Here is a 72,089-nt window from a genome sequence, read left to right as displayed (position 1 = left end):
AAAATACAATGAAATTGTATGGCATCACTTACATAACTCAGCAAAGGGAAAATGAGAGGAATAGAAAGCATATCAGTGGTTTCCAGAGTCTGGAAGAAGGAGCAGGGTTTGACTACACATAGACAGAGGGTAATTTGGGGCAGGGGGTAATAAAATTGTCCAATAAGGTGGTTATACAACTGCATATATTTGTCAAAATGTGGAGAACTGTACACTAAAAATAGTGGCTCTTATAGTAGGTATATTCAATCTTAATTTTAAAAAATGAGAAGAAGTACAACATAAATCCTGATGTCCCATTGTCAGTTTTTCTTTTTTGGCATCTGAGAAAAATAATATTCAAGAAAAGTGCTTATTACTCAAACTCTCTTCTTTTTGTCAACATCACTGTGCTTAATTTTTCTTCTCCTCTAGGTCTCTCTTCTTTTCTCATGGTTAACAAGCTCACTAAAGAAAACCCTCACAACCACACGTCATAAAGGCATCATCTCACTCCCTCTCTAGCCTCCATATATCATGGATCAAAAATTAACTTATTTTAATTCTTTGTTTTAAAAAATTAACTCAATCTTTAAATTTCATTATGAGGAAAAGGCTGCTTCTTTAAGAAAAAATGCTTAAGATCATTATTTTATTCATTCTGGAAAACATCTGGAGCAGAGGCTTGAGATTTTGGCTGCACAGTGGAATCACTCAGGGAGCTTTACAAAAATCATTGGATCTGGGATCGTACCTCTAGGGATTCAAACATATTGTTGGGATACAGACCGAACAGAAGCATTTTAAAATTTCCCCAGATCATTCTAAAGTGCAGCCAAAGTTCAGAGACACAATCCAAAGTTTTAAGAATAAACTTATTCTCTTATAGGAACTTCTTTTGTAGCTATTTTTAAAGAAGGAAATGCTTATTTTTAGAAAGGAAAGTGTGTGTGTACATAGAAAACCATCACACTGTGATGTCCTCACTGATAAACTGATGTGAGACTGTGTTAACGACTAATGATGGTCCATTACATTTCCTTTCCAGGTGACAATTGTAGCTGCACCAAGGTCTCAGTGACACCTCACCCTGGATGCAATTTACATCTATAATCATTTGACTTTAAATAAAGCAGGGTAACCTCAAAAGTGTGGGTGAGACTCATGCAGTCGAAGATCTTAGGAGCAAATATCTGAGTTTTCCCAGATAAGAAGGAATTTTACCTTGAAGCTGGAATGCAGAAATTCTGACTGAATTTCCAGCTTGCTGAACTAGCCTATGGATTTTGGACTTGTCAGCCTCATCCATGTGAGCCAATTCCTTAAAATAAATCTTAATCTCTGTTTCTTTATGTATATATATATATATATACTCTCTCACTCCATATATATAAATATATATATTATATAAATATCATCTTTTTTATATATATACACACAATATTTTATATATAATAATATATTCTATGTTCAATAATTTTTAATATTATATTAAATAATAATATTAATACTTTCTGCATGTGCACCTTGGTGGATATGTTATTATGTTTATTATAGAAGGAGGAGAGTGAAAAAGTTGGCTTAAAGCTCAACATTCAGAAAACTAAGATCATGGCATCTGGTCCCATCACTTCATGGCAAATAGATGGGGAAACAGTGGAAACAGTGTCAGACTTTATTTTTCTGGGCTCCAAAATCACTGCAGATGGTGATTGCAGCCATGAAATTAAAAGATGCTTACTCCTTGGAAGGAAAGTTATGGCCAACCTAAACAGCATATTAAAAAGCAGAGACATTACTTTGTCATCAAAGGTCCGTCTAGTCAAGGCTATGGTTTTTCCAGTGGTCATATACGGATGTGAGAGTTGGACTGTGAAGAAGGCTGAGTGCCAAAGAATTGATGCTTTTGAACTGTGGCGTTGGAGAAGACTCTTGAGAATCCCTTGGACTGCAAGGAGATCCAACAAGTCCATCCTAAAGGATATCAGTCCTGGGTGTTCATTGAAAGGACTGATGCTCAAGCTGAAACTCCAATACTTTGGCCACCTCATGTGAAGAGTTGACTCATTGGAAAAGACCCTGATGATGGGAGGGATTGGGGGCAGGAGGAGAAGGGGACGACAGAGGATGAGATGGCTGGATGGCATCACCGACTTGATGGACGTGAGTTTGAGTAAGCTCTGGGAGTTGGTGGTGGACAGGGAGGCCTGGCATGCTGCGATTCATGGGGCCGCAAAGAGTCGGACACGACTGAGCAACTGAACTGAAGTGAACTGAATATATTATTAAATGATAATATACTGCCTGCCTGTGCATCTTGTGGATGTCTATGAATGGTGGTTGTACTGGGCAGAAATTGCTAATTCAAAAAAATTCTCAAACATGTTTGTCACTTAAATTCTTAAACAATGGTTAAGAAAAGTTCAGACAGACATTGCAATGTCATTAATAAAAATTTAAAATACAACAAAGTATTGTCGTTTTCTCTGAGCTCTATGGAAAATTAAAAAATCTATACTGGAACTATGAACAGCCATCAAGAAAGCCCAGTAAAATAAAATACTCCCTGAAACATAATATTGATTCTCCACATTATTTAGTAATGCAAAAGGAGAGCTATTCACTAGCTTCCTGGTCACCTTAAAGTGCTTCTTTGAAAATGGTCTAGGTGGACGCAAGCTCCCAAGATGTCCTGAGTCAAAAATCTTGTGCAAAACAGTCACCTCCTTCCTTCCTAAGCACCCCTCCTCTTACACCATCAGCCAGGTGGGGCCACAGACAGAGAAAGCCAAGACCTGGAAAGATGATTTACAGCCAGTGGTGGCTGTAGGAATAAAACGCTAAGAATTCCTTCTGAATCTCCCACCAGGTTGATCCTTTATTACAAACACAGAGGGGGTAAACCAGCAGCATCTTTACAACCAGGGTGCACACCACCAGGTCTGGCCAGGAGAACAGGTTAAGAAAGCATCTGCAGGTTCCAGCAGAAAATCCTGGGCTCAAGAATTGCATCTATGCATGTACTCCTGCATTGGGCTACCCTGGTGGTTCAGACAGTAAAGTGTCTGCCTACAACACGGGAGACCTGGGTTCGATCCCTGGGTCGAGAAGACCCCCTGAAAAAGGAAATGACAACCCACTCCAGTACCCTTACCTGGGAAATTCCATGGACAGAGGAGCCTGGTAGGCAACAGTCCATGGGATCACAAAAAGTAGGACACAACTGAGCAACTTTACTTACTTACATGTGCTCCTACCAGGAATCTCATTTCTGCTACTAGGAAGACAGAAGTCTCATGCACCATCAAATTGGAGAGTTATTTCACTATAATCACAGGCAAAGGGAACAACTCATTTTTTTTTTCCCTGAAAGGTCTACCTATACTTAAAACTGTAAATGAGTGTGGTCATTTATTGTTGTCACTCACTAAGTCACGTCTGACTCTTGGTTGACTCCATGGACTGCAACACTCCAGGCTTCCCTGTCCTTCACTATCTCCCAGAGTTTGCTCAAACTCATGTCCATAGAGTCGGTGATGCCATCCAACCATCTCATCCTCTGTCGTCCCCTTCTCCTCCTGCCCTCAGTCTTTCTCAGCATCAGGGTCTTTTCCAGTGAGTCAGTTCTCCACAGCAGGTGACCAAAGGATTGGAGCTTCAGCTTCAGCACCAGTCTTTCCAATGAGTATTCAGGGTTGATTTCCATTAGGATTGACTGGTTTGATCTCCTTGGAGTCCAAGGAGTTCTCAAGAGTCTTCTCCAGCACCACAATTTGAAAGCATAAATTCTTCGGCTCTCAGCCTTCTTTACGGTTCAGCTCTCACATCCATACATGACCACTGGAAAAACCATCACTTTGACTATAAGGACATTTGTTGGCAAAGTGATATCTCTGCCTTTTAATACACTGTCTAGGTTTGTCATAGCTTTCCTTCCAAGGTAATAATGATAGAGTCTAACTTTCAATTTCACTCCAGGGTCTCCTGCTGATTTCTCCTTTTCGCTTATTTCCTGAAATCTTTTTAAAAAGTAAACTTTAGCATCCCCCTGAATATTTTTTTATTTGAGCTTTGTTATGTGTTCTTGTTTTGACTGCTCAGCAGCTACTGGAAGCATCCTCAGTTGAAGAGTGCTAGGATCTGTTTCCTAGAAGTTTACTTCTGCCAGTGGAAAGGGTTATTTATTATTTTAATGAGCAGAGGTTTTCATTCTTGACTTCTTAAAAAACAAACAAAATAGAATGTCCAAGGATACTAGGCTTAGAAAGGTAAAGTTTATAGTGGGGACTAGCTGTCGGTTTCCTTGACCCCTCCTTGATTCCCAACTTTCTTCTTTTTTTCCCCATTTTAATTTTGTATGCACTTTTTTCCCTTCCCCTTGACCTTCATAGCTTGTCCCACAGGACTGGAGCCATTTGCTGACCAATCTCAGAACTGTTGCTATTTAGTCACAGAGTCATGTCCAACTCTTTGTGACCCCATGGATTGCAGCACACCAGGCTCCCCGTCCTCCATTATCTCCCAGAACTGGCTCAAATTCATGTGCATTGAGTCAGTGATGCTATCAAACCAACTCATCCTCTGTTGCCCCCTTCTCCTTTTGCCTTCAGTATTTCCCAGCATCAGGGTCTTTTCCAATGAATTGGCACTTCGCATCAGATGGCCAAAGTATTAGAGTTTCAGCTTTAGCATCAGTCCTTCCAGTGAACATTCAGGGTTGATTTCCTTTAGGATTGACTGACTTGATTTCCTTGCAGTCCAAGGGAAGCCTAAATAGAACAATGGTGTCAAAGACAAACCCAAACAGCTCAAATTTACCTTTTCCTTTCCTAGAGCTTCAAGATTCAATGGAGAACATATATTTAAACCAGTATTTAAACTCCCTACCACCATACTAACAGCTAAAAATAACTATGGAAGTTCAAAACCAGAAGTTGTGAATTACTAAGAAAGGCCCACATCTGGGACATTATATTGTGAGGACACCAGCTTCCTTGCCTCTGCCGCACTCAGATCCTTCTAGTAGTCTCTCTCTCAGACGCTTGTGAGACTGGACTCAGGCATAACACCAGTCAAAGGGACACATTTAAGATATGCTTATGCTACTCCACAAATTCTTTCAGTGTTTTCAGTAACTTATAGTAGAAAAGTATTTAGAATCCTCAAAACCCTATTTTCTCCAGTGCTTCACTCCGTTGCATGTTCCACAAACACCAGACCCCCAGTGCTTACTGACCTAAGGAGCCACTTTCCCTTCAACCCCCATTGACCAAGAAGAGGCACAGGAGGAAAGAAAACTCAACTCCTTTATTCTTTTCCACTGATCTCATTATTTCCTCTTATCCCTCTGAAGAGTCCTCTTATATTTTCCCTGATTGTTCCCCCACTAAGGGTGTCATATATTGGCAGAAACTGTTTTCAAATAGTTCCTATTCCTAAGATCATAGGATTAATGCCCAGCCAAGTAGTTTGGGGTGTGTCAGTTTATACCCCCATCTTGTTCCAATCATCCAGCTGTATCACCACAGAGAAAGTGCTAGAAGGAATAGGTTCTTTATCTTGCCTCTTTGTCTTGACGTAAGCATGAATTATTTTTTAATCAGGAAGCTCAGCCTCCATGAACTTAGAGGTTTCAATCCATTTCCTTCATTCTAAGGAAAATATTATATTGATACTATTCTAACCCAGGGCAAGCAGGAAAATAAAATGAGAGTGGGAGGAAAAGTATTGAGCATAGATTTCCTTTAAATTTTGCCATTCACCTTCCAATAGGGTATCTCACTAATCTAAAAACTATCCTGTAAATCAGGTATTATTCTTCCCAATTTTATTTGAGTAAATAGGCTAAAAGTTTAAGTAACTGCCTAAATTTAACTCAGAGTCGTCTAAATCATAGAATTTACTCACAAATGACCAATTTTTCGTAACCAAAACACACTATCTTTCAAAAACAAGACAAAACAAAGAAGCGTGGGAAATTCACAAAAGAAGGGGAAATTAACCAAATCATTTTATTAGCAAGTAGGCGAGTCTACAAGGGATTCTTAGGTGGTGCTAATGGTAAAGAACCCTCCTGCCAATGCAGGTGACCTGTTTTCTAGATAGGAGAAGGATATAGCAACCGACTCCAGGATTTTTGCCTGGAGAATCCCATGGACAGAGGAGCCTGGTGGGCTACAGTCCATAGGGTCTCTAACAGTCAGACACGACTGAAGTGATTTAGCACGCACCAGGGAAGTCTGCAAGTACTTTCATTGACTCTGGCAACACCCAGGCCACAGCTGCTGGCAAAATCCCTCCATTTTGATATAACCTCTTTAGCTTAAAAATGATTCCTGTTAAAGAAATAATGCAGAAAAAAGTATATTTTTAACAATTTTTTTTTTTTATCAATTGTACTTTTAGTGAAGGAACTCAATCCTCTTGGGAAGAAGAGTCACTTTTAATTTCCCCCAAAGCATTGAAAACCCTGAGCATTTGGAACTTCTCTGCTGGAACTGTGTTCCGGGCCGTTTTATCAACCACATAAGGATATCTGTTTCATTGCACATATTCACATATTTTTATAAACCCAGCTTGTTTATCTGCCTTTTTTTATTGGGCTCTAAATAGCTTTTAGCTATCTCCAAAATGAAATTCAGTATTATAGGATAAAGACTGGCTGCTGCCAAAGAAAGTCCAAAAAATGTATCTTGGATTCTGAAAAGAATTCCAAGGGCATTTTGAGCAAGAGCAAAAAAGGTAAATATATGACTTTCAAGGAGCTACTTTTTGATGGGGCTCAAATTCCTCTGAATGTAAAACTTGGGGTATGTTTGTCATCATTTTCATTACCTGCGGAGTAGCATTTCTACTTAGAGCATGCAAATTAAAGAAATATGTAAAGCCCTCCTATTTTCTAGATTCAGGAATCCAGGCAGAGCATTTGACAAGAACCTGTATGATTCATAGAGGTTCTCAGAGCACTGCTTTTTGGCAATATGATCTTTTGTCAGTGTGAAACTTGTAAGATAAAGGGATATAGATAGACCAACAGGATCGTGAAGGAGTAGGAGGCAGCACTGCACGATGTGCAAAAAGCCCAAGGATAAAACTCTCAGATGCTGCTAGAAGCCCCACTTCCTGAGATCTTCTCAAAAGCATGGACAACTTGACACGTCAGTTGGAACAGATACTGGCAACAAATAAACACTGAATCTAGAATGTTCAGCCAAGTAGTATAGGAAAAAGAAAGAAAAAAGATAGAAAAGATGGAAAAATTGTCCGTATGTGACACATATTGGAAAACCTGTCCATGATGTTAAGGACAAGGCACAGAAGCTCAAGACTGAGGCCTCTTTGCCAGGATTAATGGAAGGAGGGAAAGAAGGAAGGGGAGAGGGAGAATAAAGGAGAGAGAAAGAAAGAAAAATAGAGCTTCTTGTCTAACAAGAGAACTTTGTGGAAACCAACAGGAAAACTCTTTCTTGGGTGAAATACTGATCTGAACATTAGGAACATCTCTGCTCAGAACTATTGAAGCAAGTCTCCACTGGGAGAAAATTCTCAGTGGGTCTCTCCTATTTGTGCTGGAGGTACTGACACTGTTTTCTCCTGGACTATCTTTTCAAGGGTCTTCGTTAAGCAAACAACTCTGGAAGACAGAAAGAGTGTCTCCCTCTGGGGCAAAGGCAGACTTTTACATTCATTTTCTATTTTTTTGTTGTTGTTGTCCAGGGCAATAAAGATAAGATCTCTCTCTGGGGCAAAGGTTGAATGTTGTCTGCTGATAGTCCCTTTAAAAGAATATTTCCTCAGCTCCAGTTCCTTACCTGGGACAAAGCCACACTGTGGGTGTAACATCTACCTGGGCTGCCCACTTGGGACTAGGGAGCAAGGGAAATAAATGTGGACATGACACCTAGAAGGCCTTCTGTGCCATAAGTAATCAAGTTCTTTTTTTCAGATGCAAGAGTTCTGTCTTCTGCTAGCATCATCCATGAAACCATTGCAGGTTACCTTTTTAACTTGCAATTAGGGTAATACTTCAGACCTTTCACAGTTTGTGACATTCTGCAACTTCCAGAGAGAGACTCACATAGGATGTTTTAATGATCTCTCTCAAAGCAACAACATTTTATCTCCTAGGAGACAATTAATGTAGACATAGATGTCAAGCATCTAGGCCAAGCATGGAGGAAACACGCATACATACATACACACACACACAAACCAGTATTAAGCACAGGAGGAAAATAATATTCTAATATTTTGAATAACATAAATAGAAATGATAAATACAGATAGATGGATAGACATCGATATATAGAGAGATAGGTAAGTATAGAAATAAGAGAGAGATGACCAAGACAGACAAAGACAGGGACACAGACAAAGAGAGAATAAAGTGCATATTTGGGGGTGTGAGTGTGTATCTGTATTTTCATGTGTGTCTGTCAATACTGAGCATTAATATACAAGTTAAGAACACACTATATAAGAATAAAATACATTTGCAGATTTTGCAGCTTAGAATTTGTATTTTTAAAAGTATTTCATAAGATACTGAGCCCCCCAACAATGAGATGAGTGGAGGATAAAGTTGATTTTCTCTTTATTTTTCTCTTTGATTTCTATCTTTGGTGAACCTTCAGGAGAAATGATGCTGTATGAAAATTAGGTTTAAAATTGGATCATTCATTTCAATTTTATTGCTTGTTCTCTAAAAGAAAAGTGGAAGAGCAATAAACGATCTCTCGCCTCAGCGTTATCAATTTGTATTCACTGTGCTTTATATCTCCCATTTAGACATGGCTGTGTCCTGACCTTCCTTTTAATTTAGTTCCAACATATTTTTAGCATTTCATCTCATGGTCAGTCTCAAAAACTTCTGGAGCATTTCGCAGCTTGCTGAGGTTACATTTCATGAAGGTCTCAAACAGTTTTTTTTTTTTTTTAATACGTGTCACTTAAATGCAATGAAAACTTTTGTTTCAGAGAACTCAGATAGCCTTAGCATATTCCCTTGGACTTTGTTTCTTTAGGAAAGTTGGTGTATCAGCACTAATCTGGGCAAGAAAAAGAACTGAGGCAAACTGTAGGTTTTATCTAATCCCTGGAAGACATTTTAGCAGCATGCACGAAGTAAGAAAATCTTTCATCTCCCCTAAACCACTGAGTTCGTATAAAAGACTTCACTTCATAGGGCGAAATGAATAACATGAGTGAATAGGATGAACTGACATGGGGTCAGAACCTCAGAGGGGAGCTTCCCAAGTTGCGTGTGTGCTAAGTCGTTTCAGTCGGGTCCAGCTCTTTGCGACCCTATGGCCTGTAGCCCACATGGCTCCTTTGTCCATAAGATTCTCCAGGCAAGAATACTGGACTGGGTAGCCATATCCTTCTCCAGGGGATCTTCCTGACCCAGGGATCAAACCAGCGTCTCTTATATCTCTTGCATTCGCAGGCAGGTTCTTTACATTAGCACCACCTGGGAAGCCCAAGGGAGGTGGGAAGCCTAATGTGAGGTCTCTTCAAAAAAATGGTTTGGTCTCTCACTTTTGACCTCATTACTTTTCCTGCAGTAATGAGCATAGTTACATTTTCCAGAAGAGCATATATTTCTATGAAAGTAACTGAAAGAATTATTTTTGCTCACTTGCTTTTAAGAAATAAAATTAAAATAAAAATTGTTTACAACGAAGACTCTGAGGTGGGAGGGTTTATTGCACTGGCTGGTCCTGACTCTTTCCCAAGAGTTCGTTATTTCTTCTCCTCAGAGTCGTCAGCTTTGGACGCAAAACAAAACCACAGAGTATCTTGTCCAGACCTCATGAAGGTCTAGCCAAGCGTCACTAGCATCATACCTCCACTTAGAAAGTTTCCAGTCCTCTGTAGTCTTTCTTGGCTTTAACCCAATCTTTTTCCACTTTGGATCTCTACTTTTTTCCCAGGTCCTCTGAGTTCATTTTCTGTTCACAGCACATTTGTGGAGCAGTTACACTTAAAGATTCCTGGTTTTCCTAAAAGTTGAAACCTTTCCTGAGCTGCCAGCTCTGTCACTTTCCTGAGTTCCTCTTGGATGACGTGTCCTATGTTAATTTCTTGGAAACTTGTCATTGTAACTTTATGTAGCAGAGATATTTGAAGCATACAGTAAGAACATGCTTTTTATTCCTTCTAACTCTTCACCACCAGAATGTTTTCTTTAGTCATTCAACAAACATTCCAAGTGTCTACGATATGCTGGTTAAGTTGCTAGGCACCAGGAACATAAGATACTTTAGACATGGTTTCTGCTTTTTTTTTTTTTTTTGAGGTTTCAGCTCTTAGAAATATTAGCAGGTGTCTTCTTTTATTGTACTGAATCAATCACTAACACTCCAGCTATGAGATATCAAATGCATTCATCTCTGATTTCCTTCTCAATTCTATATCATACTTTTCATTGACTAATTTACTTAAACAACTCTCCAAGAATAAAACTTAAAAAGGAAAAAGCCTAGCTAGAAAGACACAGACTTTAACATAGATTTCACACTGTAAGCTATTTAAGAAAGAATTGTCTGTAAGTGAAAATTAAAAAGCCCTCAACCAATATTGAGAAAATCTGGGCTCAGTCACCAAAAAATAGCTAGATGGCTACAGAAAAGCCACTTAACCTTTTGAATTTCAGTGTCTGCATCTGTTAAATGTTGGGTAGGAGTAAATGTCCCCTTAGTTCTCAGATCTAAAATTCAATGAATCTAAATGTAAAAGTATTTCAGTTATGAAATGCTGTTTGAAACACATTTCTCATGGAAATTCAGAGAAATGTAAAAATTCAGGCAGCAGACACGGGAGGATTCACTAGATAAATAGATGAGGAGTTGCACTGAAACTCCCCATCTTGAGCACTCTAGGAGGAGGGCCAATTCTGCTCAAAGGTATGAGGCATATTTGGCTCTGAATCTGCTACACAGCTGAACTTCCTCTCTCAGCAAAGTCAGACACAGGGCCATCAAAAGATTTGGGGTTGACTGTGACTTTTCTTCTGTATCTGGTGATGATCTTTCCAAATTTGTCAGCAAAATTTGACTGAAAAAAAGCTATTTGTTATTGGATATGCAGGCTGATCAGATCAAGACAGAGAGGAAATCATATAATAATATGTACATGTGATGAAAATGGGTCTTTTCTGATCCTGTAGGGTTCTGCCATTTCCAATACTATAGTCTAAAGAGAACCAGAAAGTTAAATGTGGCTTATAAAATTGTATTAGCAATTGCTGTGGAAAATCCTTCAAGAAATGGGAATACCAGATCACCTGACCTACCTCCTGAGAAATTTGGGTGCAGGTCAAGAAGCAACAGTTAGAACTGGACATGGAACAACAATCTGGTTCCAAATAGGAAAAGGAGTACGTCAAGGCTGTATATTGTCACCCTGCTTATTTAACTAGCATGCAGAGTACATTATGCGAAATGCCGGGCTGGATGAAACACAAGCTGGGATCAAAATGTCCAGGAGAAATATCAATAACCTCAGATATGCAGATGACACCACCCTTATGGCAGAAAGTGAAGAAGAACTAAAGAGCCTCTCGTTGAAAGTGAAAGAGGAGAGTGAAAAGGCTGGCTTAAAACTCAACATTCAAAAACTAAGATCTTGGCATCCAGTCCCATCACTTCATGGCAATTAGGTGGGGAAACAATGGAAACAGTGACAGACTTTATTTTGGGGGGGCTCTGAAATCACTGCAAGATGGTGACTGCAGCCATGAAATTAAAAGACACTTGCCCCTTTTAAGAAAAGCTTAAAGAAAAGCTATGACCAACCTAGACAGCATATAGAAAGCAGAGACATTACTTTGCCAAAAAAGGTCTGTCTAGTCAAATCTATGATTTTTCCAGTAGTCATGTACGGATGTGAGAGTTGGACTATGAAGAAAGCTGAGTTCTGAAGAATTGATGCTTTTGAACTGTGATGTTGGAGAAGACTTTTGAGAGTCCCTTGGACTGCAAGGAGATCCAACCAGTTAATCCTAAAGGAAATCAGTCCTGAATATTCATTGGAAGGCTTGATGCTGATGTTGAAACTCCAACACTTTGGCCACCTGATGCAAAGAACTGACTCCTTGGAAAAGACCCTGATGTTTGGAAAGATTGAAGGCAGGAGGAGAAGGGGACAACAGGGGATGAGATGGTTGGATGGCATCACCAACTCAATGGACATGAGCTTGAGCAAGTTCCAGGAGTTGGTGATGGACAGGGAAGCCTGGTGTGCTGCAGTCCATGGGGTCACAAAGAGTCGGACACAACTGAGCAACTGAACTGAACTGAATAGCAATTGCAATGATGATGATGGTGGTTGTGCCTTTCCCAAGGACAACAAAATAGGGAAAAGAATAGACATATTCTTTATGCAATTTTATGGACTTAAAGAAAGAAATGTTTGTAAAAAGAACCAATTTTTATGCAAAATAGTCTTAGAGATGAATATCCACTACTCACTTAATGATTAATTTATATTTTGGGATATTGATTCTGAAGAAAAAATGTGATTTTTTTTTCCTTTTAATGATCATTTCTGATTCTGCTATTCTTTTTGTTAAAGATAGATTTTTAAGACTGCCTCTTCTGAGCCTTTGTTTCTGTGTCTGCATATCATGAAAAAGTTATTTGACTTTTTCCATTATTTTATAATGGATGGTGTCATAAACTAATACAAGCCTTAGTATCTACTGGCTTAAAAGACATAAAGTCAATGACAGATCTCCAGTTTCCTGTTTTAATGGACAACACAAGGCATTCTAAATCAATATGCTTACCTTTATTAGACCTTGGCCAAATATGAAATTACATAGCAAATTATCCATAGGCATACATTGGATTGGCCAAAATGTTTGCTGGGGTTTTTCCATAATATCTTACAAAAAAACCTGAATGAACCTTTTGGCCAACCCAGCAAATACTACCGTAAAATCAATTTCACGGTGCAAGAATTACACTCATTTTCTACATTCCCCATGTTATATTTTGAAAACATATAATATTCATCACTATAGAAACCTGATTTGGCTCACGGCATTCGTAAACCTGTGCTGTGAGAAGGAGATCTCCAATGGCTTCACTATGCTGCTGCTGCTGCTGAGTCGCTTCAGTCGTGTCCGGCTCGGTGCGACCCCACAGACGGCAGCCCACCAGGCTCCCCCGTCCCTGGGATTCTCCAGGCAAGAACACTGGAGTGAGTTACCATTTCCTTCTCCTGTGTATGAAAGTGAAAAGTGAAAGTGAAGTCGCTCAGTCATGTCCAACTCTTCTAGACCCCATGGACTGCAGCCTACCAGGCTCCTCCATCCATGGGATTTACTATGGATGTATATATAAATATTGCTTGTGTTTAATATGTGTATTATTACCCTCTATTTTTATCTCAGTCTATCAGAAGCAGAAGACTTTATTTTTTTTTCCTTTTTTTTTTTTTTTTAAATTTTTTATTAGTTGGAGGCTAATTACTTCACAACATTTCAGTGGGTTTTGTCATACATTGATATGAATCAGCCATAGATTTACACGTATTCCCCATCCCGATCCCCCCTCCCACCTCCCTCTCCACCCGATTCCTCTGGGTCTTCCCAGTGCACCAGGCCCGAGCACTTGTCTCATGCATCCCACCTGGGCTGGGGATCTGTTTCACCATAGATAGTATACATGCTGTTCTTCAGAAGCAGAAGACTTTAAAATGTCTAGAAATGTACAGATTATATACAATCTGAACAAAAACAACCATTTTCCTTGATGCTATACAAAGTTAAAGACTATATTGGATAGAAACAAATTTTATTGTTTTCTTTTTAGTTTTCAAATGTAAAAATTAGTATCATATATATGCATAAATAAATCACTTTACTGTATACTTGAAACTAACTTAACATTGTAAATTAACTATACTCCAATTAAAAAAAAAAGAATTGTTAAAAAAATGTTGTATCAGGTCATGGTTATTAGGTGTCTGATAACTTGTGTGCCATAGTAAAGATCTGAAGAGATGAGAAATATTTCTGGTGTGTGTGTTGATGGGTATGTTGAATGTTTTCAAATTTCATGTGTTATGCAAACTAACTATGATATTACTTTAGAGTCACTAAAAGTTGTCTTAAAATTTTGTTATCTATGATTTCTTTTTTTTTTTTTTGCCAAAGCTATCTTTTTTTACTCCAAATCTCACCTTCTCATAAATATTCTACCGGAAATTGCTGTGTGCTTACATAACTCATTTTATGGATTGAGGCTGTAAGTATTAAAAAATTAACTGCAAGAGAATTTGGCAGCTTAAAACTGTATCTGTCTTCTTCAGAGCTTGCTAAGTCAGTTTATCAAGTCATAAAGGTCAGTTCAGTAGATATGAACTAAACTGTAAATCTCAGATTAAGGGAAAATCATGTATGAATTTTCAATACATAATACCTGAAGCCTGGGGCTTCTGAGACATATTTTTTTTTTTTAATTTTAAACTTTTTGTTTTAATTTGGGGTATAGCCAATTAACAATGTTATGATAGTTTCAGGTGGATAGCAAAGGGACTCAGCCATACATATTCATGTATCCATTCTCCTGTAGACTACCCTCCCATCCAGGCTGCCACATAACATTGAGCAGAGTTCCATGTGCTGTTACAGTAGGATCTTGTTGGTTATCCATTTTAAATCTGGCATTGTGTACATGTGTATCCCAAAGTCCCTGACTATCCCTTCCTCCCAGCAACCATAAGTTCATTTTCTAAGTCTGTGACTCTCTTTCTCTTTTGGAAGTTCAAGTGTATTATTTCTTTTTAGATTCCTGCAGTGTGGGAGACCTGGGTTTGATCCCTGGGTTGGGAAGATCCCCTGCAGCAGGGAAGGCTACCCACTCCAGTATTCTGGCCTGGAGAATTCCATGGACCGTATAGTCCATGGGGTCACAAAGAGTCGGACACGACTAAGCAACTTTCACTTTCAATTGTATCATTTCTTTTTAGATTCTATATATAAGGGATATCATATGATATTTCTTCTCTGCTAAGACATATGTGCTTCCCAGGTGGCAGAGTGGTAAGGAATCTGCCTGCCAATGCAGAAAACTCAAATGATGCAGATTTGATCCCTGAATCCGGAAGATTCCCCTGGAGGAGAAAATGGCAACCTGCACCAGTTTTCTTGCCTGGAAAATTGCATGGACAGAGGAGCCTGGCAGGCTACAGTCCATGGGGTTGCAAAGAGTCAAGCATGACTGAGCATGCATGCATGCTAAGACATATACTTTTCATTCCACCCATCTTCTCCATCAATAATGGAGGTATAACTAGCATATTCTCCTCTTTTGTAAGTCAGCCCAAATGGAAATTCAGTGGAAACTTTCTGAGTGATTTTCTGATATTTCTGATAGTGATATTAAAGTAGAAAGCATATCTTGTAGTATCAAGCATGCTATAACATAAATGTCACATAACATCATATAATTATGTCATAACATTTGTCAATAACATCTTTCCCAAGAATATTGAATTATCCTGGAACATAATGGCAGGATAAACTTGGAGGAAGGGTCCATCTTTCTCCGTCAGAAATGAAGATCACTGGAGTAATTTGTTGGGGAGCTTTGGCAGGAATTTGACATTCTCACTAATCTTTATCCTCCTATGACCTCAAAAATGCACTGTAATTTTCTTCCCTCAACAAGGCTAGTGAATTTAAGATATTCTGATTTGGTTATGTGTGTCAGGGCTTCCCTCGTAGCTCAGTCGGTAAAGGGTCTGACTGCAATGCAGGAGACCTGGGTTCGATCCCTGGGTTGGGAAGATCCCCCAGAGAAGGAAATGGCAACCCACTCCAGTATTCTTGCCTGGAGAATCCCATGGACAGAGGAGCCTGGCAGGCTACAGACCCCAGTCTATGGGGTCGCAAGAGTCGGACACAACTGAGCAACTAAGTGTGCATATGTGTCAAATAAAATAATGCATTTATTAAAATACAAACAGACACAAGATGTTAGTCTAAATTTACTAAATTATTTGATTGAAAGAAAACATTTATTTAAGTGAAGAAGTCTGAATACTTGAGCTGCTATATGCTACCTATGAATTACATGAAATCTATAGGTGGAGAAAATTGAAGAAATTATAGGAGTTATATCATTAAACTGAAAAATTGAATTATAGGGAATTAAAGCATTAGATAAACGGAATCCACAAGTGGAACATTGCATACATAAAGGAAAAGCAGACATGTAAGAATTATGATAATCCATATTCCTCAGCAGGTTTATCAAGGGTTTTGGGGGGATCAGGTTAAATTTTGCATTGCAAAAAAATTTTAGTAATGTCATATATATTCTTATAGTTTTATGCTTCCACTATCCATAATATTTTGGTGATTCTTTCCCGAGTACCCAACTTCAAATAATTTGACCTATATCAGCAATCTACTTAAATTAAGCTTTTCATTGGAAGTAGTCATACCAATCATAGAAGTTGTCTGGGGATTTCTATATATAAAGTAGATTAAATTATGAGCAATATAAATTCAGGGATATGCTAAAATGACATGTTTTTAAACAATTTCAATCATTTTTTAAAATCCATTCTTCTTTGTGCTTAAAACTTTGATGGGCATTAGATTTGTTTTCACATTTTTCAGAAACTATGCTTGATGTGCACATTTTCCAAAGTGAGTTCCTCATAAATATAGTTCTACTTAAGTTATTCTCCATTAGCATAATGAGCAACAAGGGAAATAAAAGGCAAGTGGGAAGAACTTCTCCTTCACTCTCAAAGGCAGTATGGACATATAAATGTATAATATACAATTTTGTTCTTTGTTGAGAGATTCAGACTTATCTTTGGAATTAATATTCATCCTAATTAGAAAGGTATGGATGACAGAGAATTCTTAGTTCTGGAAAAATTATGAACTTGATTATTATGCCTTTTTAAAAAAGTAGGACCTACATTTGTTGCTATTGCATTTATAGAATATCTATTCCTTCAAAAACATAAAAGACTTCAGATCACAGCCATTTTGGATAAATCAAATGGGGAATTTTGAACTTATGTAATCAATAGGGCAGAATACAGTTTTTGAATAAAGCCTTGTACTTAAAGGATTTTCAGCCCAATTGCAGTTAGTGCCTACAGACATCTTTAGGATTCTCCTTCAAGCAAGAATAAGTACAAAATTATGAATGACAGAAGCTTAGAGTAAAAGTGGGTTCCCAGGCAGTGGACAAATTGCTCTGGTTGAGAGAGATATTTGAGGTGCCCTGAACAAAAGGAAAGACTTGAAAAGCTCTATGAAAAAGTAACTCCTTGGGTTTTAATTCAAACATCCAACAGGTCTGTTCAGGTGGGTACACGGTCACTTTTCTGTGGAGCTGATCAGCATCCTAAGCTCTTAATGGTTGAAGTGTTCATTTCACTCTGAGCAATTTTCCCTCTTGGGCATCTCTCCAATTGGAAAAGTTAGTAGAAAACAAAATACTCTTCAAAAATTGCTCCTTGCACCTATTTTGCAATTCGAATGATATGGAAATTAATACCTGTGTCAAAAGGGTTTTCATCAGGCTTGAGTGGAGGCTGGACAGAGTGTCTTCCTAAAGCTCTGCTTTCTTGGGAAGTACAGTGTTAAGATAAATCTGGAATGTTGTATAAGTTTTGTTGTATTTATGCCTAATCTGTAGGACTATGCTTGGGCTGTGGAGCTGGAAGCAAGCCTTGGACCTATGTGGGGGCTTCCCAGGTGGCTTAGTGGTAAAGAATCCGCCTGCCAATGCAGGAGACCCGGATTGGGTCCCTGGATCAGGAAGATCCCCTGGAGAAGGAAATGACAACCCACTCCAGTGTTCTTGCCTAGAAAATCCCATGGACAGAGGAGCCTGGAGGGGGTCACTCCATGGGGTCGCAGAGAGTCAGACATGACTGAGCACACTTGCACACTCGGGACTTATGTGACTATACAAGTATAAAAGATCTGTGGTAAGTCTGACTCCTATCTGCAGTGACTGCACTGGTCTTGAATGGGAAAGAGAAAAGAGGAGGTATGTACCTGAGTAACTGCCGTTCCCCCATGAGGTGATGCTGAAGCTCTTGCCCTGTAACCTTCTATAAAGCTAAGAAAATGTGGCCTCAAAGCTTATTTTTACCTTGTGAGTCTCATTGCCAATTTTAACCTCTACTTATGACTACGTTGATCATTCAAGGCTTTCCTTTCATCACCCCTTCTGCCCTGCTTTCCAATCCTGCAGATGTGGGGAATACCAACATAAAACACAAATTAAGAATGTGATTCAGTGAATATGTATTGAGTGCCTGCTATGTGGGAGGAGAAATGGGATTTTCAACAAAATCTCTGGAGAAAGTTATTTTTCTTCATAAAAAGATGCGCACACAGCTGCATCCTCACAGACATACACACAGCCTACATGTCATCTCTCTGCACCCAGGCATAGTAATATATGGGAAGAAAAGTCATCTATTACTACAGGCTGTGACAATCACTGAGAAAATTTACTGTGGAAAATTAGTAGACAGTAATTCAGCAGGAGGTTCAGAAATGATCTATCAAAGATTCAGAGACTTGAGGCAACATTTCACCTCATTTATTCAAATGCTTCGGGCAAATAAAATTATGATAAAGCCTCTGGCAACCTGTGTGTCCTGTGCATTTTGGCAAGATTACTGCTAATTGATTCTTTGGGTCCAGTTCGAACACGCACACAAAAAAAATTACTATTAATTTTAGTTGACATTTCATATAAGGGCATGTAATTTATTTCTATTTAATTTTATGAAACTGAAATTCAATTCTAACTCCTCAGGAGGAAATATAGGGGTCATGATTTGTCTCCATCCCGTGGTTTTCAAAAGCAAGCGGCAAAGTAGCCATCCAATTAACAACACTATGAAAAAACAATTAGTCAAGCATTTGTAAAGCATGGATGTTAATCCCACACCATTTAAACAAGCCAATCAAACTTGGCACGGGGAGAATGTTACACAAATAAGAACACAAACAGATTTCCAAAAGTGGTCTTCAAGTTTTGTCGCTGTTGTTCAGTTGCTAAGTTGTGTCTGACTCTTCGTGACCTCATGGACTGTAGCACACCAGGCTCCTCTGTCCTCTATTGTCTCTTAGAGTTTGCTCAATTCATGTCCATTGAGTTGGTGATGCTATCTAACCATCTCATCCTCAAGCTTAGCCACTTTCAAGTAACCCCCATCAGTGTCTTAACCCTTTTTGGTCCTGGTAAAACCTAAATACATTTTAGGAGATGTGGCAGCCATGTTAACAAAAGGTTTAAAAGCTTCCTACTTGGAATCTGCTTTTAATGTACTGATAAAGCTGTAATTTGGATGACATAAATATATCAGCATTAGCAATTAACCAGCCGTGGGATTCACCAAACATGTGTTGAAAGGCTTTTGTTAACCCTTGTGCAAACAATTCTAAATAAGAAATAGACTCATACTCAGGAAATCCAAGTCTACTGGAGGATGCCAGATGGCTAAAGAGCTAACAGCAATAAAACACAGTGAGGGCAACAAAAAAAAAGTGTGCATGGGCTATTTGGAAGTTCCTAAAAGGTATGCTAAGCCAGCCTGCTCAGACTAGGTTTCCTAAATGTGGTAACTGGACAACAGGATCACTGAATAACTGAGAATCAGCACAGAAAGTCAATTTGAAGGTCTTCTAGTACCATGAGTCTCAAGGTCAAACTAGGGGTAGGCAAGAATATACATGAGAAGACATGTGTACTTTTAGAAAGTATAGAACGGGCTTTCTTAGGCTAGAGAACAGGGGTGGAGTTGCACTAGAACTAGAAAAGCAAAGTACTCCTAACCAGAAGGCGGGCTATCTTGGAAGCCAGTTGTGAGCTAAGAAGCACGGAAACGCTGATCTTTTTGGTTGGTTTTGAGGAGAATTAAGGTCTTGTCAGAAGGCATTGTCAATGAAAATTTATTAAAATCCTATTGCACACAAGGTGATGTCTTAAGATTGAAATTAAAATATGTGGTAAAATCTCTTCTGTCCAAGGTCAGGGAAAGGAAAAACAACTTGCCTTTCTTTTTTAAAGGAAGTTAAAGTGTGGGTGAGAATATGAAAAATTAGACCAAGAGAAAGAAAGTAGGGACATAAAAGTTGATCAGGTTATCTTGTGCAAAGGAGGAAGTCAAAGAGGAGGGAACATGAAATGATGTGTAAACAGCATCGCAGAGAATGTGTGCTCCAGCCACATGTTTTTGTGCAAGGCAGGCTGGGGACAAACATTGCAAAACTCAACAGACATAAACAGCTGAGACCCAAAGAAAAGAAGTGTTCATGTTCACATCCTCTCCCCAGCCAAGGCCTTCCACTCACCAATTGCTTTTTGGTGTCATCAGTTACCTCTGCATATTTTAAGTTTACTTTCAGTTGAAGAGTTTCCACCCCATTTAGCATTTATTCCAATAAGAAATTTTTACCTAGCTTCTTGAAAAAAGGCAAACACTTTAACATCGTGAAACAGATCACATTTTCCTTGTAAATGTTTTGTAATAAATGAGAAACTGTACAGCAGTTAGTTCAATATTACCCATGCAGGATGAAGCCTCTGAGCAATTACCTTGTTTCCATGGCAACAGCATATCTGCCCATCCTTCAGTGTGATACAGGAAAGCCACCAAATTGAGCCTGTTCAGTAAAGCTAAGGAAAGCTCACTGAATTGGGCAGAGGGAGGGGTAAGGGGAATTGGAAATGTGATACTAACAGGGTTAACAAACAAACAAATTGCTATTTATATTATTTATCAAGTGGTTCATTTAACCAACTGCAAGGAAATTTCCAACTGCCATGTTGGAAAATGGAAACCAAAAAAAAAGTTTGTTAAAAAAGAAAAGAGGAAAATGACAACTAAACTTTCTAGTACCTTTGCCAACACCTAATCCCTTAAGAGAAGACCTCTGAAGAATTTCAGGACCTTGAGTGCAGAATGGAAACAGATATCCATAGACGGTCACCTCAGGACATTTGCCTGGACCTTTCACTCCACGCAGAGCCTGCCTGGGCCAGAAGCTAAACCTTTTATTTTTAAGCATATTCTGGAAAAGGAGGCCAGCAAGTGTGCCTTTGACACTGATGAGAAAGCATACTATTACTCTAGCTGTTACACTCCAAGTAAGTGCAAGAAAAATCAGAAAAATTGTATCAACGGACACTGAGCTATATAGGGCAAATAGAAAAGCTGCTTCAGACTGAGACTCTCTCATCAACTACCTGTTTGGAGGAGGTTTTAAATAGAGATTTAAAGTTGGAAATTAAAGATATACTCCTCAGGGGAAAGTGGACATTATTACAATGTTGTGTCTGGTTATCACACTTGATTACAGGTTCTCGAGGGAGCTGCTTCTCAAACAGTTTTAGAAATAGGATATAATTTGGAGCCATTTTCTTGGTGGGATGATAAGGGAGGCTCTGAGCGGGAGGTGGGAAGGGAGTGTGGAAAAGGTACTGGGAGTATGCTGGCAGAACTGTAAACTGATATGGCACACTGCTTGAGCAACATGACATGTAATTACCTCTAATTACAGGCGTCGCTTGGAACTTCGACCACAGAGTTGCAGATAAATATAAATGCTTTGGAGAAATACCTGGGCTGATATACTCAAGGACTTTCTTCTATTAATTTTTTAAAATTAATTTTTATTGGAGTAGAGTTGCTTTCTAATGTTGTGTTAGTTTCTACCGTATAGCAAAATGAATCACATATAAATATATATATGTATATATACCCCCTGCCTTTTGGATTTCCCTCCCATTGAGGTCATCACAATACATGAAGTAGAGCTGCCTGTGCTATATGGTATGTTCTAGCTAGTTATCTCTTTTATACATAGCACCAATAATGTATAAATGTCAATTCCAATCTCCCAATTCCTCACCCCTGCATTTTTTCCCCTTGGTATCCATACATTTGCTCTCCGCACCGAAGTTTTTATTTTTGCTTTGCAAACAAGATCATCTCTACCATTTTTCTGGGTTTCCTTAGTGGCTCAGTGGTAAAGAATTCACCTGCCAATGCAGGAGATGTGGGTTTGATCCCTGGGTCGGGAAGATCCTCTGGAGAAGGAAATGGCAACCCATTCCAGTATTCTTGCCTAGGAAATCCCATGGACAGAAGGAGCCCAGCAGGCTACAGTCCATGGAGTCGCAAAAAAGAGTTGGATATAACTTAGCAAATAAACAATAACAGCATATTCTTTTGATTTCACATATATGCATTAATATACAATATTTGTCCTTCTCTCTCTGACTTCATTCTGTATGATGTTCTCTAGGAAGGACTTTCTTCTATTTAGATGAATAAGCGTATTAATACAGAATCTCTAAGTCAAGTGTTTATACATCTGAGAAATTTATAGTGAGGACTAAAATTATAGTAAGGACTAAAGAAATATTTTTCTGGGAGACTAAAGGCATAGAGAAACCAAAAAGTGGAACACAAAAGTATTCAAGGGATTATTCTAGTTTAAAAATTACTCTGCCTTTAAAGCGTTTACCTTTTAAAAAGTGAAAAGTTAAACATGAAGGTAAAAACACTGATAAGTGAAAAGATAGACATACTTTAAAAATTATCTTAAAAATAGGATTTTTGAAATAACAACTTTGTGAATCTTTTTTCTATATAGGGACTTGGGAACACATTATTTGTATTTTATAAACTATATGTTTGCATTGCCATATCAAAATTCCTCAAGATTGTCAGGAAAAGTATTTCTAAAAGTAATATTCAAAGAAAATGTTTTGAGAAAATACCATTTTCCTTCTACTTGTAAAAGCATATATATATTGAAATTTTTATTGCTTAATTTAATGACACAAAATTGAATGTGTACAAAAACAAATATATTAGATAACCTATGTTAGTTAAATATTTAATATGCTAAATATTTAATGTAGAAAACTACAATATAAGAGATCTATGCCTCAGTGCTCTACATTAAAATCACCCATAGATATAGCTGGATCAAACATCAATATTCAGTCTGTCCAAAATTAATATATTCAGTTCAGAGATTTTTACCAGTATCTAATACTAGCCTAAGACATAACATCAGCAATCGTAAACAGTAAATAAACATTTGTTCAATTATTTAGTTAATGGAAGTCCAAATAATCAGTTTATTTTAATTCACCAGAGTTCACCACATTGTTTGGGATTATAGGTGTAACTACAGGTATCTCTAAATTATCCATCATTAAAGGACTCTTTAATGGCATTGTCTCTTCTTCATTCCAAGTTCCTTCTGCAGGTTTCTTTAACTTTCTTGCCATTATGGAGTTCATTTTCATTGTCTTTTTTGTTACGTGCAACCTCCTTGGTTTTTCCAGTTAATTACACAAACTTAACAGACTTACTAACATGACCTTTGTGTTCATTGCTTCTTGTCACTGTGAGTTTCAGCATAGTTTCTACACTAATCTATTGGGAGAGGTAAGACAGACACACATAAGGAACAAATCTACAGTGAGTTATTAGACTAATAAATATAGATGGTGCAGAAACAAAATCCTATGGTAGCTTACAAAGAGCATTGGAATAGAATGAGTAGAAACTCAATAGATGGAAAGATACAGGAAAGTAACCACTGAGCAGATGTTTTTCATCAGACCCAATGCAAGGGGATTTCATTTCATAATATTTCATTTATTTCTCACATCCAAAGGTTGAGATGTACTTTTTCATAATTACATAAGATATTAAGCCCAGCAGGGTTTCAAGCCTTGCCTTGGACAATATTGATTGTAGGTCTCTAAGCAGACATTCTAATTCAAGTTGATACTATTTCCATTCCAAGCAGGAGGAACATGAGTGTGAACTAAGTCACCAAGGTAACATTATGCACAGGTGTGTTGGACAAACTTGATGGCAGAATCATCTAGAGCAGAGAGAGGGGGGAGACACACGCTTGGAAACAGCAGGTTTGGAGATGCACAGACTCTTATCTCTAGCCTTTCTTTTTGTTTTCATTTTCCTTAGCATTTCCCGTAGATGACTATTGAAATAATTCAAAAAATTAATGAGTGAATCTCTGTTTTTAAAATTCTTACATTGCCCATATTTTATTGCATGTTATCTACTTTATCCATTAGTGTCCTTAGTATATTAATCTTTTGTTGTTCAGTCACTAAGTCATGTCTGACTCTTTGTGACTCACGGACTGCAGCATGCCAGGCTCCTCTATGCGCCACTGTCTCTTGGAGTTTGCTCATATTCATGTCAATCGAATCAGTGATGCTATCTAACCGTCTCATCCTCTGCCGTCCCCTTTTCCTTGTGTCTTCAATCTTTCCCAGCATCAGGGTCTTTTCCAATGAGCTGGCTCTTCGCATCAGATGGCCAAAGTAATAGAGCTTCAGCATCAGTCTTTCCAATGAATACTCAGGGCTAATTTCCTTTAGGATTGACTGATTTGATCTCCTCGCAGTCCAAGGGACTCTCAAGGGTCTTCTCCAGCACCACAGTTTGAAAGCATCAATTCTTCAGCACTCAGCTTTCTTTATGGTCCAACTCTGACACTCCTTTTAAATTCTTGGTCTGGTTAATTGCAACATCCCTGCCATATCTGGCTCTGATGCTTGCCCTTTCTTCAAATAGGCTTTTGTGGGGGGGATTATTTTTGCTTTATTGCCTTTTTTATAATTTTTTTTCTTGATAGGTGGACATGGTGTACTGGGTAAAAGCAACTGCTATAAGTAGACCTTTAGTACAATAATACAGTGGTGAGTGTGGAGGGCAGGGAGCATTCTGTAGTCCTGTGATTAGGCCTTAGTCTCTGAGTAAGTCTGGTCTCTGAACTGTGGAATTCACCACTGCTTCTGTGTTTTTTCTCTCCCCATAGGTGGGACAGGATGGTTGGAACTGGCTGGACGGTTTTCTTTCCCTAGGTTGATTAGACTTTGATAAGACCCCAGCAGGTTAGGATCCAGTTACACTCAAACTCTTTAACACAGCCAGTGAGGCCCTGCATGACCAGATCTGGCCTCTGTCCTCATCTGGTCCCCTCACCCCATTGCTCACCTCCTACTCCAGCTACACTGATCTTTCAGCACCCCCAGGGACCAAGCACTTCCTAGCCATCAGCCAGAGGCCTCTTCTCCCAACTTGCTACCCAGCTGGCCCTTATATCCCGTTAGGTCTCAGCTGAAATACTACCTCTTCAGGGAGGTCTTCCCTCACTATTGGAAGGTAATCCCCTACCCCATTCTCTCTAGCCCTAATATTCTATTTCAGTGATGTGTGTTCCTAAATTCTACATTTATTTTATTATGTCCTTGTTTACTATCAGTTCCTTGGCTGTGTTGGAGCATCTTGAAGACATTACCCATGTCAGGTTTATTCATCACAGTTTAACTGCAGTCAAGGACTAGGCCTAGAATATAAAGGTCAGGCAATAAATAGGTAACTGTTAATTAATTAAAGAATAAATAAATGAATGAATCTTTTTTTAATTTTAATCTTAGCATGAATCAATAAAATAATGTCCACCACTATTGTTTAAAATCTTTTAAATAAATGGTGACTTTTGACAAAACTATTTAACAGTGACAGGTATTCATGGCCAGAAGGCAACAACATTTGGCCATTGGTAAAACAATAAATATAATGCAGTGAGAAATCATAAGAAAACAAATTATTTTTAAAGTTAGATGTTACTGATAATCCTTATGAGCTGAGCAAGTACAGCAGCACCCCTCCCGCCCCGCCCCTTATCCACAGTTTTGTTTTCCAATGTTTCAATTATTTGCAGTCAACCATGGTCTGAAAATATTAAATGGGAAGTTTCAGAAATAAACAACTCCTAAGTTTTAAATTAAGCACCATTCTAAGTAGCATAATAAAATCTCATGCTCCCTGGCTCCAGTCAGCCTGGGAGGTGAATCACCCTTGTCCAACTTACCCTTCCTGTTAGTCTCTTAGTCACTGGCCCAGTTATCTGATCCACTGTGGTGGTGTCACAGTGCTTGTGTTCAAGGAGCCCTTATTTTACTTAATAATGGCCTCAAAATGCAAGGACAGTGATGCTGGCAGTTCAGATATGTCGAAGAAAAGCCATAAAGTGCTTCATTTACATGAAAAGGTGAAAGTTCTCGACTGAATAAGAAAAGAAAAAAATCCTATGCTGAGGTTGCTAAGATTTATGGTTAGGATGAAACTTCTATCCATCAAATTGTGAAGAAGGAAAAGAAATTTGTGATAGTTCTGCTGTGACATTTCACACTGTAAAAGTTATGACCACAGTTCATGATAAGTGCTTAGTTAAGATGGAAGAGGCATTACATCTGTACAATAAGATATTTTGAGTCAGAGAGACCACATTCACATAACTTTTATTACAGTATACTGTTCCATTAATATTTTATTATCAATCATTTTGTTAATCTCTTACTGTACCTAATTTATAAATTAAACTTTATCATAGGTATGTGTGTGTATATATATATTCTACTCATGGTTTCAGGGACCTAATGGTCTTGGAACATACCCCCTCCAGATTATGGAGAGTTGGCAAAGTTATCATTTTTATTTATAGACATCATCAAACCTAAGTCTTGGAGTTTTCAAAAAAAAAAAAAACGTTTTTTTCTGTGACCCCTGCAGGATTTGACAGTCATAGATGGTCCCACTTTTGCCTTCATTTGCAGCTTTTTCCAGCTCCAGACTCAGGTTACACCTTGCAGATCTTTTAAGTCTGCACTTTCTCAGAACTTGTGATCCTTGCATTAGGTAGCAGGTTTAATGTCAGGACTAACTCCATCACTAACAACCTTCAACCATGTGTTCATAGGAAGGGACTCTCAGGAGAGAAATACATATACCAACAGTGGTTGTATTTGGATAGTGGGGTTAACAAGCAAATTTTAACTGTTCCTTGCATTTTGTTTTTCAATTGGGAAAATAAAGTAAAATAGCTTTGTAATTAAAAAATAGTAATAAAACCAGCATGATCCTTGAGCTTACTTACTGAGGAAATGAGCCACCTTAAGGCCAATTTCCTCACTGTTAAAGCTAATAATAGAACTGGTGAAAAGAATAGACTTCACGTCTTGCTCTCCTGATGACATTTAACCAAATGTAATAGCAGAAATATGGTAGAAATAATAGAGCTGATTGTCAGTATCATATTGAAATATTTAGTGAGCAATTACCATGTCAGGCACTATGCCAAGTGTTTTACATAATATTACCTCATTTAATCCTCACAAAAATTACATAAAATAATCACTATTATTTTCCCCATTGTACACTAGGGATAATAACAAAGAGAATTGAAAAGATGATATTGGCCCAGTGTTCAGTTCAACTCTGAGATACCGATTTCATGTTTTATTTTAAACCATTCTTTCATATCTTTATTCAATAACAAGATTAAGCATAAACTATGTGCTAAGGTCTATCTTAGTCATTAGAAATATGTAGATAAACCTTCAAGTACTCAAATCTAGTGGAGAGACAGTTGTATAAACAGACAACCATAATGAAGTGTGTTAAGACAAAAAGAGGCAAGTTCAAGGTTTCAGATGGACACAAGAAAGGATCCCCTAAACTAGACATGGGTGGGAAGGACAGATCAGAGAGAGTGTCCTGGAGATGGTGATATCAGATTTGAATTTAAAAAACAAGCAGCAGTTGAATCTTCCTGGGTAGCTCACTAATTGGGAAACGATGAGTCAGAAAGCATTTAATGCCATTGAGTCTGAACCAAACGCCTGAAACCAGAGACCTCACAGCACATAAGAGGAGGTACAAGCATCGAACTTGGACTAGTGATCTATTTCACATATGGTAATATACATGTTTCAATGCTATTCTCTCAAATCATCCCACCCTTGCCTTCTCCCACAAAGTCTAGAAGTCTGTTTTTTACATCTGTGTCTCTTTTGCTGTCTCATGTATATAGGGTCATCGTTACCATCTTTCTAAATTCCATATATATGCATTAATATACTGTATTAGTGTTTTTCTTTCTGACTTATTTCACTCTGTATAATAGGCTCCAGTTTCAACCATCTCATTAGAACTGATTCAAATGTGTTCTTTTTAATAGCTGAGAAATATTCCATTGTGTATATGTACCACAGCTTTCTTATCGTCTGCCAATGGAATCTAGGTTGCTTCCATGTCCTGGCTATTGTAAACAGTGCTGCGATAAACATTGGAGTACATGTGTCTCTTTCAATTCTGGTTTCCTCGGTGTGTATGCCCAGGAGTGGGATTGCTGGGTCATATGGCAGTTCTAATTCCAGTTTTTTAAGGAATCTCCACACTGTTCTCCATAGCGGCTGTACTAGTTTGCATTCCCACCAGCAGTGTAAGAGGGTTCCGTTTTCTCCACACCCTCTCCAGCATTTATTGTTTGTAGACTTTTGGATAGCAGCCATCCTGACTGGCGTGACATGGTACCTCATTGTGCTTTAGATTTGCATTTCTCTGATAATGAGTGATGTTGAGCATCTTTTCATGTGTTTGTTAGCCATCTGTATGTCTTCTTTGGAGAAATGCCTGTTTAGTTCTTCGGCCCATTTTTTGACTGGGTCGTTTAGTTTTCTGGTATTGAGCTGCTTGTATATTTTTGAGATTAATTCTTTGTCAGTTGCTTCATTTGCTATTATTTTCTCCCATTCTGAATGCTGTCATTTCACAGGGCACTCAAAGCCAGTGCACTGGGACAACCCTGAGGGCTGGGATGGGGAGGGGTTTCAGGACGGGGGCACATGTACGCCCATGGCTGATTCGTGTCTGTGCATGGCAAACACTACTACAATATAGTAAATTAATTAGCTTCCAATTAAAGAAAATAAATTAATTTTTTTTAAATAGAGGAGGAATAACACATGAGATGAAGAGGCACTGAGGATTAAAAGATAAATGAAATGCCAGGCTTACATTGTAGAAACATGACTTCAGCATATACTGAATAACCTAAGAAAGACTTAAAAGGCTAGAAATTTTGTTGGGAAACTGCTGAAACATAACAGTCAAGAGAGAAAAAGGGCCTTCACTGGGGCAGTGGTGGCTGAGTTGCCGGGAAAAGGGAAGATTTGTGATTTGTGAAATATTTATGAAATAAAGCTTGCAACATTAATTTGCAATGAATGAGAGGTTCAGAAAAAAATTAAAAATAACTCTCGGAATGTCAGCATGCAATATTAGGGCAGTGAATCCCTGTGTTCTTGTTCTCAGTGGAGACAAAGAAGCCAAGAAGAGAAGTGGATCTGGGAGAAGATTCAGACAGCCCAAATAGAAGTGACTGTGGAATATTGAGTGGCTATCCTTAAAATTTTGGAGCTTGTAAGAGATTTGAGCTGGACAGAGATTTGAAGATCTCATATTAGCAGTTCAGTTCAGTTCAGTCGCTCAGTCATGTCCGACTCTTTGCGACCCCATGAGTCGCAGCACGCCAGGCCTCCCTGTCCATCACCAACTCCCGGAGTTTACTCAGACTCATGCCCATCGAGTCGGTGATGCCATCCAGCCATCTCATCCTCTGTCGTCCCCTTCTCCTCCTGCCCCCAATCCCTGCCAGCATCAGGGTCTTTTCCAATGAGTCAACTCTTCACATGAGGTGGCCAAAGTACTGGAGTTTCAGCTTCAACATCAGTCCTTCCAATGAACACCCAGGACTGATTTCCTTTAGGATGGACTGGTTGGATCTCCTTGCAGTCCAAGGGACTCTCAAGAGTCTTCTCCAACACCACAGTTCAAAAGCATCAATTTTTCGGCACTCAGCTTTCTTCACCGTCCAACTCTCACATCCATACATGACCACTGGAAAAACCATAGTCTTGTCTAGACGGACCTTTGTTGGCAAAGTAATGTCTCTGCTTTTTAATATGCTATCTAGATTGGTCATAACTTTCCTTCCAAGGAGTAAGCATCTTTTAATTTCATGGCTGCAGTCACCATCCGCAGTGATTTTGGAGCCCAAAAAAATAAAGTCTGACACTGTTTCCACTGTCTCCCCCACACATTAGCAGTAGGTGAAATCAAACCTCTCGTGAGATATTTCAAGGAGGGGAGGAAAGATAGAACCTTGCAAAGAAATACAAGATTGGACTTTTGAAGCATAGAAGCAGCAGAAGGATGAGATGGGTCGTGAGCAAGGACAGAGTCTGGGAGAAGGGACATTTTAGGGATGGTTCAAGACAGAGGAGCACACAAACCCATACAAGTTAGGACTGATATCAGAAGTGCAGAAAACCAAATGAGGATAGTCATTTATATGCATTCATGCCCAAATTCTGATGGTGGTCCATACACATGACATCAGTATAAAATCCTATACTCTCAGATTCTGTCAAACTTTCTATAAAGATCTGCATCCTTTGGAAAAGAAGTCCTGGCATTAGCAACTTATTTTTTTCTTTAAATTTTATCAGACTTCCCACTGGATTGCTATTCCTTGATATGTTTATGACCCATTTAGTAAATGACCTTCTTTCTACCTTCCTGAGAAAATTGAAGTTGCTGCACATAATGTATCTTATTCAACTTTCTCTATTACCAGATCTATCTGCAGCCATTCACTCTTCCCTCCATTCCAGCAAGCTTAGTGGAAACAGTGTTTTTAAGGTCAACTCAGTCCTCTACACCCTTAACTCCAGCCGCAACCATCTCCTCCTACACAACCAGTAGATGCATCACTACTCTAGATATTCCTCCTCATCTCCTTTCAACATCATTATATGCATTAAATCATAAATTATTCCCCGCCCAACCAAAACTACAATATCACTCCACAACTCTTTTTTAAAAAATATTTTGGGGTATAAATAGTGAAGGACAAGGAAGCCTGGCATGCTGCAGTTCATGGGGTCACAAAGAGCTGGGCATGACTTAGCAACTGAACCACAACATCACCTAATGCAAGAATCACAGGTACTGAGGAAACACAGATTCAAAAGATCTGCTGAGGGGATGAGGATAAAGTGAAGGGTAGAAACCAACATCACCCAAAGATATTGGAGGCTGAGTAAGGCCATGAGAGTATAGGATTTCTCCCAACTCCTGAATACAATGAGAATTTGGGGAAGAGGGTAGGCTTTGGACGTGTACAGACTACAGATCTGAAGATCTAAGCTAAGTCTGAAGCACTGTCCTGGGACACTCCTGCTCCCACTTTAGCCCCCTGGCCTACATCTGCAATGCACAAACATTCACTGAGCAAAGTTCAGGCAAATATTTAGGTGGAGCTGTTTGATAGATAAGCAGCAGGATGAGAGAGGCTATAGCATCATTTAATCCCAGAACATAATGGGAAGAAATATTAACTAGAACAGTTTTGACTCCAAACATCTGACAATTAAACAGCATCCAAAATAGACTCCAATATGAACAGATTGCTCCTTGAGAAAGAAGTACAAATATCTAATAAACATATGAAAAGATGGTCAACCTTACTCATAATCAGAGAGTTGCAAATTAAAACTCTAGTGAGATGTTATTTCTACTTAGTAGAGAAACAGGCACCTCATAGGCAACTGTTGGCCAAAGTGTAAATGGGTACAACATGTGTGGAGGGTAATTTGGCAATATTTGTCTCAATGTAATGAGCTTCCCTGGTGGCTCAGTGGTAGAGAGCCCACCTGCCAATGCAGGAGACATGAGTTCAATCCCTGAGTCAGGAAGATTCCCCTGGAGAAGGAAATGGCAACCCACTCCAATATTTTTGCCTGGGAAATCCCATGGACAAAGGAGCCTAGCAGGTTACAATCCATGGGGTCTCAAAGAGTCAGATACAACTCAGCAACTAAACAACAACATTCTAAATGCAAGATATTTCTCAAAATGTAAAATGTTCATGCACTTTAAGTCAGCAATTCAGCTTCTAGAAATATCCTATAGCTATTACAACTAGTACTTGTAAGAAATGGCACATATAGAAAGTTTATCATGGCAGAATTATCTGTTAATTATCTGTTAAGTTATCTATTTAGCCAAAGGTTAAAGCAATCTGAACATCCATTGGTTTGACATTGATTAAAAATAAAAAGGATGATGCAAGTGTACAAAGAATATTATGCAGCTATGGAAAATAATCAGCAGATTCACATGCACAGTTGTAGCAGAATCTCTAAAATATAGTGTGAAGTGAAAAGATGTAAGATACTGTCTATAATGTTCTACCAAATATGTATACACACAAACACACACACTTGTGTGTTTATAAGTGGTGTTTACAGGCACACAAACAAATGTTTTAACTTGTGTATTTTAGAGCACATATCTAGACAGATGTATAATATATTTGAAATAATCATCATCTTCTTAAAAGGAAACTGCATATTGAAGTGGCAGGACCATAGCAAACTTGCTTTTTACTATAATACCCTTGGCTGAGTGGTAAAGAATCTGCCTGCCAATGCAGGAGATATGTGTTCAGTTCGTGGACTGAGAAGATCCCTTGGAGAAGGAAATGGTAACTCCCTCCAGTATTCTTGTCTAGGAAACACCATGGACAGAGGAGGAGGGTGCTACAGTCCATGGGATTGCAAAAGAGTTGGACATGACTTAGTGACTAAACAACAACAACAACTATTTTTTAACCTTTTGAATTTTGATGTTGTACATGCATTGACTACTTGAAAACAGGTTAATTAAAGTAACTACACAAAGCAGAATAGCCTCCCTGTTGTTTTGGTTGAAGATTAGCCTCAGCAATTGGCAGTGAGAATGGAGGGAGGAAAAACAAGAATTAAAAAAAGCCCAATGGACAGATTTAATGATCCACTCAAGTTGAGGGACCATAATTTGAAAGGGTAGATCTTGGCATGGTTATAGTGCTTTTTTGTTTTCCAGAAAAACTGATTAATTTTGTCATTAATAATGAGGCAGGTGAAGGAATTCCCTGGTGATCCAGTGGTTAAGACTTTGCCTTCCAATGCAGGGGGTGAGGGTTCAATCCCTGGTCAGGGAACTAAGATCCCATATGCCTCTCAGCCAAAAAACCCAAACATAAGCAAAAGAAGCAATACTGTAACAAAGTCAATAAAGACTTTAAAAATAGTCCACGTCAGGAAAAAGAAAAGAATGAACAGGTGGATTTTCAGCGTTTAGCACAGGATTGGAATTTTGAAGGATAGAAGCAGCAGCAAGATTGAGTGCCAATAAACTGAGAATGGAAGTATGAGAAGAATTCAGCTGATCAAGTTTGGGTCTGGCCTAACAGACCAGAAAGACGTGCCTGAGGTACAGATGGAATGAGAGAAAGTGGCAGCTTCAACTGCCCAGAGGTCTGCAAGATACCAAAGACAGCTCCAGTGGAGATAATGGGAAAGGTGGTATATTGGACAGGAAAAATGTTTAACTAGGTGTTTTCCCAGTGATGACACGGTCCAGGTTGAGGGTAGCTGATTGGAGAAGAGGTAAAAGTCACCTGAGGAGAGAGGACCTGAAATTGTGTTGTTGCATCATTGAATGTTTTGTCTACCTGTGTGTTGAAAACATCCAGAACTCAAGTTCAAAAGTGGGGAGGAGATGCATACTGTGAAATGTACCCCAGTGTTTTTTTGCTTTTTTTTTTTATGGAGAGGAAGAGACTGATGTTGAGGGCGACCTGTGATGGGGTGAGAATAGGGGAGAGAATTATAGTTTGCAATACTTCAACTGACTTTAAGGATAAGTGTAGATGTTTGATCTCTGTTACTAAAGTTGAGATTTGAAGAGTCCAAGCAAAATGAACCAATTCAGAATAGTTAATATTTTAATATAAGTTGGAGTTAAAAAAAAATTAACTCTTACAGTCAACCAGCATGAACCCCACAGGCTCTACAAGCTTCAGCTCCAGTCACGTCTGCCCTGAGTCCTACCATTCCCTCCTGGGATCACTCTGTTCCGGCTCACAGGTCTCACTGCTGGTCCTTAAACTCTCCAGGCCAGCTTTACGTCATAGCTTGGCACTGCCCGCTCCCTCTGCCTGGGAAGCTCTTCCTCTGTGCTGCAAGCTTCCCTCGGGTCTTTGTTCATGTGTCACCCTCTCAGTGAGGTCTACCTGGACCACCCGTGTGTAAAGCAGCACTCTTTCATCTGCCTTTCTTCCCTGCTTTCTTTTTACCCATAGCACTTATCATCTTCTTAATCTTGTTTCTTAACTATTTCCATCCACTAGAACAGAAGCTCCTTAAGGACTGGAGAATTTTTTAAAATTGTCTTTTAAACTATGTCTTCAATTGTTGTCTCCCCAGTTCCTAGAACAGTGACTGGCAATAGTTAACACACAATAAATATTTGTCAAATGAATGATGTTAGTTTTTACATACGGTAAATAAGTAGTGGGCTTCCCCGGTGGTGCTAGTGGTAAAAAATCCACCTGCCACTGCAGGAGACATAAGAGACGCAGGTTCAATACCTGGATGGAGACGATCCCCTGCAGGAGGGCATGGCAACCCACTCCAGTATTCCTGCCGTGAGAATCCCATGGACAGAGGAGCCTGGCAGGCTACAGTCCGTAAGGTCGCAAAGAGTCAGACATGACTGAAGTGACATAGCATAGTAGTCTCAAAACAGATTATTTTCCTGGATATGTGCACTCAAACATAAAGTGCATTGAACATCTCACAGATCATTCTTCTGCTTTGCCAACTGTTTTAATGAGCATTTTCCAGGTGCAAACCACTTTGCTGGCATAGTAGATGGAAGGATGATCTCAAAGGATTTCACCAACTGGTAGGGATTCGAAGACCTCACTACACCTCAAGGTGCAACAAAGTAGGGACAGCCAAAGTGCTGCAGGAATCCAGAAAAATCAGCAGTTTATTTGTTGGTTTCCAAAGTGGTAAATAAAGGAACGGTTTGCAGCAGGGTAAGTCTGATACCCTGATGTCACTGACAGCGGATCGCCAGCAACAAAGTGAAAGGCGACAGTGGTGACTAACACGCTTGGTTTAAACACATTGCACGTATTCTCTCGTGTCAGATTCTTGATAACTGCACCAGGCAGGTTCTATCACTACTTGTTTCACAGATGAGGAAATTGAGATGCAGAGAAGTGATGTAACTTACTCAAGGTCACCAAGTTCACAGTAGAGCTAGCTTCTTAAAAAATTTTTATTGGAGTATAGCCACTTTACAATATCGTGTTAGATTCTGCAGTATAGCAAAGTGGATCAGATATATGTATATATCCCTTCTTTTTCGGATTTCCTTCCCATCTAGGTCACCATAGAGCACGGAGTGGAGTTCCCTGAACGGTACAGCAGGTTCTCACTAGTTTTCTGTTTCATCCATGGAGCTGTAGTCCATGGGGTCGCAAAGAGCCAGACATGACTTAGTAACTGAACAACAATGAAACATAATACTAAGTCACTTCAGTTCTGTCTGACTCTTTGCAACCCCATGGACTGTAGCCTGCCAGACTCCTCCGTCCATGGGGTTCTCCAGGCAAGAATATCTGAGTGGGTTGCCATTTCCTTCTCCACAATACATGATAGGAATCTAGAAAACTGGGACAAATAAACTTATTTGCAAAGAGCTAGCTTTTGAATTCAAGCAGTGTGCCTCCAGAGCTCTTTTGTTGAGGGGAGGTGGGGAGAGGTTGGTGTTGTTATTATATAATTCTTTAATAATTCCATAATAATAATAATTAATTATATTATAATGTTATAATTATCACATAATCAAATAATTATTAATAATAATTACAGAATTAAATAATTCTATAGTAATTATAATTAATAACTATTTTATATGTTAAAATGATAATTCTATAATAATAATTATTTTATTGAGGTATATAGTTGGTGTACACTACTGTGTAACATTTAGGTGTACAACATAGGGATTCGCAATTTTTAAAGGTTGTATTCCATTTATTAGAGCTTCCTCTTCTTAACAGCTATATGTTACTTTCTCATTTATCAGCTGAAGAGGGACCTTGAGTAGCTGAGCGAGGCTGAAACAGTTTGCATGGAGGGAGGTGGCAAGAGAGAAATTTGAATGGAGCAGTCAGAGCAAGGTTGTGGAGGACCCTGAGCTCTTTGCTCTTAGGTGAGGACATCCCTCTGTCCAGTGGGGAGGTATTTTAGGGTTTTAAGAAAGGGCATAATCTGTCCTGTGTTGCAAAATGAGAGCTAACAGCAGCCTGAGAGAGAAGGAGAGAGATGGTGAGAATGTAAATTCGGCAAAAGGAAATGTATCAGAGGAAGGGTGTTGGGAGATATGTCAGAGGGTAACCAGTAGAACAAATGATGCCTTGAGAGCCTGAGGCCTGAGAGGTCTGTTAATTGAGAGACAGCACACAGGAGATAAGCTCAGAGAATTATTAGAACTACACCCATTTTTATATTCACTAGTGTCAAAAAACCCCTTATTATCTAGCCATAAGGATAAACATTCTAAGCTTAAATAGTTTCCTGAGCAGGTATGGAAATTAAATATTCCTCCTTCCAGTCTAAGAGAGATTTTACCACCTGCTGGTGAACCCAATTTATCAAGTTAATTAAACTATCTGTAGTAAAAAGTGTACATATGTTTCCCGGAAATAGCTTTAATGGGGTTTGGAGCTTTTATGGGAATCTTTACCTGAGTCTGGGATTATATATTTAGTTTTCTATCGGATTTTTCTCTTACACTTTCCCCCAGAGGCAGGGTGTTGGGGAAGGGGTGGTGGCGGGGGGGTGGAAATGACCTTCCAAAGAAATTATTTTTAATTTCCACTTATGTTAAAATATTTACTATCCTGAATATGGCTCACTCTTCCTTAGACACTTCAAATCTCAGTTTTAATAGCAGAGAGCAAGCATCTATACTTATCAGTCATGGTCAGCAGGGTTCTGACAGTGGTGACGACTGTCCTGCAAGGCAAGAGACACATTCTCAGCTGCTACAATAGCAAGAAAACCTCAAAGACATCACCACACTCACCTGAGCCTACTTCCTTGATACTCTGTAATATTTACTCATGTTTTCATTCCATTGTGCATATATCCAGCAAATACCCCTCCAGGGTCCACCTGTGCAAGTCTTGGAGAGAGAGAGAAATGAATTAGCCACTTTCTATTATCAAGGAGTTTTCAGTTTGAGTATTACACAATAAACACTTATGATTTTAAAGATTAATATACTTCCCTGGTGGTCCAGTGGTTAAGAATCTGCCTGCCAATGCAGGGAATGCAGGTTTGATCCTGGTCTGGGAAGATCTCATCAGCCATAAGGCAACCAAACCCACATGCTCAACTACTGAGTCCCTGTGTCTAGGGCCCATGCTCTGCAACAAGAAAGCAGTCCCTGTTGGCCGCAACTAGAGAAAGCCTGTACACAGCAATGAAGGAAAAAAATTCTCAAAGACTTCTCAAGGAAATGATCTGTATTTTGATGCCAAAGTAACCAATCCACTTAAACACATTCAATACTTTTGATAAGTGTTCCCTGGGTAATAGTTTACTTTTTAGCCTTTGTAAAAATGGCTAGACTCAAAACACGAAGAGGGAAAAAAGCCAGACTGGATCAAGTGCCTTTTGTCATTAGTATCATTGTGCCATGTTTGTACAAAGAGGTCTGACTCAAGAAAGCCAACGGAGAGCTTCCAGGAGACTCTCAGTTCTCCTCCAGCCCTGGCTCTCACATTTAAAAAATGAATTGCTTGTCTCCGGGTATTATATGGGGCAGCCTCTGTAACTTTAGAAATATTTGTGCTTCTGATCCCTCATGCCCTCTGTTACCCATTGTCTGCAAACACAGAGAAGGCCAGGTCTCCTGGGTTGGGGGAGGCTGGTAGCATGTTTTCTAGGAAATGGCAGGAAGACTGCATGGGGGCAGCTCTTGACAGCCTGTCTCACATGCATTTATCTTCACTGACCAAGCTCCATTTCTAGAAAAAGTGTCGGGGGTCCTGCTGTCAGGCACTGTGGTGACCTTGGGAAGTTTAGCTGCTTGTGACAGGAAAGTCTTCCCCACTGGGCTGGCAGGACCATAGCTCTCAGCACTGTTTAGACAGAAAGGCTTCCCCCTTCCCCACTTCAGGGATCTGAGTAGAACATCATTCCCACAGGATAGCACAACAGAACACCTCTCTTGTGCTCTCTTTTTTTTTTTTTTTAACCCAGGAAGCACCAGTATATTCTCAGCCATCTTCAGAATATGAAAGATAGCAGAGAAGCTGAGTGTTCTGAGCTCCTGATTCATTGGAGGCTGAGATCTGTCTCTTATTAGCAACTAGTCCATGGCTTGGATAATGGTAGATGCCCCCAAAATATGTGTTGAATTAATTAATTAATGGTTTAGTAATATAATCAATTTATGGTCCTATGCCTGGCTGAATACTGAAAAATTGATGCTTTTGAAAACTGGTGTTGGAGAAGACTCTTGACAGTCCCTTGGACAGCAAGGAGATCATACCAGTCAATCCTAAAAGAAATCAACCCTGACTGTTCATTGGAAGGACTGATGATGAAGCTGAAGCTGCAATCCTTTGGCCATCTGATACAAAAAGCCACCTGATACGAAAAGCCAACTCATTGGAAAAGACCCTGATGTTGGGAAAGGTTGAGGGCAGGAGGAGAAGGAGACGACAGAGGATGAGATGGTTGGAAGGTGTCACCTACTCAATGGACATGAGTTTGAGCAAAGTCGGGGAGATGGTGAAGGAAGCCTGGCATGCTGCAGTCCATGGGGTCACAAAGAGTTGGACATGACCGAACAACTGAACAGCAGCAACAAAATACCTGGCATTTTGCCTGGCACATGGCAAATGTCAATAATTATTTGATGAGTGGATAAACCAGCTGCAAAGTCTGCAACTCAGTTAAGCTCAAGCTCCAGCACCAGATCCACAGTCGTGACTTTATGGAGCAAATGAAGTTGTTCCAGCCTCTCCCATCCTCACTGTCTGCTCCAGTGTACTCTTACCAGGGCCTCTTCAGCTCCTTCCAAACAACCTGTCTGCATGCGGTGTGGTCCCTGGACCAGCAGCATCAGTATCACCTGGGAATATGTTAGAAAAGCAAATTCGTGGTCTCCACCCAGATCTACTAAATCAGAAGCTCTGTGGATGAGGTGTTATAAGAAGCCTTCCATGTGATTTTGTTGCATACTAAAAGTTTGACAACTAATGCTTAGGTTTCTGGTTTTGTTTATTTCTAAAAAAAAAACAAAACAACAACAAAAACTACCCACATGAGGCTCACCCAGGAGTGTTTGCTGGACAGGTGGTTTGGCCTCTCCCCCAGATGCTAAGAATCTGAATCTCTAGGGCTGCAGCCAGGAGGATCTGCATTTTGAACAAGTGATTTTTTTTTTAACACAGTAGAACCTTCCCCAAAGATTTGCTTTCTTACCATCATCCATTAGTTTATCAATTTCAGCAAAATTTTCTAGTGGATTAGATTCATCTTATTATATCAAGTAAGGTGATAACCAGAAATATTTTCATGTTTAACATGGAACTAACATTCCCTCTGTCCTAAAAAAATAATGTGCCAATATAACAATGGAAATTTAGATCCTGTCGCAGGCAGTAAAGGATGCTCTGGGTAAGGGTGGGAGTGTTGCCCTCAAATTAAAAGGCATCATTGGATTCCTAACTGACACAGTGAGAGGGATGAAGGTCACATTGTGTTATACCAATATATTGGCTATTATGTCTTTAGAATTCAGCTCTTAAAAAAGATGTGGCTCACATGTGAAGCTTAACTTGCAGATGTGTGAGTTATTTTTTGACCTTTAAAATGTGCTTTATGCATAGAAAACTACCATGTAAAAATCTGAATTGCCATCATGACTTGAAACATTGAGACTCTGACACATTGGACATGTATTCCTGTGTGGTGGCCATCAACTAGATCTGAGTAGAAGCTGCTCCTTCTAATTCAGGGGTTATCACTCCCTCCTGCTCCCCATAATCTTACTCTGACCCATGTCATCATCATCTTACATTAAAATCCTGTTCTCTGTGGGCATTTGAGTGTGTAACTTCTGCTTTACATAATCCATGTAATATACATGTTTTAATGCTATTCTCTCAAATCATCCCACCCTTGCTTTCTCCCACAGAGTCCAAGAGTCTGTTCTTTATAGCTGTGTCTCTTTCGCTGTCTCACATATAGGGTCATCATTACCATCTTTCTAAATTCCATATATATGTGTTAATACACTGTATTGTTGTTTTTCTTTCTGACTTACTTCACTCTGTATAATAGGCTCCAGTTTCATTCACCTCATTAGAACTGATTCAAATGAATTATTTTTAATGGCTGAGTAATATTCCATGGTGTATATGTACCACAGCTTCCTTATCCATTCATCTGCTGATGGGCATCTAGGTTGCTTCCATGTCCTGGTTATTATAAACAGTGCTGCAATGAACACTGGGGTACACGTATCTCTTTCAATTCTGGTTTCCTTGGTGTGTATGCCCAGCAGTGGGATTGCTGGGTCATATGGCAGGTCTATTTATCTGCTTTACACCACCATGACCTCAGAGTGATCCAGATGCCTTTGGGGAAGAGGAGGGGTCCTTATAGGGTTAAGAGAAGGGATGCACAGGTATCCTAGGCAGTCCTGCTCTCTCTATATCCCTTCAAACAATGGAGATGCTGTGGCTGTCCTCTGACCCCCGTTACTCAGGTGTGTGTTCAGGTAGTACTTTCTAACCATTTGGGTTTTAATATGTTTTCTTGTTTCCTCAGCCAGGGCAGGAGGGTTTTATACACTTCCATTTCTTGACAACTGACTTTCTTTCTAGAATTCTGCTTAGCATTTTAATGCATTTTGTCGGGTTGCAATATTTTTTCCCCAAAAAAATTAAATAAGTATTTTATTAGAAACATTTTTCATGTGTTAAAATTGAATCACAACATTCACTTCAGCTAGTATTCATTTGATTATGATAATGGCCATTTTTAACTAAGCATATAATAAGACAATACAAATTATTGCTGGTCCACTTAATAGCATTTCCCCACATACCTATCAGAAATATTATACTGCTTACACTACCACTGTACTGTGCATAATGCATTAATAAATAACTTTATAAATTTATGTTATCTATTCCCACTACAAATAATTTCCCCCACCAAATATTTCCAGAATTCCCTAAGCACATGAATTAAATAAGTAAATGTAGCATCTGCCACTCCACACACACCCCCCACCACCACCACACACACACCATTTCCTGCTCTGGAATCCATTTGGTGCTTTATATTTATTTCATGAGAAATCTGGGAGTGAGAGGATTTAAATTTACAGCTCTAATAGCCACTCTGAAGTAGAGGTTAAGGAATAAGTCTTGCTCATGATAGAGTAGGTCGGTTGAAAGATATCATAGCCCTTTCCTACTGATGATTTTCACAACTCTGTGCCAAGGTAGCCATTATTTCCCCAGTGCTCCTCTGAGGAATTTCCATTTGCTAAAACAGAAGAATATGGTAAAGCAAGAAGAGTATAGAGACCTGAAACCATCCCCACATCCCTGTAGGTCACCATCCACGTTTAACTGTACCTAACTATTCCACTGCCTTTGTCAACAGGACTTTACCATTCCAGAAACTCCTGCCCAGGAACATAAAAGTCACAGCTAATGTCATAGTTTACTTTGGAAAAGTCTCCAAAATCCCATTTCACCTAGTATCAGGCTGTCCAGCTTTCTAAGAGGTAGAAGCAAGTGACTGTTGACTCTCCAAGGCTCTTGAAAACCTCATCATAAAACCCTTGCCTGGCTGTACCCACTAATTTTATTTTAATTTTTCACTTTACTTAGGTATTATTGATAAATAAAATAGTAAGCTACTTAAAGTGTACAATGTGGTTATTTGATATGCATATACATTTTGGAAGGATTTCTTCATCAAGTTAATTAACACGTCTATCACTTCATATATTTACCCTCCACTTTTTTTGGGCTTCCCTAGTGGCTCAGCTGGTAAAGAATCTGCCTGCAATGCAAGAGACCTGGGTTTGATCTCTGGGTTGGGAAGATCCCCTGGAGAAAGGAACAGCTACCCACTCCAGTATTCTGTCCTGGAGAATTCCATGAACTGTATAGTTCATGTGGTCACAAAGAGTCAGATATGACTGAGCAACTTTCACTTTCACTTTTTTAGTGAGAACATTTATTCTCCTCTCCTAGCAAATTTTGATTATAGAATAGTATTATCAAGAATGGTCACCATGGTATACATTAGATCTTCAGGCCATTTTTATCTTATAATTGAAAGTTTGCATCCTTACATCCATTCCTATTTTTCTCTCCCTATAGTTTCACTCCTGGAAAAAAACTTTGTTACTCTGAGTTCAACTTGAAAAAAAAAAAAATTCCACACATGTGATTCCAGCAGTATTTAACTTTGTCTGGATTGTTTCACTTAATGCTTTCAAGCTTCATCCCTATTGTCCAAATGGCAAGATTTTCTTCTTTTTAAGGGCTGAATACTAATCCATTATATATAAGTATATGTAATTTTATACACACACATACCACATTTTCTTGGTCCATTTATCCACTGACAGATGATTAGATTGTTTTCATACTTTAGATGTCTGTCTTCTGATGTTCATTACACCATCATTCATTATCATGTCATGGTTTCTGTGTGTGATCGAACCCAGATCTCCAGGATTGCAAGCAGATTCTTTACCATCTGAGCCACCAGGGAAGCCCATCGTGGTTCTTACCCAGTCTTAACCCATAATTACAATAGATGCCAAAGACTCAAAGATATCCTGAATTTGCCCTCCTTTCTCCTTGATTTTGTGAACAGTAAACTCAGATTTGCCTGGTCATCCAGGTTTTTCAGGGGCATTTGAAGAAAGCCAGCATCCAATACCCCAAATGACCAGACTCATCAATGACTTAGTTGGTATGTTTACCAACAATCTCTTTTCCAAACACTCTTCACAAAAGTTCCTGAGTCTATTTCTAACTGATTAGGTTCTGCTCCCACTGAGACAGGAAACTGATCAGGACTGGATTCCAGCTCTGCAGCTTCCTATGACCACTCGAGCTGGTTGGCAAACTCCATCTCCTGCTCTCATCTTCATGGAAGACAGTGTTTTATTGTCCTCAGTTTTTATCATTTGCAACACATCTTCTGTTGGAAGAAGAACTGGCTTAGTCACAGAGTAAGCCTAATTCTGGCCTCATCACACAAATACTTTAGCCACACGTTACTCACTGTTTTTATTTCCAAAATATACAAATACAAAGGAACAGATTCCTGGGTCCTTGACAGAATCCAGTGTTGTGATGTGCTGAGCCAGCTTAGTACGGATACCCGAAAGCCAATTCCCTTCAGAAGGAGGGATTCCTTTATCTTTGTGCAAATATTAAGTGCTTTAAAATACATTAAAAATGATTGTAAAAATCATAACTCATTAATTCAAAGTGTTTTTTCAACAAATACAGTATATATAGCAGAGAGGTCTTATGTTCAGCCCCGGGTGTACAGTGAGGAAGAGAACTGATACAGTGTCTCCATGATGGAGATTAGTCTAATTTTGAGTGGCCAAAATAATTTGAGTAGGCAAAATAATTGCCTACACTGCAATTGTATGAAATTCTATGAGGGAAATAAAGAAGGCTGCAAAAGTACATGCCAGGAGAACCTAGCCAAACAGGAACTTGGGGAAGCTTGTGCCAAGAAAGTGATCTTTATTTATTTATTTTTTTCTATTTTTTGACCGTGGATCTTGGTTCCTCAACCAGGGGTTGAATCCATGTCCCCTGAAGTGGAAGTGCAGTTTCTTAACCACTGGTCTGCCAGCAGAATCCCAGAAAGTGATCTTTAAACTAAGACTTAAAACTATGTGATCCAATCTGGCTTCACTGGGAGATCCTGAATCTTATGACATTAGTTAGCAGCATAAAACCTTAAAAGGATACGTTATTTCTTCACTTGTTTGAGATATGTTATGTGGTAAAATTTTACAGGATATCTAAGAAAAAGAAAAGATTTGGCACATTGAAAGTTCATGGGTGAAGTTCCTGATACAAATTTCTCTGGTTGAATGTGTCCAGTTATTACTGATGAATGTCTTTTGGTTTTGGTGGCTTGTTGGTCAACACAGATATTCATTTGCATATGAGAGATATATTGTGATAATCCTCAAGCTTCTGGTCAAACTTCTTGTTTCATCTTCTGATGTCGATAAAGTTAAGAACTAAAATCTCACCTAGTGATTTCTTTTAATTTTCATTTATTTGAAAAATATTTTATTCAGTTTCATTTGTAATATTTTTAGCTGTCATATACTATTTTTCCTCCTGCTTATATTGGACAGAAAATGTCACAAAATGACAGTGCTATAGAACATCCTGGAGAGGTTAGACAGATTGTATTATATCTGTTTAGAAAACACAAATGAGAACTTCATGAATATAAATTAGTGTTTTATTTTTTCTAGTGTCACATACGATAAATCAGTTCTCTGGCAAGTGACAGTGAAATGAACAGTAAAACATCTCCTCATCTCTATGCAAAATAAAGGATTTAATAGATAAATGAAAGGAAAACCTGGGTATGAAAAGAAAAGCATTCTTGTCTTAGAGAGATAATAGCAAGGGATGGGTAACAGAGAAGGAGGAGGTTTTCATAATCGGGTGATTCCCACCTCACCATGGAAATCAGGCAGCAATCTTAGTCAAGCCTGGCTTAAAGATTTCACAAATATCTTGAAAATCAATATACTAAAATAGCATCTTTTCTCAGCCAATCCTTCTGTAATTTCCACCTACGTCCAGAAAGCAATATGATAAGAAGGAAGAAGAGAAGGAAGGAAAAAAGGAAGGAAGGAACCGAGGGAAGGAGGGAGGAATTAGTTGAGGGAGGAAGGAAGAAGAGAGAGGACTTGCCTCGTTTGCCACATAGACAAACAGGCTTGGTGTTCTGTTTAAATAAAGAAAACTACCTAAAACTAACATTTTAGAGGGCCTAATTCATACCTAATGAAAATGAGTTTACTTACAAATATCCTAAAGAAATTGGGGAAATAAGTGAAAAACCATTCTGTAAATATATAGACATGCAAAATCATACATGCTGAAGGTCCTTTAGAATTCAGGGAGAAAAAGAACACGGAGGGTTTTATGCTTATATAAGTGTATTTTCAATTGCATTAAGGTATTAGAGTCCTTGTGTTATTAAATTATCTCTCAACTCATCCCAGTTCCTATTTCCTGTTTGCTCTACACATTTACATCTCCAGAGCTGTCCCATGAGATAGGAAGGTAAATTATACTAATTCCAGATTGAGCTGTCTTTAATTAAAGCTTTTCTGTGCAAGAATTTCCTGATGACCACAGAAACATATGGAACTCAGAAGTCCTAACATCTTAAAGTTTAATCAAATTGATTAAAGTTCTTCATAAAGTTGCTCATCTTTGCACAGCATAGGAAAATCTTGTACCCTAGGCCTTACGATGGAAGCACTCCCTAGAGTCAACAGTATGTCTCTCTGCTTAGCTGCTCTCTTTTTCTTTGCTTTCTTTGAATTTCCAGTTCAGGAGCAAGATAATCTTCCAATCAGATACATTACCCCAACTTTGACATCTTCTATTTTAAAGTCTGAATAACATTTTGCACTTGAATGCTAATGAGGCAATTTATCTGAAGAAAACACTAAATTGGACTCAGAGAAATTAAAAGAGACAATTTCAAAATGCCAAGATAATTCCTTAATCTGTCTGTTAAGCTGCAATAGCTTAAAATGAGAGCCAAACAATTTGATCAAGTGGCTGAGATACTCAACAGGAAAGTCTTGGTCCTCTGATTCTCTGGGATCTCATCAGGCTTCTGGGAAATTTAGCTGAATATGCTTCAAAATTTTTCACCCTTTGTCAGATTTTCTATAGGTCTTAAAGTATGCTTGGAACTAGAAAGATGGGCCTATCAGCCTCCAACACAACATAAATGATGATGAACCTTAGTCATATTGCCCAGGAGTGATTTGATTATACTCTGATATCCAAGTTTTCATCACCTTATTTTCTTTTTCCTTTTTTTGCTTTTCTTTTTATGATCCTATAAAGTTTTTACCATAACAAATAAATTCAATATGATCATTTGTTTCTGAATGTTTAACTGTGGTTTTGCCACAGGATATAAAGGATTGGAGTTGGCCTGTGCTGTTCAATCCAGTAATCACTAACCACATATAGCTATTTAAATTTAAACACACACATTAATTAACATTTAATAAAATTAGAAACTTGGCTCTTCAGCTCACAGCTACACTTCAAGTAGTCCATAATCATATATGGCTCATAACTACTGAATTGGCCAGTAAAGAAATAGAACATTCCCATCTTCACACAAAGTTATATTAGACAGTGCTGAGCTCAATGATTAAGGAAACTCTGTGTGTGTGTGTGTGTGTGTGTGTTCAGTCACTCAGTCATGTCCAACTCTCTGTGACCCTTTGTATTGTAGCCCACCAGGCTCCACTGTCCATGGGATTTCCCAGCCAAGAATACTGAAGTGGGTTGCCATTTCCTCCTCCAAGGAACAGTCTCCACTCAGGGATTAAACATGCATCTCCTGTGTCTCCTGCATTGCAGGCAGATTCTTCACATGCTGAGCCATCAGGGAAGCCCCTAAGGAAATTAATTCCTTAATTCAACTGGGCTAAGATTTTTTTCAGCATGTTCTTTAACTTCTCCACTCCTTTAGAATATAGACATGCCTCTCAGAAGCCTATAGTTAGGCTAGCATCCAACTTGAGAGGTTAATTCAGTATCCAGGGAAGAGTTTATCAGGCTGCGTGAGCAGATGTGGAAAGAGGGTGCCTTGCCAAAAGGAACCATTTGAATTGGGCTGTCTACCTGGAAAAGGCAGGATTTCAGGAAATCAATGAAATTCTTTTTTTATGGAGCGGCAGTTATGGACTAAATCAGAGGACAGAACAGCAGAGCAGGATGCAAATGAGAAGGAAAGTTAAAGCCCAAATGTAATTGCTGGCAAAGGAGCCCAGAAGGGCCAGGGGTTCCCCAAGAGGGAGTCAGAGCACAGTGTCAGAGGGAAGTGGGTCCTGTTTAAACAGAAAGGCAGGCTGTGTGTCCAGACCACATGGGCGGGCTCACCTTCCTTTGAAATAGCCACTGGGATTGCCAGGCAATGCACTTCCTGGTTCAGAGGACTGGTCTCACGCAAAACTAAGAGTAACCCGCTCTAAGGACATTAAAAAAAACCTACTCTCTGTGAAGAGAAGGTTCTCTCTCACTTTATCTCTCCTCTAGTTTGTTCCCACTGTCTCCTCATAGATGCTTCTAATCACTAGTTGTGATATTCAATATTTCAATTTGTACTTGGGGAAAGCATCAGGGGGAAATACAGTGTGTGTGTGTGTGTGTGTGTGTGTGTGTGTGTAGAATCAAAGACCTAAGTAATGGAAGTGTGAGCCTGAACCCACACCACTAGTGAGTGCAGTACTCCACACGGTGGGGCAGTGGGAGGCAGGGGGGTGGGCTGGGGAAGGGGACAAGCACCAAATTATCCAGGGTTGGAAGGCTACGATTTTGGAGATGTTGGGATGGGATGACTGCATTTTGCTTGTGGGAAGGATATGAATTTGGGGAGACCAGAGGTTGGACTGTAATGGATTGAATTGTGTCTCCGCAAAAGATGTGTTAAGTTCTAATCCCTGGTACCTGTAAATTTGATCTTATTTGGAAATAAGGTCTTTGCAATATAATTGAGTTAATGTGAATCCATGCGGTGTTGCAGAAGACTCTTGAGAGTTCCTTGGACTGCAAGGAGATCCAACAAGTCCATCCCAAAGGAGATCAGTCCTGGGTGTTCATCGGAAGGACTGATGTTGAAGCTGAAACTCCAATACTTTGGCCACCTGATGTGAAGAGCTGACTCATTTGAAAAGACCCTGATGCAGGGAAAGATTGAGGGCAGGAGGAGAAGAGGATGACAGAGGATGAGATGGTTGGATGGCATCACCAACTCAATGGACATGAGTTTGGGTAAACTCCAGGAGTTGGTGATGGACAGGGAGGCCTGACGTGCTACAGTTCGTGGGGTCGCAAAGAGTCGGACACGACTGAGTGACTGAACTTAACTGAATACCAGATTAAGTGAAAGTGAAAGTGCTCAGTCGTGTCCAACTCTTTGCCACTCCATGGACTATACAGTCCATGAAATTCTCCAGGCCAGAATACTGGAGTGGATAGCCTTTCCCTTCTCCAGGGGATCTTCCCAACCTAGGGATCAAACCCAGGTCTCCCACATTGCAGGCAGATTCTTTATCAGCTGAGCCACAACGGAGCCCATACTGGATTAAAGTGGGCCTTGATTCAGATAGCAATGTTGCTGTAAAATAAGGGAAATCTGAACATGGACACATTTATGGGAGAACACGGTGTGATGATGGAGGCAGAGACTGGAGTGACGCATCTACAAGTCAAAAATGCCAAAGATTGTCAGCAACACCTGAAGCTGGGAAAAGACAAAGGATGACCCTTCCCTAGAGGCTTGGAGAGCATGGCTCTGCCAATACATTGATTTCAAATTTCTAGTCTCTAGAACTGTGAGATGGTAAATGTATTTTATTCTGAGCTACAGTTTGCTATCATTTGTTACAGAGGCCCTAAGGTAATAACCCACCCCAGTACATGTTATACCCTATTCCTATGGTTGAACGTACCTCAGCAGAGAATGTACCTCAGGAGAGTCCAGGAATTGCCCCATTTTACAGGGTTACCAGGTCAGTGTTGAGGTGCTCGCTCTGTTCAAGGCAGATTGCTCTTCAGTAGACAAGGTGGATATTAGGATGGCAGGACCATTTGAGTTTTGGTGACCTTACATGGCAGTAATATAGTAAAAATTAGAACAGTGAATGGCCGGACTATTAAATTAAATAGACTATAATGCATTCCTGAGATTGTCGCAGTTGTCAAAAAAGAGATTTTTAGGAAGAGAGAAAAGATACTCTTGCAACAGGTGGGATAAGGGTTTAACATCATATAGTTTGAATATGGGACTTCCTTGGTGGATCAGATGGTAAAGAATCTGCCTGCAATGCAGGAGACCTGAGTTTGATCCCTGGCTTGGGAAGATTCCCTGGAGAAGGGAATGGCAACCCACTCTAGTATTCTTGCCTCGAGAATTCCATGGACAGAGGAGCCTGGTGGACTACAGTCCATGAGGTCACAAAGAGTCAGACACAACTGAATGACTAACACACACACACACAGTTTGAATAAGAGAAAAAATATGATCTATTTGATGTATTGGTTGCAATAAAAATTCCTTCCTACCTGACAAATTGCACAATTAGGTTTTAAGAAATCTATTCCAAGGACAGGAGGAAGAGAACATACTCTCTACTTTTCTTTAGGACCAAAAGTAGTAAAAACAAAAAACTCATATAAAGATGCCCTTTGTGATACCATGGACTGCAGCATGCCAGTCTTCCCTGTCCATTACCAACTCCTGGACTCAAACTCATGTCTATCAAGTCAGTGATGCCATCCAACCATCTCATCCTCTGTCATCCCCTTCTCCTCCTGCCTTCAATCTTTCTCAGCATCAGGGTCTCTTCTAGTGAGTCAGATCTTCTCATCAGGTGGCCAAAGGACTGCAGCTTCAGCTTCAGCATCAGTCCTTCCAATGAATAGTCAAGACTGGTTTCCTCTAGGATTAACTGCTTTGATCTCCTTTAAGTCCAAGGGACTCCCAAGAGTCTTCTCCAACACCACAATCTGGACCTAGATGCCTGTTCTAAAATCTGCCACTCAGGCACTAGGTCACTGGGAGGCAGGCCCTTGGTGTAAATGAGAACCATGGGTCTGGAAATATTCCTGGAGATTCAGAAAGGAATTTTATTCTATGGGCATCAGTCTATGCCTCCCCATCTACCCAGCTTCATATATGGAACCAACCTCAGTGGTCCTTCTACTGAGATCCTTTGCTTTCTCTGACTATCTAGCTTTCTGTAGGATTAGAGACCAGTCCTGTGGGTTTAGCTAGCTGATTTGAGGAGCTAAGACCTTTAGGTCTTTCTTCGTCCTTCCCATCTCTATTGGAAATCTTCTCATAGTTCTCAGTATCAACTTGTAACATCCTTCCTTGTTAAGAACCTGGCAGGCTCCACACGACCCTGAGAAGACCTCTTCCCCAAAGGACTGAGGGCTGTGCAATACCTATAATCATGACACCTGAGCAGGGATTCCAGATTGTCACATATTCACTAACTTAGGCTCCTGGTCCCTTCCCAAGAGGGAGGAATGAAGGAAGAAAGCTTGCTCCACTAGTCAGGTATCCCCTATCCTGCTTCAGCCCACAGTCTCATCCTATAGTGTTCATTTCTCCCCAAGAATAATGCAGTATAACTGGAGCCCCACCATTAGCATAAATAGCAGAGGATCTACTGCACACATGGAAACTATTTTTTATATTAAGCTATGCATTTTGAAGCTATTTTATTATTACTGATATTTCTTTATTGCTTTAGGAATTGAAGTGGGAAAGGTATGCATGATTAAGCATGTTAATCCACCAATAGACTAACGTACCACCAAGTAATTAATAGCTTCTTCTATTTAATGTGCTGGATCTTAAAAAAAAAAAAGATGCACAATTTTTTTGGCCAGTGAATGTCTCATTCAAACTACAGTGATGACGAGAAAGAATTGCTTTTACCTTGGTTCATTGGCAGCAGCAAATTATTGGGACACGCTTGAGCAGTTTTCAGTTTTATATTTATCTTTTTTTGTGTGATGCTGCATTAACTTTCTCTATCCCCTAGAGGAGGGCATGGCAACCCGCTTCAGTATTTTTGCTGGAGAATCCTCATGGGCAGAGTAGCATGGTGGGCTACGGTCCAGTGGGTTGCAAAGAGTCAGACACGACTAAGTGAGTAAGCACAGCACATACAAGTCGCCCAACTCCAGGGAACACTAGTGCAAAACTAGATGCAAATTCCTTGAGACATTTGAAATCACCAAAACGATCTCTGAGTATGAACCAGAGATCTACAAAAATTCAGTCTTATCCTTAAACTTTGAAGTATGATATACTCTACTTTTGTTCTAACCTACTGGCCAGGTTACTTATTCCTTACCTTCTTTTCTGAGTTTCCAAAACCTTGATATTAATTCAGGTATAAAATATTTCTGTTGTCAATGTCGTCAAATAGGTAACTCTTATTCTAACAAATATGTTTGGTCATCATCACATTGGAACATATAAAAATGAACTTACTTGTTGGATAGAGACAGACTATTTTTGGCAGAGTCATACCAGAAACCTTGGTTAAACTTCATCACCGTTTTCTGTACAACAAAATCGTAAGTGACACCTCTGAATGCCTGTCATCTGTGCTTCCATTAATACTGACAACAGTAATTAATTTGATCCAAAGTTATCACCAAAACACTTCTTGGAAACCATGGCCAAGAAACAGGGAGTCACCAATTTGATGTAAGGACCATCTTCAGCATCAAGGGAGAAGGTTAAAAGGTTATTCTCAGAAACTGACTCCAACAAAGAACAAGATTAAAGCTACTCTATGAATTTCTTTCTGAAAAAAAATCTTATTTCAATATGTATTTTGTTAAACGTATTGCTTCCATCACACAGCAGGAATTGGAATGGAATGTTAGGACTTGGAGCAGAGGCACCAGGGCTCTCCGCCCCTAATAAGGGATGGCTCAGTGCACAGAAGTCCACCTGAAATTGCCCTGGCCACCCTGAATCAGATTACCACTCTTCCTTTATTAGTGGGGTCAGATCCTGAAACCAATGCCACTTGATCAGAGGCATGATTTAATATCTTGACAATTCCAGACTTTGGGGTAAAAGATATCATATTCTATGATTTTCTACAATGGAGAGGTCCTTCAAGTCTCGTGGCTCAGTTGGTATAGAATCTGCCTGCGATGCAAGAGTCTTGATCTCTGGGTCAGAAAAATCCCCCAGAGAAGCGAATGGCAACCTACTTCAGTGTTCTTGCCTGGAGAATTCCATGGACACAGAAGCCTGGTGGTCTGCACTCCATGGGGTTGCAAAGAGTCAGACATGACTGAGTGCCTAACTTTCACACTTTCACTTTTGAAACTAATAGGGCCCAGTCTCCAAATTGAGACTCTTGGTAACAAGCTAGTCTAACCCACTCCTGGAAAGCTTTTTTGGGGGGATTCTGTGTGTTGGATCATCCAGCTGTGATTGCTGGGGTCAGCCTGAGTAGCCTGCAATATTTCTTCTAACCAGTGCCCTTTGCCTTTGAGCTGAGTATTCTAGAACCAAACTAACTTTATGATGTAACATCATTTCTATTTCTCAGAGGCAACCACAACTCAGAGCTGTTAAGATGTTGTTCAAGGTCATGTAGCTAAACTAGGTTCTCTGAAGTCATTTTGTCTAATTCTAGACCATCTGTTCTCTCCATGTTACCACTCAGTCTCCCATTATTTCTATTCTGAATAATTCCAAAAAGGATTTAGAACTTTAAAATTAATAACTGAAACCTGGTTTATAAATCAGCCTCCTGTGCATTTGGGTAGCATGAAGAGATTCAGTGAAATTGAACCTAATGATAAACTGGTCCTCAGTATCATAGATCCAGAAACTGGACCGATGATTTCACTTACATGCAGACACCCCATGCATGTGCCTGTGTTAGTCACTCAGTCATGTCTGACTCTTTGTGACCCCCTGGACTGTAGCCTGCCATGCTCCTCTGTCCACGGAATTCTCCAGGCAAGAATACTACAGTGAGTTGCGGTGCCCTTCTCCAGGGGATCTTCTCAAGTCAAGGGATCAAACCTGGGGCTCCTGCATTAGCAGGCAGATTCTCTACCATATGAGCCACCAAGGAAGCCCTAGATGCCTGAAACAAATGCTCTGATCAATTGCAGGTATGGGAACTAAATGGGAACAGTTTGGTCTCCATGTAACCACAGACACTCTGGATAATGCCACTTAAGAGACTATTATACACTGAGACTTGTGATCAGTTGCAATTATCCTCGCCTCCCAACCAGTCACCTTAACAGTAAATTGAGTTTAATGATTCAACCTTATCTTCAAGCTCAGAATAGCTGCACTGGGGAGCAGAATGAGTCAGTCCCTTCAATACTTCTCACCTTATCTTGTCACATTGTAGCACCACCCAGCTGCTGGCACAGAGATCTCTCCATAATTCTCCCCAGCTCTTTCAGCTGGATCTCAATCTAGGAAGCCAGCGGGTATAATAATCTTGGATATCAGTGGTTATTTGCTGTGCTTCACTGGTACATTTATCCCCACTTCTTTTCACAGTGATTCTTACTGGATCTCCTTTAAATAGAACTTTAAAGGCTTCTTCCTTCTTAGTGGGCCGGTCTCATTGGCTATCTACCTAAAGAGTTATCGCCAACAGTCTGACTAATGTTACACACGCTCTTAACATTATGTTAGCTCATTTACTATCCAAGCCTCAAAAGCCAATTTTTCAATCTCTAAAAGAGAAATGAAGTTTTTCTCAAAAATGGCAGGGCATTTCTTTACTTGGTCTGTTCTTTAGCACCACAGTGGCTGAGAACAAAGTCTCTGGATCCACAGATGAGTACAAATACCAGCACTAGCACCAGTTATATGGTCGTGGGCATCTGCCTTAACCTGTCTAAACCTCAGTTTCTATATCTATCAAATAAGACTAACAAGGTACCTTTATGTACATCGAAAGACATGTAGATAAGGCACTCATAGCTATTGTTATTCATTAAAATATTATCATAAATCAAAATAAATGAATATCTCTGAAAATGAAAAAATGAAAATTGGTGCTTGAGAGGTAGAGTAGAGAAAAGCATGTGTGTAACCAATGTATTCATATATGTCCCTGGATTAGGGTTCCATTTAGCTCTAACATGTCTCCTTTCAACTTTCCCCCCATAGGATTAATGTATTTAACAAAGGACTGATGGAGTAATCTCTCTAATACCTGTCACTAATTTGGTTCCATTCTGTTCAAAACACTTCAGCGGATCTTCATCATCAAATAATTCAAACACAATACAATCTCTTTGTCTTGACACCCTTCACCCCTATCCAAAGGGCCTTGAAATGTTAATTATGAAGAATCTAGCAGAGGGCTTGTGACATACTTAGCACACATCAAGTCTGGCTTTACCTTCCTTTCTTTGAAAATTATTGCCCAACTCAGTTACAACTCCCTCTGCACTTCCGTGGGTAGGGACAGCTCAATGTCTCCTGAGCAAATCCAATATTCCCATCTGCCTCCACTCCTCATCCCATCTGTCAAGACTCCTTTTCCTTCTAGCTCAACTCAAATGCTAACCCATCTATAATTCTTTGCCTCATATTTCTCTAAACACTCTACTTTTGTATAGTTTATTACCTACTTCTGGAATTCTCCAAAAGTTTTATACTTTGTTGGAGATGCTAGGGAATCCCATTTTAGCCAAAGGCAGTGCTATATGAAAAATGGCCTGTTAGGAACCCAGCACCCCTCCAAGTTTAGGAGTTGACTAAGGCCTGAGAATATGAAAAATATTCATATTTTTGAAGCCTGGTTTTGAAGTCTGGTGATCTGGGTTTGAGTATCATCTCTGAGATCTAACAAGTGCCTGGCCACAGGCCATTCCTTTACCTCCATGAGAACTGATTTCCTAGAAAGTGAAGAGGAACTAAAAAGCCTCTTGATGAAAGTGAAAGAGGAGAGTGAAAAAGTTGGCTTAAAACTCAACATTCAGAAAACTAAGATCATGGCATCTGGTCCCATCACTTCATGGCAAATAGATGGGGAAACAGTGGAAACAGTGTCAGACTTTATTTTTCTGGGCTCCAAAATCACTGCAGATGGTGATTGCAGCCATGAAATTAAAAGATGCTTACTCCTTGGAAGGAAAGTTATGACCAATCTAGATAGCATATTAAAAAGCAAAGACATTACTTTGCCAACAAAGGTCCGTCTAGCCAAGGTTATGGTTTTTCCAGTGGTCAGGTATGGATGTGAGAGTTGGACTGTGAAGAAAGCTGAGCGCCGAAAAACTGATGCTTTTGAACTGTGGTGTTGGAGAAGACTCTTGAGAGTCCCTTGGACTGCAAGGAGATCCAACCAGTCCATCCTAAAGGAGATCAGTCCTGGGTGTTCATTGGAAGGACTGATGCTCAAGCTGAAACTCCAGTACTTTGGCCACCTGATGTGAAGAGCTGACTCATTGGAAAAGACCCTGATGCTGGGAGGGATTGGGGGCAGGAGGAGAAGGGGACAACAGAGGATGAGATGGCTGGATGACATCACCGACTCGATGGGCATGAGTTTGAGTAAACTCCGGGAGTTGGTGATGGACAGGGAGGCCTGGCGTGCTGTGATTCATGGGGTCGCAAAGAGTCAGACATGACTGAGCGACTGAACTGAACTGAACTGAATAAAAGTGTTGGTTGCTCAGTCGTGTCTAACTCTTTGAGACCCCACAGACTCTAGTCTGCCAGGTTCCTCTGTCCATGGGATTCTTCAGGCAAGAATACTGGAGTGGGTTGCCGTTTCCTCCTCCAGGGGATCTTCCCAACCCAGGGATCAAACTCAGGTCTCCCGCATTGCCAGCAGACTTTTTACCATCTGAACTACCCAACTAATACCTATTTTTGAGGATTTGTCCTGCAGATTTGCAATAATACATGAAAATCTCAGAGTCCAGCCAAAGAATATCTGCTGAGTAAATAGCAAATATAATTATTATTTAATCAACTGGCAAAACTATTGGTCTACTGGGTCAACTAGTCAATCCTTAAGCCTATACTTAAGCCTCATAGGAGTTCATGAAATTTTTCTAGGGGTTAGGGTTTAGGTGAAAGTGTCAGTCAAAAAGTTCAGCTCAGCTATGAAACCCCAAGTGATACCTTGCTTTGAGAGGCTCAGTTAGATTCTTCCTGAAGAATATGAATCATGTTCATGAATACACTAGGTCACAAAAGAGGTTATTTTGACTCAGCATTATATCCATGTTTCCCTTTGAGAAAGCAGACTCACTGGAAAATGCACTGATCCTTTATCTTTTAATGTAGGTATCAGGATTGCATCTTCATGTGTAACTAAGAAATATGAGTCCCAGGCATAGATGTGTGTTTGTCCAGCATTTCAAACTTGTCTAATGATAGAACTAGCTCTTAAAACTAGATTTTCTGACTCCTAAATCAGCCTTCCCTATATGAGGTACCTTAAAGAGTCTAGCATATCACTAGCATACTCAATAAGTATTCATCTTATTTCCCTTTGTTTTTCTTTTCACTGATTCCAGGTTGAACCTCTTTAATTACAACTGCTCCAAGCTTGTTTCAGTTGGGAAGTTGCTTTTGTTTTTGCACAGGAAGTGAAGTGGTCTAAAATGATGGCAATATAATCCCTTTTCCCATGGTGAGGTTGTATATTGTTCATGCAATGGAATCAATTTGGCTAAAGAATTCAAACTTTAAAGGAAAATCTCTTCATCTCTTCACAGTGGGTAAGAAACAAGCACTTCTTTTCTCAGTATGGAGAAAATTGAAGTGCAGATAGATGAAAGCTATGTCTAAAAGATATCAAAACCCTTTTTCATTCTGCATCTGGATGTTTTTGACATTATGTAGAGTCAAAGCAAATTTTTGCAAGTCTTATAAAATCAGAGTAGAGGAATAAAGAATAAAATCGAGATTTTCTAGGCTTCTTTTTTATCATCACTTTATACAGTTGGCAGCAATGCTTCTGTACTCCTCATTGTTTCTAAATGTATCTATGTTTTTCTCAAAATCAAAGTTGCTTTTGAAAATGTTTATCACCCTTAAAGCAAAGGAATTACTTCACAACCCATTGGCTGACAAATTAAATTAATTCTTTTTGGAGACAGAGTAAGCAATCATGTTAGATTAAAATTCTCATTGATGAGCATTCCAGGATGCTGTTTACCAAGTACTCTTATGTTTGTTTTTTAAAGAGTAATATTAGATAAATTGGTGTTTGTACAGTTTTTTGGGTGCATTAGCTTTTTGAGAAGGCACAATTCGGACATATATTTAAAATAGTTCAGGAGGGGTAACCTGATCCATCCAAGAAAAGAAAACCTTCTTCTTTACTGTTTTATAGGTCAAGATAAGGAGTATCTGAAGGAATACAATCTTTATCTGAAGGAATACAATCTTTATACTAGACAGAGAGAGGCCTCAGCCATTCCACAGCTGAGGAAAGAATTCTCTCAATTTTTCTTCAAAATTTACACCAAAGGAAAGCAGAAATCATTGTAGAAAATAGATTATTCACCAGATCTATAAAGATCCAAAACCTAATTGGGTTAAAATTGTGTATACAGATAGAATATCTTCAGTATGAGACAGCCGGTCAATAAAAGCTGTCCATTGATTGCAGCAAAGAAATCCCGTAACAGACACTTTGTTACCTATTAACTATCCATTGCCTTTTATTCTACATCATCACAACCCCAATGGTTTCCATGATATCAATTTTTCTTCATTAAAAAAAGATTCCCAGCCTCCTTTGCAAGTATGTGTGACCAGTGACATTTCCTGGCTAATGAGATGTAAGCAGAAGTCATGTGTGCTTCTCAGAAAACTCTTTAAAAGCAGGTTGACAAAGACCTTTGACTCTTTGCACTTTCAATTCCTCCCACACGGAACACTGATGTGATGGTATAGACAGCCAGCCATGGGTTAACCCTGAGGATACAAACGAAGACTCTGAATACAGGGCCTCAAGTGGCATCATGGAAAGTCTTTACCAGTCTTGGAATTCTAACTTTATGCATTCCTTATTCTAGGGGACAAATAAAAACAATTTAAAGAGCTATAACTGAATAATTGGGGAAGGAAATGGCAACCCACTCCAATATTCTTACCTGGAAAATCCCATAGGCAGAGGAACCTGGTGGACTACCATCCATGGGGTCACAAGATTGGGACACAAACTGGCAAACTGAATAATACATAATATAGTGAGTTTTCTGTTATGTGCCTCAAGTATTTCTTTTTCTCTTAAATAGCAGGCTTATTTATCCTTTGAAAAGGAAAAGTTAAAATTAACATTGCTTCCTTGTGGCATTATTTTGTGGTAGAATGGACATTTTATCAGCAGCATAAGGATTTCTGTATTTATCATGCTCACCTTGGAAATGTCCACAACCCCAATTATAATAAGAATACTTCACTTAAGTCAGAACCAGTAACAGAACTGATTAAACCATCAAGGAAGATAGGAGGACTTATTTTATATGGACCCAAAGTACTCTTAGACAGTGTACCAAAAGGCAGAGACATCACTTTGCTGACAAAGGCCCATAGAGTCACAACTAAGGTTTCGCCCAGTAGTCATGTATAGAGGTAAGTGTTGGATCATAAAGAAGGCTGAGCACTGAATAATTTATGTTCTTGAATTGTGGTGCTGGAGAAGACTCTTGAGAATTCCTTGGACAGCCAATCCTAAAGGAAATCAACCCTGAATATTCACTGAAAAGACTGATGCTGAAGCTGAAGCTCCAATATTTTGGCCACCTGATGCGAAGTGCCAACTCATTGGAAAAGACCCTGATGCTAGGGAAAGACTGAGGGCAGGAGGAGAAGTGGGTGACAGAATTGAGATAACTGGATGACATCATCGACCCAATGGACATGAGTTTGAGCAAACTCCGGGAGTTGGTGAAAGACAGGGAAGCCTGACATGCTGCAGTCGTGGGGCGGCAAAGAGTCAGACACCACGCTGAGCAACAACGCACTCTCTCTTTGCTACTGTGCTGCTACTGCTGCTCCACTCCACTGCTGTTACCATTAACAGCGCATGGAAACACTGAAATGCATTGAAATGGGAAGAGTTCTCTTCTTAGACATAAATGGCCAACGCAGCTTTTTTCAACTCAGTTCAGTTCAGTTCAGTCGCTCAGTCATGTCCGACTCTTTGCGACCCCATGAACCGAAGCACGCCAGGCCTCCCTGTCCATCACCAACCCCTGAAGTTTACTCAAAATCATATCCATTGAGTCGGTGATGACATCCAACCATCTCATCCTCTGTCATCCTCTTCTCCTGCCCTCAATATTTCCCAGCATCAGGGTCTTTCCCAATGAGTCAGCTCTTTGCATCAGGTGGCCAAAGTACTGGAGTTTCAACTTCAGCATCAGTCCTTCCAATGAACACTCAAGACTGATCTCCTTTAGGATGGATGGGTTGGATCTCCTTGCAGTCCAAGGGACTCTCAAAAGTCTTCTCCAACACCACAGTTCAAAAGCATCAATTCTTTGGCGCTCAGCTTTCTTTATACTCCAACTCTTACATCCCTACTTGACTACTGGAAAAACCATAGCCTTGACTAGATGGACCTTTGTTGACAAAGTAATGTCTCTGCTTTTTAATATGCTATCTAGGTTGCCCACAATTTTCCTTCCAAGGAGTAAGCGTCTTTTAATTTCATGGCTGCAGTCACCATCTGCAGTGATTTTGGAGCCCAGAAAAATAAAGTCAGCCACTGCTTCCACTGTTTCCTCATCTATTTGCCATGAAGTGATGGGACCACATGCCATGATCTTAGTTTTCTGAATGTTGAGCTTTAAGCCAACTTTTTTACTCTCCTCTTTCACTTTCATCAAGAGGCTCTTTAGTTCTTCTTCACTCTGCCATAAGGGTGGCGTCATCTGCATATCTGAGGTTACTGATATTTCTCCCGGCAATCTTGATTCCAGCTTGTGCTTCCTCCAGCCCAGCATTTCTCATGATGTACTCTGTATATAAGTTAAATAAGCAGGGTGACAATATACAGCCTTGACGGACTCCTTTTCCTATTTGGAACCAGTCTGTTGTTCCATGTCCAGTTCTAACTGTTGCTTCCTGATCTGTATACAGGTTTATCTCTCTATTACTTTTTATATATAGCTATCTGATTTTTTCCACATCATTTGTTGAAAAGATCTTTTCCTTCTCTGAATTACCTTGCTACCTTTGTTGAAAATCAGTTGGCACTTTTGTTGGATATCAGTTAGACTTATACATGTACCCCACTTTGTCACATCAATGCATGTCTTTATTTATCCAAAAAGCATACTGTCTTGATTACTAGAGCTTTAGGGTTAGGTCCTAAAACCAGGTAGTGCGAGTTCTTCAACTTTGTGTGGTTTTTTTTTTTGTATGCATTTTTTGTATGCATTTTTAATTGCTTTGACTATTTGCAATTGTTTGCAATTCAATATAAAGTTTCCATTAAGTTTGATGTTAGCGTTAGGGTTTTTGTCGATGCCCTTTATCAGGTTGAAAAAATTTCTTTCTTGTCCTAAATTTGCTAAACATCCTTTCTCTAAATGGGTGCTGAATTTTGTCAAATGATTTTCTGCACCTATTGAGATGATCATATTATTTCTAATTTTTAGTCTGTTAACATGGCACATTACAATGATTTTCTTTCTGTTTCTTATTAATTATTGAGAATAGAATGTTATTATATCCAAATATAATTGTGGCTAATTCTCTTTTTTGTTCTACTAGGTTTTTTCTTATTTTAAAATTTATGTACTTTAAAACTCTTTATTAGAGTAGATAGGGCTTTCCAGATGGAGCTAGTGGTAAAGAACCCATCTGCCAGTAGATGTAAGAGGTATGGGTTCCATCCCTGTGTTGGGAAGATCCCGTGGAGGAGGGCATGGCAACCCACTCCAGTATTCTTGCCTGGAGAACCCCATGGATGGAGGAGGCTGGCAAGCTACAGTCCATAGGGTCACAAAGAGTCAAGACATGACTGAAGCAACTTAGCACATTAGGGTAGACAAAACTAAGACTGCTATATTTCAATAATTTGATACCTTTATCACTAGGAAATGACCTTCTTTTGATGTTGCTGTTGTTCAGTCACTCTTTAGTGTCCAACTCTATGCAACCCCCTGGATGGCAGCACGCCAGGCTTCCCTGTCCATCATCACCCAGAGTTTGCTCAAAATTCATGTCCATTGAATCAGTGTTGCTACCTAAGCATCTCATCCCCTGCTGCCCTCTTCTCCTTTTGCCTTCAGTCTTTCCCAGCATGACAGTCTTTTTCAATGAGTCAGTTCTTCACATCAGAAGGCCAAAGTATTAGAGCTTCAGCTTCAGGATCAGTACTTCCAATAAATATTCAGGGTTGATTTCCTATAGAATTGACTGGTTTGGTCTCCTTGCAGTCCAAAGGACTCTCAAGAGTCTTCTCCAGCACCACAGTTCAAAGGCAGAAATTATTTGGTGCTCAGTCTTCTTTGTGGTCCAACACTCACATCTGTAATGACTACTGGAAAAACCAACGTGTTGACTCTACAGACTTTTGTTGGCAAGTGATGTCTTTGTTTTTTGATTATGCTGTTTAGATTTGTCATAGCTTTCCTTCCAAGAAACAGACATCTTTTAATTTCATGGCTGCAGTTGCCATCCACTGTGATTTTGGAGCCCAAGAAAATAAAGTCTGGCACTACTTGCATTGTTTCCGCATCTATTTGCCATGAAATAATGGGGCTGGATGCCAAGATCATTGCTTTTTAAATATTGAATTTTAAGCCAGCTTTCTCACTCTCCTCTTTCACCCTCATTAAGAGACTCTTTATTTCCTCTTTATTTTCTGCTATTAGAGTGGTATTATCTGCATATCTGAGGTTGCTGATATTTCTCCCAGCAATCTTGATTCCAGCTTGTGCTTCATCCAGCCTGGCATTTCACATGATGTACTCTGTAAATAAGTTAAGTAAATAGGATGACAATATACAGCCTTGTCATACTCCTTTCCCAGTTTTGAACCAATCAGTTGTTCCATATCAGATTCTGACTGTTGCTTCTTGACCTGTACACAGTTTTCTCAGGAGACAGGTAAAGTGGTCTGGTATTCCCATCTCTTTAATAATTTTCCACAGTTTGTTGTGATCCACACAGTCAAAGACACTAGCATAGTCAATAAAGCAGATATCTTTCTGGAATTCCCTTGCTTTCTCCATTATCCAACAAATGTTGGCAATTTGATCTATTTTCTTTAATAGAAAAATTATGCTTTTTCTAAACCTAGCTTATACATCTGGAAGTTTCATTTCACATACTACTGAAGACTAGCTTGCTGGATTTTGAGCATAATCTTACTGCCATGTGAAAAGAGTGCAACTGTGAGAGTTGGACCATAAAGAAAGCTGAGTGCCAAAGAATTGATGCTTTTGAACTGTGGTGTTGGAGAAGACTCTTGAAAGTCCCTTGGACTGCAAGGAGATCCAACCAGTCCATCCTAAAGGAAATCAGTCCTAAATATTCTTTGGAAGAACTGATGCTGATGCTGAAGCTCCAATACTTTGGCCACCTGATATGAAGACGTGACTCATTGGAAAAGACCCTGATACTGGGAAAGATTGAAGGCAAGAGGTAAGTGGACGACAGAGAATGGGGTGGTTGGATGGTATCACCAACTTGATGGAAATGAGTTTGAGTAAACTCCAGGAGTTGGGGATGGACAGGGAAACCTGGTGTGCTGCAGTCCATGGGGTCACAAAGAGTCAGACACAAGTTAATGACTGAACTGAACTGTACAGTAGTTCGACCATTCTTTGGCACTGTCCTTCTTTGAGATTGGAATGAAAACTGACCTATTCCAGTCCTGTGGTCTCTTCTGAGTTTTCCAAATTTGCTGACATATTGAGAGCAGCACTTTCACAGCATCATCTTTTAGGATTTGAAATAGCTCAGCTGGAATTCCATCACCTCCACTAGCTTTGTTTGTAGTAATGCTTCCTAAGGCCCACTTGACTTCAGACTCCAGGATGTCTGACTCTAGGAGAGTGACCACACCATCGTGGTTATCCAGGTCATTAACACCTTTTTTGTATAATTCTTCTGTGTATTCTTGCCACCTCTTCTTAATCTTTCCTGCCTCTGTTAGATCCTTACCATTTCTGTCCTTTATGCGCCCATCCTTGCATGAAATGTTCCTTTGATAGTTCCAGTACCATGGATCTTCTTTATCCATGGTAATGTTCTTTGTTTCAAAAGTTTACTTTGTTTGATGTTAGTATTAAAGTATTAGAGCTTTCTTTTGATTAGTATTTTATGATCTCTCATTTTTGATCCTTTTACAATGAACAACCTGGTCTTTTATAATTAAACCACATTTTTCTAGATAGTTTATGATTGAGTCTTGCTTTTATATCAGTCCTACAATCTCTGCCTTTTAATTATATTATTAATTTTTAATGAAATTTTTTAAAGTAAGGCTTAAACTTACTCTCTGGCTATTTGCTTTCTATTTGTCCTACCTAATGTTTGTAGTTGGGATTTTTTTTCCTCTTTCTTGCTGTTTTGGTTTTGATTACTCCCCTTATCTACATTGTTGACTCATTAGTTAAACTCTTTTGGGAGTTTTAATTGTATTTCTAAAGTTTTCAATATATATCTTAAACTTCTACTTTCTGGTAATATTATACAACATCATGTACAGCATAAGAAATTACAACAGTGTATTTCCACTTCTCTGCTTTTCCTGGCATTTGTGTTATTTTGTCATATTTTATTTTACATGTTATAGATTCCAGAATATACTGCTTTTAAAAGACTATTATCTTCTAAAGTCTTTAAAATACTTTCAAAAGCTTTTAAATGTTCCCATATAATTACTGTTTTCAATGTTCTTCATTCCTTTGTGTAGATCCAAACTTCTGGTAACATTTTCTTTCCTCCTGAAAGATTTATCCTAACTTTTTTTGGTAGAAAATATCTGATAGTAATAAATTATCTTAGCCTTTTTATGTCTGGGAAAAGTCTTCATTTTAATTTTATTTTTAAAACATAATGTTTCCTGGATATGGGTTCCTATGCTGACTTTTCTTTTTCTCTAAGTTCTTTAAAGATACTCAGCCATTTGCTTCTGGCTTAAGTGGTTTCTGATGACAAGCTGGCTGTCACTCCTCTGTACTTAACATGTCTTTGTTTTCCTTGGATGATTTTAACATGTTCTCTTTAGCACTGATTTCAGCAATTTTATTAGGATATACACTTTGTGGTGATTTCTTCGTGTTTATTCTGCTTGGGGTATTTTGGGGCTAATTTGTCAACTACTGAGATAGTAACTTCCTGTAAACTGTATCCAGTGCTCTGTGTTTGAAGGTATTTCTCACTCTGGTTTTGAGGAATATTAATTGTTCATGAGGCTTCTCTGGTGGCTCAGTGGTAAATAATCCACCTGCCAATGCAGGAGACATGGGTTTGATCCCTGGGTCGGGAAGATCCCCTGGAGAAGGAAATGGCAACCCACTCCAGAATTCTCGCCTGAAGAATCCCATGCACAGAGGAGCCTGGCAGGCTACAGTCCATGGGGTTGCAAAGAGCAACGGAGTGACTAAACAATAACAACAAAACAACAACAACAATCGTTCATGACCCTGTGCGCCCTCTGCAGATTGTTTTGCCTGCTCCTTTCCATGATTCTTTCCCCTGACTCAGACAGTTTCCTAATATGCAAACCTAGATCAGTATTCTGATAAAGATTTGAGAAGAAGTCTCCTTTGCAGACATCTGGAAATGTAAATATTTTATATATATCATGAATGAATATATACATATATATTCTCTGTCTCTGGTCCTCTGCCTCACAAACATGACTTCTTAGAATTTCCAAATTCTAGGTTCTCTCCTTCCATAGTAAGACTACTGGATTCTCAGCACATTTTAAAAAATAGGTTAAATTTACCCTTGCTACTTTCCTGATTCTTTTTTTTTTTTTTTTTGGTCTCTCTTAAATTTCTAGTCTCTTTTTTTTAAGCTTCTGGGCCAAAAGAGTTCCAGGACCAGTTCCTTATGTCTTTTGTACAATGTAAGGTTACTTTTAGATACAGTTGAAATCACAGTATGATGGAACCTACATCCGCCAGGAATCAAGTGTTCTATATTCCAAAATTGCCTGTCTTGCCTTCCTCTAATTACTGGAGGCCCCAAAACCTAATACAGAATTATCATGTTGATAAATAAAAGAAACAATGAATCTGTTATAAATTTTAAACAATAAGCCAAGCTGTTGCCCATGTGGTATGATTTAAGGAAAGGCTACCTGTTCAGTCTAGTATTGAAGTCTAGGAAACTCTACCAGCTTCTAGTGACTCAAGTAAATGCTAACTTATCTGTTAAACTAAACTGGTCAAACCAGTTTAATTTGTTTATGACTTAGTGGGGTTTCAGAATTGTAAGAGATCATATAATATAAATAAGCAAATTCCTGTTATTACATAGGTGTGTAATTTGAGAAAGAAAAGCACAGCTGCTTGCCTGAGATGTTTAGCAGGAAGATGATAAAATTGGGACTAGATCCTTCACAATTTATTTATGAATGAAAGAAAGGAATAATGAATACTTGGGCAGAAAAGGACTAGAAGGTGATGAAACATCAATATAAAATTTAGGTGATTTTTGACTTGCTGGAATGTTAAATAGAGCAACCTGTATAACTCAGATGAGCATTAAAAAAAAAAAATCCAGAAAAAACAAAACTCCAAATGAGGCTAATTCACAAAGTAATACAAACAATAACACACAGTATCAAAAACTAATCTAAGGTAGAAACTTTTGAGTTTAGATTATTTTGACTTTTACCTCCACATCTAAGTAGCCAAATTTGAATTATAATTGTAAGAAGTACCACACAGTTGGGATGGTAAATTAATAACTAGAAGAAGATATATAATTGAATACCATCTTTTTTTCTTTCAGATTAAAGTTTCATTTGGTCTTGGATTAATTTTACATGGCTTCAGTTAAATGAGAATACTGATTCAATGAAGAAATTTTACTTTTCTCAATATTTTTTATATTTTGACTAATCTAGTTTCTATTTTTCTTTCCTCTAAATTGCTCCACCAGATGGCAGTAACTGCACCACCTAATACTTTTAAAGATGGAAACAACCTGCTGAATCAAACCAAATTTATCTCCAAGTATTTGATAGAGTTAAATTTTCATTGGCAGGAGGAAAAAATGTGTAGGAAAAAAGTAGTTTGACTGTTTTGTATGCTAAATTAGAGATACTGTCAGAAGGCCCATGACAATGAAAAAAACATTTTTAAAAACCAAAATGGAAAATACAAAACTGACCTTTGTAAAAAATTTATGAATTGAGCCAATAAAAGTGAAAAGGCCAAATTGGTCACATTTTAAATACATTTAGTAAGTTTTAGGTTTTTTTTTAATACTGGCAAATTATGGTGTCTTTGAAATAATTTCAGATTTTTCACTTGTAAATATGCTTGTTTCTCCATAATTTAACCAAAGTACTTCAAATAGATAATTAACATGTATCTTCAATCTCTTTAAATTTACTGAAACCAGTCAAGAGAATTGAACTTTAATTCTACCAAGTATTACAGCAGAGCTTTCTTTGACTAAACTTAATCTAGGTCAACAGATTGCAGGACTGTCAAAATGGATCAGTATATACAATCATAGATTGCATTAACAGAACTGCATTAACAGCATTTGGAGCGAAGGAAGGAAGAGTCTATCTAGTCTATTTACTTTGGTTAACCCGTGTCATTAGGCTTTGAAACTTTGTCTTTAAGGTAAAGTGAAAAACAGTTTCTAAAGAGCTTTGATTTCTACCAAAATCTGGGTAAACTGGGTAATGGTGAATATTAAATCTATAGAAAGGGAATAGAATGCCATAACTATCTGCAGATATATAAAGGGCTGTTATGCAGATATACCGTTCTAATGGCAGAAAGTGAAAAGGAACTAGAGTCTTTTGATGAGGGTGAAAGAAGAGAATGAGAAAGCTAGCTTAAAACTCAACATTCAAAAAACTAAGATCATGGCATCCAGTCCCATCACTTAAGGCAAATAGATGGGGAAAAAATGGAAACAGTAACAGAGTTCACTTTCTTGTGCTCCAAAATCGTTGTGGACGATGACTACAACCATGAAATTAAAAGATGCTTGCTCCTTGGAAGAAAAGCTATGACAAACCTAGAAAGTGTATTAAAAAGCAGAGATATCACTTTGCTGATTAAGATCCATATAGTCAAAGCTATGGTTTTTCCAGTAGTCATGTATAGATGTGAGAGCTGGACTATAAAAGAAGGTTGAGCACTGAAGAATTGATGCTTTCAGACTGTGGTGCTGTAGAAGACTTTTGAAATCAAACCAGTCAATCCTAAAGGAAATCAGTCCTGAATATTCATAGGAAGGACTAATGCTGATGCTGAAGCTACAATACTTTAGCCACCTTATGCAAAGAGCCGACTCACTGGAGAAGACCCTGATGCTGGGAAAGATTGAAGCAGGAGGAGAAGAGGGTGAGAGAGGATGACATAATAGGATGGCATCACTGACCCAACGGACATGAGTTTGAGCAAACTCTGGGAGATAGTGAAGGACAGGGAAGCCTGGCATGCTGCAGCTCATGCGGTTGCAGAGTGTCGGACAGGACTTAGCAACTGAACAACAATTATGTGAAAAAGGAACAAGACCTTTTGGGTGGCATCAGCAGACAGGTGGAAACTGTAGCAAGAAATCTTACAAGAAAGGAACATTTTCATAGGACAGAAAAGAAGAAAAGAAGGGATTAATTAAGGCAGGATGAGAAGCCGGACTGCTACTGGATCCAGAAATTTACCCTAATGGACAGTGGCAAGGACAGTGGCAAGTGACTAGAGCCACTGAGGCAATGAAGGAATTTAAGATCTTGGGTACAGAGAGGCAGGCAGTTAGGAAAGAAATCCCTGCAAAAAAGCAAAAACCTGAAAGGGATACTCTGAATAAAAGGTGGTTGAAGAAAACTCTTGCCTACCAAATCAGAGAGAAGTTTGGCTATACTGTGGTGGAACAAAACTCTTTCAGAGTCCAGGCTGCCCAAGTTCCCACTGTCAGAGGGACTTTTCTCCTGGCTAACATTTCCCAGAAATGGATTTACTGCCTCAGGGACTGGTGAGCTCCTAGCCATTCATACCATGGAAATAATCAAGCAAATGCTGACTTTGGCAGAGCCCTGAAGCTCAAGTCAGCGTCTGGAAAAGGGGCTCTTTAGGTGGGATCCTTGAAACACACTCAGAAATACAAATTTTAGCTTTTGTTAAATGACACATCCCATAATATACAGAAGCTTTTCCAAATTGTATTGGACCTATACCATTGCCAGATTCAAAGCCTAACTTCTAAGAAAAGGCAACAAAGCCCGGAGTCAACTGTCTGGAACATTTGACTGTTTCCTATTTTGGAAACAGATGTTGCCCTTTGTCAAAGAAGGGAGGAGATACCTGGATTTCAGGAGGTTCACCTGCTTTTAACTAAAAACACTTTGAAGTTATGTCAACCTATATATCCTCTTTGGCTATATTTAATTAATTCTAACATACTTGTGAAAATAATAATGACAATAGCTACCAGACAGGGTGTCAGAACTCAGTATGTGCCATGAAACAAACTAGACACTTTGCTTTTTTTCTCAGTTTATCCTCAGAAAAGCAGTATGAGGAAAAGTATAATGAAGTATATGGAGAAATCAAAGTTTAGGAAGGTTAAAAAGTTTATCCAAGGCCACAAAACATGTCACACACACTGTGGGACTTAGATCTTCGGAAACTCCAGCTCTTAACATGGCTCGACTGGCTAACTGTGTGTTATTTAGGGATAGGTCAAAGGACCTATCTGGGGCTTTGTGGATGTAACAGCGGTAATAGGATGGCTAAACAGAAACCACCCGGAAACCTCAACATTCAGGCTCCAGGTCTCCATACTGGAGATGCTGATTTTGAACGAGGGCCCTAATACCTTATTTTTTTTTTTTTCCCTAATACCTTATTTTATTGACTGGTTCCTTTGGTGACTCTGAGGTACATCTACTTATTTAATTTTTTTTTTGGTAGTAAAAGTCACATAAGACATACCATTTTAACTATATGTAAATGTACATTTCAATGACACTAAATGTATTCACATTGTTGTACAACTTACACCTCCTGAATTTTTTACTTTTCCTAAACTAAAACTCTGTTCCAATTAAACACTGACTCCCCATTCCTGCTCCCCATCGCCCACCCAGCCCAGCCCCTGGCATCAACCAGTGAAGTACATCTACTTTATAACAACTATCACAGAGAATATAAATTTGTATGTCACATGAGTTGGCGTAGAATAATCTCATCTCCTTTCAACTTGCGATTATTTTAATTATGTGAGAAATGATTACAGACCCTTAAACCCAGAGAAGCTGGCCATCCAAAAGGAAGATGAATCAACAAACCCAAGCTGCCTGCAAAATAGACAAGATTTCAGGTTTAAAGATGTTTTGAAACACTGTGTCCCATGCCTTCCTATGGGAGAATGGCAATCTACCACAGTACATTAAACTGACAATTTCCAGTACATTAGATTGACAATTAAACAGTAACCCATTTAATGCTATTTAATCAAGTATTTCCTCAACATGTTTTTGAATTTTTATTTGTTTTAATATTTTTAATTTTTGGTCATGCTATGTGGCATGGGGGATCTTAGTTCCCCCACCAGGGTTCAAACTTGAATCCCCTGCATTGGAAGTGTGGAGTCTTAACCACTGGACCACCAGGGAAGACCCTCCCCAACATAGTTTAGCACTGACTTTTCTCTTGTAGCACTTTTGAATTCCACAGGAGTATTTAATGTTCAAGCACAAACATTCTGGTAACTGTACCAGCAGCTGCTGTCAGGATATCCCAGCTTTCTGTCCTATAAACCCTTTGCTACCCAAACCCTCTCTTCTTCAGACTTGAGCTTTTCTGCCCTTGCCTGGCTGCCTAATCTCACAAAAACCAAGCAGGTCTGCATAGCACTCCACACTCCTGCCTTCCACTCTGCCCTTGCTTCTCCAGAGGATCTTCCCGACCCAGCGATTGAACTCGAGTCTCCTGGATTCTTTCCCACTGAGCCAACTGGGAAGACCTGAAGAAGTCCAAATGAACAGAGTAATAAGCCAGGAGGTTGACTCCACCCCTGCATTATCGTCACATATTTAAGAAATAGTCCTGTCTCTAAATATTTAAGAAATATTCTTGAGGAAATGGAAAGCTTGTCCTTTGTTTTTTCAGGGGCTGTAATTAGTACTTGGAGAAGGAAATGGCAACCCACTCCAGTATTCTTTCCTGGAGAATCCCACGGACAGAGGAGCCTGGCGGGCTACAGTCCATGGGGTCACAAGAGACGGACATGACATAGCGGCTAAACCACCACCGCCAACTAGTACTTTTGAGAAAGGACTTTGCTCTATCCAACACTGGAGTGGGAAGTCCCATCATCCAGTATTGTGACTTACCCTTGACAAATTCAAATTAGGGCTGGATACCATCTCCCAAAGTTAGCTTTTAAAAGGATGCTTGTAGAAATCTGGGCTGGATAATCCAACTTCTAGAAGCCTACTCTTTTTTAAAGAGAGTGCACATTCTTTATAGAACATTTGCCATGGGTGAGCTGATTAAATCACATCTCCAGTGGCTTTAATGCAATTAGCAGGGCCTGGCAAACAACTGAAGCAATGACATAACCAGTCTGACTGTTTAAATATTCAAAGCCAGAGTCAGGGAGGACCCCTGAGGATGGAGGAATTGTGTGCTCCACTTAAACATATGCCCCATACTAAAATGAATCTGCAAGTTTCAATAGTTTAGCCATTTGACTAACTTAGTGAAAAGGCATTATAGGAGAATTACATGCATACTTTGGTACATGGAAAAATGTAAAATATTTAAATTGTCTATTTTAAAAGCAAGTAAAATGAAATGACTACTAATAGATTATATATTGTGTGGTACGGGCGGCATTGTCCTATTTTCTTTCCTTCTAGGAGCATATTCCTGTGCATGACAATAGGAAAAGGTGATTTGCTATAAAAAATATATCTCATTACATACAAATCAGAGAGACCCTCTGATGTAAAAATGAGAATATCTGATGTTGGGACCTTTTTGCCCATTATTTATTTGCAAATGAATTAGTTCTTGATTAGATTTTTGCAAAATGAAGTTTTTGTATCAGACAATTTGAAAGAAGATAAAAGTCACCCTACTGTAATAAACCTAGCTGTGCTGCTTTGTTCAAAAGCAGAAATTTTTTATGGCTGATCTTAGTTTTGGCAAATCTTCAAAGAGCTCTCAGCAGACTTATTAATAGAATTTTGCAGTGGAAGAAATTGATGAGGTTATACAAAGAATTGGTAGCAGAATGAGGAGGAAAATATTTAGGATTCCAGAGCCTTATTTCTGGAGATGCACTGCCTATCCGATCCTTGGAAAGTGGTATCTAAACTCTTTTCTTAAATTTTGGTTAATTTTCAGTTGAGTAAATAGCAAAGAGGTATCAAAATGTCACCAGAAGAGTCAAGGCTCATAGTGATGAAGACCAAAGAAAATCAACAGTCATGCCTTCAATCTGTGACTAGCTGACACATTCTAAATGTGCTGAGCAAGTATTTCCGGAATGATCTCAACAGGGATAATTGATAAAGGTAAATGAGGTCCGTGAGTACAGAGGTATGTCTTACTCAAGTCTATATCTTTACAAGGGAAACATATCTTTACTAGGTCTTACCTAGTAGGTAGGTAAGGTAGTAGGTAGGTCTTGCTCAAGTCTGTATCTTTACTAGGGAAACAGTAAGCACTAGATGAATGCTATTGCATAAATAGATGGAAGCTTTATTACGTTTATAATTTAAGTTTAAATATAGAAATAAAATTTTGGACAAGATGGTTAGTCAACAGAATAATTCAAGGTTTTATTAATAGAACAGAAACGGAAGGGAAGTAGTTTAAAACCTGAGAGAGCAGATTTCAACATTGTGAGACCTTGTAGGAAAGAAAGAGGACCCATCCTATGTGAAGAGAAGAGAGGAATCAGTGTCCTTATTTTTTCAGGTTATTTAAAAGGTTAGTTCAAAGTTATCACTTTTTTTTTCCTCTCAAAGTAAAGCAAGCTTAAAAGAACTTAGTCATCTTTTGAGGTGGCACAAGTCTATGACTTATTACATGAAAATTTGATTAAAATATATTTCCATTTATATTTATTTCCAAATACATTTCCATTTCAAAAATATTTTCAGAAAGAGGAATTCAGATTCTTTGATAAAGTCTAGTGATTCTGTTCTGTTTTGTTTTAAAATAATGATGCCTACCATTTTTAAACAAGCCACCTAAAAAAGATGTGAATAAAAAAGCAAAATTA

This window comes from Cervus canadensis, chromosome 33, assembly GCF_019320065.1.
Source record: "Cervus canadensis isolate Bull #8, Minnesota chromosome 33, ASM1932006v1, whole genome shotgun sequence".
Lineage (NCBI taxonomy): Eukaryota > Metazoa > Chordata > Mammalia > Artiodactyla > Cervidae > Cervus > Cervus canadensis.
This window is presented reverse-complemented; position numbering follows the sequence as displayed.